We start from the raw sequence: 72,089 nt of genomic DNA, 5'->3' as shown, positions 1-72,089 counted from the left end.
GATAGTGTAGTGTTAGGTTTAATTGTAGGTAATTGTAGGTATTGTATTTAATTAATTTATTGATAGTGTAGTGTTAGGCTTAATTGTAACTTAGGTTAGTATTTATTTTACAGGTAATTTTGTAATTATTTTAACTATTTTAGCTATTAAATAGTTCTTAACTATTTAATAGCTATTGTACCTGGTTAAAATAAATACAAAGTTACCTGTAAAATAAATATTAATCCTAAAATAGCTATAATATAATTATAATTTATATTGTAGCTATATTAGGATTTATTTTACAGGTAAGTATTTAGCTTTAAATAGGAATCATTTATTTAATAAGAGTTAATTTATTTCGTTAGATTAAAATTATATTTAATTTAGGGGGTGTTAGTGTTAGGGTTAGACTTAGTTTTAGGGGTTAATCGATTTATTAGAATAGCGGCGAGATTCGGTCGGCAGATTAGGGGTTAATAATTGAAGTTAGGTGTCGGCGATGTTAGGGAGGGCAAATTAGGGGTTAATACTATTTATTATAGGGTTATTGAGGCGGGAGTGAGGCGGATTAGGGGTTAATAACTTTATTATTGTAGCGGTGAGATCCACTCGGCAGATTAGGGGTTAATAAGTGTAGGTAGCTGGCGGCGACGTTGAGGGGGCAGGTTAGGGGTTAATAAATATAATATAGGGGTCGGCGGTGTTAGGGGCAGCAGATTAGGGGTACATAGCTATAATGTAGCTGGCGGCGGCATGCGGACTGCAGATTAGGGGTTAATAAGTGTAGGTAGCTGGCGGCGACGTTGAGGGGGCAGGTTAGGGGTTAATAAATATAATATAGGGGTCGGCAGTGTTAGGGGCAGCAGATTAGGGGTACATAAGGATAAAGTAGGTGGCGGTCGGCAGATTAGGGGTTAAAAAAAATTAATCGAGTGGCGGCGATGTGGGGGGACCTCAGTTTAGGGGTACATAGGTAGTTTATGGGTGTTAGTGTACTTTAGAGCACAGTAGTTAGGAACTTTATGAACCGGCGTTGGCCCAGAAAGCTCTTAACTACTGACTTTTTTCTGCGGCTGGAGTTTTGTCGTTAGAATTCTAACGCTCACTTCAGCCACGACTCTAAATACCGGAGTTAGGAAGATCCCATTGAAAAAATAGGATACGCAATTGACGTAAGGGGATCTGCGGTATGGAAAAGTCGCGGCTGAAAAGTGAGCGTTAGACCCTTTTTTGACTGACTAGAAATACCGGCGGTAGCCTAAAACCAGCGTTAGGAGCCTCTAAAGCTGGTTTTCACGGCTACCGCCAAACTCCAAATCTAGGCCTAAGACCTTGAAGGCCGCCTCTGCATTTGACAGTTTTTCACCACTAGAGGGCGTTAGTTCATGTGTTTCATATAGATAACATTGAGCTCATGCATGTGAATTTACTGAAGAGTGAGTATTGATTGGCTAAAATGCAAGTTTGTCAAAAGAACTGAAATAAGGGGGCAGTTTGCAGAGGCTTAGATACAATGTAATTACAGAGGTAAAAAGTGTATTATTATAACTGTGTTGGTTATGCAAAACTGGGGAATGGGTAATAAAGAGATTATCTATCTTTTAAAACAACAAAAATTCTGGTCTTGACTGTCCCTTTAAGTGTAATTAAATATTAAAAGCAAAAATTCTTAATATACCAATAATGAATGACAAGTGCTAATATTCTTGCTCAATCCCACATAACCAAGAAAGAATAAATATTTTGTTGATGACATAAATAACGTTAGATAAAATATATCACATTGCATTTACCAGTAGCATGATACAAACTTTTAAATTATGTTATCACATACGTATGGTAACAAAATAATTTTAGGATATGTAGTGGTATTGCTGTATGAAATGTACCTAAATAAGATATAGGTAATGTGTGAGAAGTGTTAAATATTGTATTTACTGTTTACTTCTTGAATGACATGTTATATTATGTTACTTACATGGTTGCCTTAACATTTATTTTAGGAAACCCTTTGTTGCTGTTTGGGCAATTCATATTATAACTGTTTTTTTAGTTTACATTTAAAGGGACAGTCTAATACAAAACAAACTTTCATTATTCAGATAGGGCATGTCATTTTAAATCATTTTCAAATTTTCATATATCACCACATTTGTTTGGTTCTCTTTGTATTCTTTGTTTAAAGCTAAACCTAGGTAGGCTCATATGCTAATTTCTAAGCCCTTGAAGGCCGCCTCTCATCTCAGGGCATTTTGACAGTTTTTCACCACTAGAGGGTGTTAGTTCATGTGTTTCATATAGATAACACTGTGCTCACGCACGTGGAATTCCTAGGAGCCAGCACTGATTGGCTAAAATGCAAGTCTGTCAAAAGAACTGAAATAAGGGGCAGTTTGCAGAGGCTTAGATACAAGATAATCACAGAGGTAAAAATTATATTAATATAACTGTGTTGGTTATGCGAAACTAGCGAATGGGTAATAAAGGGATTATCTATCTTTTTAAACAATAAATATTCTGGTGTAGACTGTCCCTTTATGGCAAACTATTTGTGCTATACTTTTTTTATTACAAAAGCATGTGTATAAGTTATGTAAAGAAATAAAGGATGGCGAGTTGAGTGTCAAGATCCAGTTCATACTGATCATGAAAATATTAAGGAAGGGACATCTTTCAGTTGATAATCATATATAGACTAGAAGAAATAAAAGGAAATTATCCATACTGTCCCTTTAAGACATTAAAAAAACACATTCTATAAATAGGTAACGCACCAAAAATATATATTTTATTGTTAACAATCGCCTAGATTACGAGTCTTGCGTTAGCCTTAAAAAGCAGTGTTGAGAGGTCCCAACGCTGCTTTTTAATGCCCGCTGGTATTATGAGTCTGGCAGGTACATGTGTACCGCTCACTTTTTTTCTGCAACTCAAGCATACCGCAAATCCCCTTACATCAATTGCGTATCCTATCTTTTTAATGGGATTTTCCTAACCCCGATATTTCGAGTCTTGGAGAAAGTGAGCGGTACACCCTCTCCTTTCAAGACTCCTACCGCATTTAAAAGTCAGTAGTTAAGAGTTCTATGGGCTAACGCCGTAACATAACACTCTTAACTAAAGTGCTAACAAGTACACTAACACCCATAAACTACTTATTAACCCCTAAACCGAGCCCCCCCCACATCGCAAACACTTAAATAAAATTTTTAACCCCTAATCTGCTGACCGGACATCGCCGCCACTTCAATAAATATATTAACCCCTAAACCGCTGCACTCCTGCCTCACAAACACTAGTTAAATTTTATTAACCCCTAATCTGCCGCCCCCAACGTCGCAGCAACTATATTAAATGTATTAACCCCTAAACCTAAGTCTAACCCTAACCCCCCCTAACTTAAATATAATTTAAATAAAACGAAATAAAATTACTACAATTAAATAAATTATTCCTATTTAAAACTAAATACTTACCGATACAATAAACCGTAATAGTTACATTGTAGCTAGCTTAGGGTTTATTTTTATTTTACAGGCAACTTTGTATTTATTTTAACTAGGTAGAATAGTTATTAAATAGTTATTAACTATTTAATGACTACCTAGCTAAAATAAATACAAATTTACCTGTAAAATAAACCCTAACCTAAGTTACAATTACATCTAACACTACACTATAATTAAATTAATTACCTAAACTAACTATAATTAAATACAATTAAATTAAATAAACTAAATTACAAAAAAACCCCACTAAATTGCAAAAAATAATAAAATAATTACAAGAATTTTAAACTAATTACACCTAATCTAATCCCCCTAATAAAATAAAAAAGCCCCCAAAATAAAAAAACCCTACCCTATACTAAATTACAAATAGCCCTTAAAAGGGCCTTTTGCGGGGCATTGCCCCAAAGTAATCAGCTCTTTTACCTGTAAAAAAAAAATACAATACCCCCCAACATTAAAACCCACCACCCACACACCCAACCCTACTCTAAAACCCACCCAATCCCCCTTAATAAAACATAACACTACCCCCTTGAAGATCACCCTACCGTGAGGCGTCTTCACCCAACTGGGCAGAAGTGGTCCTCCAGAGGGGCAGAAGTCTTCATCCGATCCGGGCAGAAGAGGACCTCCAGACGGGTAGAAGTCTTCATCCAGACGGCATCTTCTATCTTCATCCATCTGACGAGGAGCGGCTCCATCTTGAAGACATCCGACGCGGAGCATCCATCCAGACCGACAACTACCCGACGAATGACGGTTCCTTTAAATGACATCATCCAAGATGGCGTCCCTTGAATTCCGATTGGCTGATAGGATTCTATCAGCCAATCAGAATTAAGGTAGGAAAAATCCTATTGTCTGATGCAATCAGCCAATAGGATTGAACTTCAATCCTATTGGCTGATCCAATCAGCCAATAGGATTGAGCTTGCATTCTATTGGCTGTTCCAATAGGATTTTTCCTACCTTAATTTCCGATTGGCTGATAGAATCCTATCAGCCAATCAGAATTCAAGGGACGCCATCTTGGATGATGTCATTTAAAGGAACCGTCATTCGTCGGGTAGTCATCGGTCTGGATTGATGCTCCGCATCAGATGTCTTCAAGATGGACCTGCTCCGCTCCGGATGGATGAAGATGGAAGATGTCGCCTGGATGAAGACCTGCCCATCTGGAGGTCCTCTTCTGCCCGGATCGGATGAAGACTTCTGCCCCTCTGGAGGACCACTTTTACCTGGCTGGGCAAAGACATCTCAAGGTAGGGTGATCTTCAAGGGGTTAGTGTTAGGCTTTATTAAGGGGGGATTGGGTGGGTTTTAGAGTAGGGTTGGGTGTGTGGGTGGTGGGTTTTAATGTTGGGGGTATTGTAATTTTTTTTTACAGGTGAAAGAGCTGATTACTTTGGGGCAATGCCCCGCAAAAGCACTTTTAAGGGCTATTTGTAATTAAGTATAGGGTAGGGCTTTTTTTATTTTGGGGGCTTTTTTATTTTATTAGGGGAATTAGATTAGGTGTAATTAGTTTAAAATTCTTGTAATTATTTTATTATTTTCTGTAATTTAGTGTTTTTTTTTCCGTACTTTAGTTTATTTAATTGTAATTAATTGTAGTTAGTTTAGGTAATTTATTTAATTATAGTGTAGTGTTAGGTGTAATTGTAACTTAGGTTAGGGTTTATTTTACAGGTAAATTTGTATTTATTTTAGCTAGGTAGTTATTAAATAATTAATAACTATTTAATAACTATTGTACCTAGTTAAAATAGATACAAAGTTGCCTGTAAAATAAAAATAAATTATAAGATAGCTACAATGTAACTATTAGTTATATTGTAGCTATCTTAGGGTTTATTTTATAGGTAAGTATTTAGTTTTAAATAGGAATAATTTATTTGATTGTAGTAATTTTATTTTGTTTTATTTAAATTATATTTAAGTTAGGGGGTGTTAGGTTTAGGGTTAGACTTAGATTTAGGGGTTAATAACTTTATTATAGTGGCGGCGACGTTAGCGGCGGCAGATTAGTGGTTAATAAATTGAATATAGTTGTGGCGACATTGGGGGGCAGATTAGGGGTTAATAAATATAATGTAGGTGTCAGTGATGTTGGGGGCATCAGATTAGGAGTTTATAAGTATAATGTAGGTGTCGGCGGTGTCCGGAGCAGCAGATTAGGGGTTAATAATATAATGCAGGTGGCGACGATGTCGGGGGCGGCAGATTAGGAGTTAATAAGTGTAAGATTAGGGGTGTTTAGACTCGGGGTTCATGTTAGGGTGTTAGGTGTAAACATAAAATGTATTTCCCCATAGGAATCAACATAGGGCTGCGTTAGGGGCTGAACGCTGCTTTTTTGCAGGTGTTTTTTTTCCAGCTGATTCTGCCCCATTGATTCCTATGGGGAAATCGTGCATGAGCACGTTCAGCCAGCTCACCGCTACCGTAAGCAACGCTGGTATTGAGGTGAGATGTAGAGTTAAATTTTGCTCTCCGCTCACTTTTTAGAGGCTAACGCCAGGGTTTAAAAAACCTGTAATACCAGTGCTGTTTGTGCTGTTTGAGCGGTGAGCATAAACTGAGTGTTAGCACCGCACAGCTTTACCAACAAAACTCGTAATCTAGGTGAATATTTTTTAATGTAATATTTAATTTTTCCAAACCTGCACAAAGAATTACTGTTTAAATCATTATCTTGCACATATTATTTTCTTTACTTTGCAGTGTGTTAAAAGAAAACATTTTTCTTTAAAGATTTAGTACTTGGTAATGGCTATGCTCTTCCTCAAGTAATTAACTGTAAACCAGTAATAGATATTATTGAGCCTACAGGTATTTCAAAGCATTGTTATAAAGCATAGTTATAAAAAAAAATCACTACAGTGAATTTGATGGGGCTATCAACAAGTCTCTGTGGAAATGAAAGAAACCTGAGATAGAGTTTTCAATAAAGATAAAAAAAATAAAGCGCCAGACAAACCATATCAACCTATCAATGAGGTGGTCTGGAAAGAAAACCAAAAGGGAGATGAGTACATGAAATATATAAAAAGCATGAAATATTGTGTGAAAACGAAATTACTTTTCAATCACAAAGTCCCCCAAAGCAAGAGTGCAAACAGCTGTTATCTATGTGTAAAAAGTTAATGGGTGTAGAGAATAATGTCCTTGAATAGAGTTTTTTTTTTCTAACAGATAACACGCAGCCCATTATATAAAAAGCTATTTCCATCAATACCCAGTGGGAATGCAATGGATCATGCAGTGTTATAAAAGATATTTATTCCATAAAGTCATCCAGCGCTCTCTAAAACTGCCCATTAATGCTATTACCTATTTTGTACCCTGTTGAAGAAGGTTTGAAACAACACTTTTTAAGCATAATAGTAAAGAATTGTTCTGTAATATGCTGACACTATGCCCTGTAGCAATGAAGGAACATTAAGGAAAGTATCCCTTTAATATCCCTATAGGTGAGGTGCTCTGAAAAAAGTATACTTTTTCCAGTGTATACCATAAAAGATAGACAAAGAAATTGTGCTTGTATTTTGTGTGTTTATTGCAGCACATTTAATATTCTTTTTTAAATCAAATCCACAAGAATGACTGTTCAGTAGATCTGAGTTGTTTTTATTAAAATATTTATAACTTTATAAAGACATTTTTTTTCCAGTCTAAAACTGGGAAATTAATTATCAACATTATATAGAAAAACATTATATAGAAAACACAAATGATTGAACATATATATATACAAAATAAATGTAGAATAATCTTTTTAGTTAAGTTTAATGGCTTTATTTTTGTGTCAATGACAACGTTTATTTGATCATTTTTCATTCACCTTTTAGCTAGTTTTCCTAATTCTCACCCATTTCACAAGCTTCTTCCCATCAATCTACACTCTTTATTTCCTTATCAGCATCTTGTTTTAGGTTCTATAACAATATTTTAGAGTTTGCTAGGGAGCCCCTGGGAGTTTGAAGTAACGGGAAGGGGACTTGACCGTTGGAGGAATTAGGCCTAGTGTGTGATTGGTTGGGAGCCTTTAATGGGGCGGGCTTAGCACGCATTGTTACGCTTTTAAGGAAAGAGCGGGAGAATCTGTCATCAGATTATTAATCAAACTTATGTGGAAAGTGCTTGCTCGTTGTGGAATTATTTGTGATGGCGCAGTTTGATGCGATTTTCGACCAACTTAAGTTGGAAGCTGCTAAAATGGGCCCTACCTGGCTTGAGGATAAGTTACGTCCCTTGTTCGGATCTGATATTGAATCGAAGGATGATAATGAGGACGCTGCTTCGAGACCGGTGAGGCGTTCTAGGCCTCTGGTTCGTTTGGATCCGGATTCGGAGGGGAGTAATGGCGGACGGAGAAGACCCAGCCCCAGTCCGGGATTAAAGGCGGCCGTGAGGAAGAAGTCAGGTTCTGGTTCCGGGAGTCGGCAGGCCGGAGCTGAGGTGGTGGATCCTGCTATGCTGTCTGGGAGCATTTGTTCTCTACCGGAGCAAGTTAAAGTGCCTGTAAAGAAGGGTGATTCTTTGCCTAAGGGTAAGACGGCCAATTTAGGCCAAAAAGAGGTATTTAAGGGGAAGAGGCAAGTTAGTAAAGGTGACGGTCCGCCGAGGCCTAGTTTATCGAGTGGTAGTAAGGAGCAGGTGAGTGGTGGTAGATTAGGAAGTGTTTTAGTGAGAAAGAGGGGTGAGGAATTGAAGGTGTCAGGCCCGACCATTTTGTCTCAGGCGGTTGAGGAGCAGTTACATAATGTTTCAAAAACGGCCCAGATTTTAAGGCCTACTAGCAATTTTGAGGAACAGACTTGTCGAGTGTTAGATGAGAGAGTGGAAGGGGTCGAAGTCAGTGAGAGTCAGCATGATACAGAGGTTGATAACGGCGTTGGGGAATTAACCTTATATTTAGATTCTTCTGAGGAGGATTTTATTCCTCCTTCTCCCAGTGTGGTTAACCCCCTTCGCCAGTTTAGACCGGCAGTCAGGGCATCAAGTGATTTAGTTTTAAGGGGTGAGTTAAGAAATTTGAGGGGTAGGAATGTTGACGCGGTTGAAAATTTACCTGTTTCTAATAATGTTTTTAAAGATTCAATGTTTTCTTACAGCGCTGAAAGTGTGGACCTATAGCTCCTGTCTATAGTGGGTCCCCAGGTGCCCACTTTTAGAAAATATGTGTCAAAACGTGGTTTAGAAAGGAGCGCCAAATCTTGGTGAGGTCTGGTGCGGTATAGGTGTGAAAATATGGTATTCTGTCTGAGAAATTGTATAGCGCTATAGCTCAGCTACAATTATGGTAGTTGTGCTGTATAGATGTGTAGGTTTTGATATCTAGATATAAGATCTAAGAGTGGCACAGTTGATACATAAAAGCATTTAATACATATTAAACATATAAAACAAGGGTGTCGTTTAAAATATATTTTAACAGAACGGCAAGAAATAATGTGTAAAAACACATAAACACATAAATATCTATAAAAACACGCGTGTTTTGCTTTTTAGCTGTATGTATAATGTCTCATAAAATTCGTCTCATATATAGTTGTGTTGGCATAAATCTGAAAATAATAAACAATAAAAAATGATAAAAAACAATAAAAAGTAAATAATGTCCAATAATCCCTTCTCAAAGTTAAGAGATATATAAAAAAAGGTTAAGTAGTGTCCAAAAATCCCTTCTCAAAGTTAAGAGATATAAATAGATTTTCACATGTGTATCCAAAAAATAAACTGTCCAAATTTAAGTGTTGTCCAAAAACGTGGTATAAATGAATAGTGCAAATCCAGCAGATTCAAAAGTTCTATTAAAAAAGCTTTGCAAAAAACATTTCAAAGAGACATTTAAAAAACATCAAAATGAAGGTAGAAAAAAAGGTCTATCAAAATATGGTGACAAAGAATAATCCGTGAAGTCAATCCAAAATAGTGATAAAAATAAGTCCAAAAAAGATGTAAAATATCCAAAAGATAAAAAACAAAAAATAAATGATTAGTATGTGCACAAACTAGTGAGAGTGATCCCAAAAAGGGGGCTTATGTGGAGGGGTTATGTTTCCATGTAGAAAAATTATTTGCTGTATAAAAAGAAAAAAGAAAAAAGAAAAATAAGCAAAAATACAAAAATATAAATAAAAATAATCCTAGGGAATCTTCAAACCCTGAAAATAAAAGATAATAACAATAGTGTAATACTGTATTATAATTCAACAATCAAGGAATAAATAGCTCACCATAGCTCTGTCAACGCGTTTCAGCCCTCAAGAGAGGCCTTTATCAAGACTATAGTATGGTGTGGGTGAGCTGAAGACTTTATACCTTTCTCTAACCAATCAAATTGCATTGAAATTGCGCCAAATTTTTGCGCCAAAATTTCGCGCCAAAATTTCGCGCCAAAAATGTGGTACCGGAAGTGCTCATCTGTAAAAAAAAAAAAAAAAAAAAAAAGTTCACATTTGTCTCTGTATCATTTAGATAAGGCTTTTATTTAGAATTTGTCTATGTCTATGTTTATTAAACATTGTCTATGTTGTTCCTAATGTGTTTATTCGTGTTATGTGCCTTAGTAGTTAGCTGTGGGGTCAAATGTTATGGTTTGCCAGTGTTTTTTTAACCGGAAATGGCCGCTGAGATGTAAACATCCGGTTAAGCTATATCGGATGTTATGGGTGAGGCGGAAGTGGTATTTACTCTGTACCAATCAGATCCGGAGGGGCAGAAAGCAGTTATCCCACATGTAGAGCCAGTTTTACAACTTGGCATGAAATATATGACAAAATACCGGTACGTTTCTGAACCGGAAGTAGCCGGAAAAAGTAAGATACTTTAACATCCGGTAAGATTGAGCCGGATGTTGCACCTTACCGGTCATGGTTAAACCGGAAGTGGTGTGTATCCTAGCCTATTCAAATTCAAAGGGACAAAAAGTGTTAACCTTGGTATTTGTCTAGTGAACAAAATCAATGTAGGGATCACGGTACAGAGAGTGTATATTGTAAAATACACAGTTTATATATATTGGAAAATATATATATATATCGAAAAATACATAATCTAATAAATAGAGATCTAAAAACCTTAAAGGAACTTTTGGAAACTTTCTAAAAAACTTTTTAGGATAAAAATATAAAAGATATGTAGTATAAAGAAAAACTTTTTTACAATGCATCTATGATTGGTTAGAAAATCTATAGAAGGAGTACATTTGTATCAACCTGTATTCTCTTTTTGTCATGTGCAATATTGGGTATTGGAAGTCTTATTTTCTATCTAAATGTGCCTGGTATAAAAATTAGTTAACCGTGTGCGCACTATGATAGGAGTTTTTTTAAATCTGATGTGGATATGAAGGAAACTTGTCTCATACAAGTATATGAATGTATTTATGTAGATTGTGAGATCAATGGGTACTTTTATCGATCTAATTGATTAGTTGTCTTTTGGGGAATTGTGAATTTAAATTTGTTATGAGGTGTAATCATGTTGTTGGTATTGGGATTATGTTACCTCTATACACATTTTAAATTGTGTTTATATTCTTATGAAGAGTCAGGCTTCGGTTACTTTCTAACTTATTCTGTTAGATATTTCCCAGATGGAGAGGTTGCTAAGTCAAGTGTCTCTTATGCTGTTGACATATTATGGGATCATATCTTGTTAATATTATTGGCATCTCATATGCTGTTGACATATTAGGGGATCATATCTTGTTAATGTTATTGGCATCTATATAGTCTCTCTGTTTGTGTGATAAGGTTTGTTGGAACTCATCTTATGGCTATTTGAGTAGAGCAATAAAAATAAAGATGATTAGATTGGCTTTAGAGATCCTAATATAGATCTTTGTGTGGATCTATGCAGGACATCTTCATTAGATATATTTTGTTCTTGTCGTGTCATATATTGACCTCGTTATGTTTTCTTTATTGTTTTCCTTCTGTATGAGGGCAGCAGTGTTTTCCGAATAGATATTCAGAAGTCAAATTTATGTGTGTTTCAAGCTTAAAAGATGTGAGAGGTCTTCCTTGTTGTTCAGACCCTTCGGGTAGAGACAATCCAGCTCAAATATCCATCTGGATTCCGCGATTAGGAGCTTCTTTTCATAGTTGCCTCCCCTCCAATTAGGCTTTACTATCTGGATACCATAGAAGTTTAGATCCTTGATGTTTCCTTTGTGTTTAATAGAAAAGTGTCTATACAGTGCGGTGTCTGTGCTGCCATGTTCAATCTGTAGCACATGTTCCCGTATTCTGTCTTTTAGGCATCTCGAGGTTTGTCCGACGTATTGTAGTCCACATTTGCATTGTATTATGTAAATTACCCCCTTGCTGCTGCATCTGATCAGATCCTTTATTTCATGTTTGATACTGGAGTTGTGCGGTGAAAAGTTTTTGATTTTCAAGCCTCTCTTACACGCCTTGCAGCTCGGGCATGGGAAAAAACCTTTTATGGGTTTCCCGGATATATCTCTCGTCTGAGGTGTTGTTGGGCGTGGAATGCTAGGAGATAGAATGTTCTTAAGGTTATCTGATTTTCTATAGATAAATTTCGGTCTGTTGATGAGTGTTTCGCCAATTGTGTCGTCATCCTTCAGTAGATGCCAGTGCTTTTCTATTATTTTCTCGATGGTTCTCCTGTTTTCGCTGTACTGCGTGATAAAGGCAACCTCTATGGAGTCGGTGTTCATGTCTCTCCTAATTCTCTTGTCTTTATACTTGAGAAGTTCCTTGCGATCCTTTTGCCTGACTTCTTCTATATCTTTGTGGAGTTTTTCCTCTTCATATCCTCTCTCAAGAAAGCGTTTTTTCAGTTCTTCCGCCTGGGTTTCCCATAAAATGGGGTCCGAACAGTTCTTTTTCAATCTTAGTAACTTTATCCAGGACTACTATGCCGCCCCCCTTGTCGGCGGGTTTGATCACTAAGTTTCTGTTCTTTTCCAGTGCTTTGATGGTTAGCATCTGGCTCGACAAGGGGGGCGGCATAGTAGTCCTGGATAAAGAAGACTACTACACAGAATGCAGACGAATCTTGTCAGACACCAAGACCTACGAAATTATGAGGAACAACCCCACAGATGGTTTCAAGAAGGAAATGGACAGGATTCTAGGAGAGGCACATAACAACAAAATACTGAACCATAAAGAATTCAGATACATAAGCGTGGAGCATCCCATCACTCCCGTCTTCTACTACCTCCCGAAAATCCATAAGACCCTCCACAACCCTCCGGGAAGACCCATCATATCCGGCATAGGGTCTCTAACCAGTAATCTGTCTGAATATCTAGATAAGAACTTACAGAAATATGTGACACAACTACCATCGTACGTGAGAGATTCCACACAGATTCTGAACAGTCTGGAGAATACAGAATGGAAAGAGAACTACCTACTCGCCACCTGTGACGTCACCTCCCTATATACCTGCATACCACACAAAGGAGGTCGAGAAGCTGTAGAGTACTTTCTCAAGAAGGACCACACAGTGCCGGCACTACAGAAGACATTCATTCTGGAAGGGATTAACTATATTCTAACGCACAACTATTTCCACCACAATGGGAAATTTTATAGACAGCTGTGCGGCACCGCCATGGGGACTAGGTTCGCGCCGAGCTATGCGAACCTTTACATGGGCAAATGGGAACACATATTTTGGGAGTCGTGCCCAGCCGGCGCGGACCTAGTCTCCTACTACAGGTACATAGATGACATCCTCCTGATATGGAAAGGCTCCAAAGAAGATTTAGAACACACTATAAGGGTTATGAATAACAACACCAACAACCTGAAATTTACCTACGAGATCAGTGACAAGGAAATCACATTCCTCGATCTAAGAATTACCATCAAAAATGGGAAACTTCAGACTTCAACATTTTTTAAACCTGTGGATTGTAACAACTATGTCCACAGGGACAGCTGCCATCATTTCAAATGGAAGGAGAATATACCAAAGGGACAGTTACTAAGATTGAAAAAGAACTGTTCGGACCCCATTTTATGGGAAACCCAGGCGGAAGAACTGAAAAAAACGCTTTCTTGAGAGAGGATATGAAGAGGAAAAACTCCACAAAGATATAGAAGAAGTCAGGCAAAAGGATCGCAAGGAACTTCTCAAGTATAAAGACAAGAGAATTAGGAGAGACATGAACACCGACTCCATAGAGGTTGCCTTTATCACGCAGTACAGCGAAAACAGGAGAACCATCGAGAAAATAATAGAAAAGCACTGGCATCTACTGAAGGATGACGACACAATTGGCGAAACACTCATCAACAGACCGAAATTTATCTATAGAAAATCAGATAACCTTAAGAACATTCTATCTCCTAGCATTCCACGCCCAACAACACCTCAGACGAGAGATATATCCGGGAAACCCATAAAAGGTTTTTTCCCATGCCCGAGCTGCAAGGCGTGTAAGAGAGGCTTGAAAATCAAAAACTTTTCACCGCACAACTCCAGTATCAAACATGAAATAAAGGATCTGATCAGATGCAGCAGCAAGGGGGTAATTTACATAATACAATGCAAATGTGGACTACAATACGTCGGACAAACCTCGAGATGCCTAAAAGACAGAATACGGGAACATGTGCTACAGATTGAACATGGCAGCACAGACACCGCACTGTATAGACACTTTTCTATTAAACACAAAGGAAACATCAAGGATCTAAACTTCTATGGTATCCAGATAGTAAAGCCTAATTGGAGGGGAGGCAACTATGAAAAGAAGCTCCTAATCGCGGAATCCAGATGGATATTTGAGCTGGATTGTCTCTACCCGAAGGGTCTGAACAACAAGGAAGACCTCTCACATCTTTTAAGCTTGAAACACACATAAATTTGACTTCTGAATATCTATTCGGAAAACACTGCTGCCCTCATACAGAAGGAAAACAATAAAGAAAACATAACGAGGTCAATATATGACACGACAAGAACAAAATATATCTAATGAAGATGTCCTGCATAGATCCACACAAAGATCTATATTAGGATCTCTAAAGCCAATCTAATCATCTTTATTTTTATTGCTCTACTCAAATAGCCATAAGATGAGTTCCAACAAACCTTATTACACAAACAGAGAGACTATATAGATGCCAATAACATTAACAAGATATGATCCCCTAATATGTCAACAGCATATGAGATGCCAATAATATTAACAAGATATGATCCCATAATATGTCAACAGCATAAGAGACACTTGACTTAGCAACCTCTCCATCTGGGAAATATCTAACAGAATAAGTTAGAAAGTAACCGAAGCCTGACTCTTCATAAGAATATAAACACAATTTAAAATGTGTATAGAGGTAACATAATCCCAATACCAACAACATGATTACACCTCATAACAAATTTAAATTCACAATTCCCCAAAAGACAACTAATCAATTAGATCGATAAAAGTACCCATTGATCTCACAATCTACATAAATACATTCATATACTTGTATGAGACAAGTTTCCTTCATATCCACATCAGATTTCAAAAAACTCCTATCATAGTGCGCACACGGTTAACTAATTTTTATACCAGGCACATTTAGATAGAAAATAAGACTTCCAATACCCAATATTGCACATGACAAAAAGAGAATACAGGTTGATACAAATGTACTCCTTCTATAGATTTTCTAACCAATCATAGATGCATTGTAAAAAAGTTTTTCTTTATACTACATATCTTTTATATTTTTATCCTAAAAAGTTTTTTAGAAAGTTTCCAAAAGTTCCTTTAAGGTTTTTAGATCTCTATTTATTAGATTATGTATTTTTCGATATATATATATATTTTCCAATATATATATAAACTGTGTATTTTACAATATACACTCTCTGTACCGTGATCCCTACATTGATTTTGTTCACTAGACAAATACCAAGGTTAACACTTTTTGTCCCTTTGAATTTGAATAGGCTAGGATACACACCACTTCCGGTTTAACCATGACCGGTAAGGTGCAACATCCGGCTCAATCTTACCGGATGTTAAAGTATCTTACTTTTTCCGGCTACTTCCGGTTCAGAAACGTACCGGTATTTTGTCATATATTTCATGCCAAGTTGTAAAACTGGCTCTACATGTGGGATAACTGCTTTCTGCCCCTCCGGATCTGATTGGTACAGAGTAAATACCACTTCCGCCTCACCCATAACATCCGATATAGCTTAACCGGATGTTTACATCTCAGCGGCCATTTCCGGTTAAAAAAACACTGGCAAACCATAACATTTGACCCCACAGCTAACTACTAAGGCACATAACACGAATAAACACATTAGGAACAACATAGACAATGTTTAATAAACATAGACATAGACAAATTCTAAATAAAAGCCTTATCTAAATGATACAGAGACAAATGTGAACTTTTTTTTTTTTTTTTTTTTTTTTTTTTTTATATATACAGATGAGCACTTCCGGCTCAACACTTCCGGTACCACATTTTTGGCGCGAAATTTTGGCGCGAAATTTTGGCGCAAAAATTTGGCGCAATTTCAATGCAATTTGATTGGTTAGAGAAAGGTATAAAGTCTTCAGCTCACCCACACCATACTATAGTCTTGATAAAGGCCTCTCTTGAGGGCCGAAACGCGTTGACAGAGCTATGGTGAGCTATTTATTCCTTGATTGTTGAATTATAATACAGTATTACACTATTGTTATTATCTTTTATTTTCAGGGTTTGAAGATTCCCTAGGATTATTTTTATTTATATTTTTGTATTTTTGCTTATTTTTCTTTTTTCTTTTTTCTTTTTATACAGCAAATAATTTTTCTACATGGAAACATAACCCCTCCACATAAGCCCCCTTTTTGGGATCACTCTCACTAGTTTGTGCACATACTAATCATTTATTTTTTGTTTTTTATCTTTTGGATATTTTACATCTTTTTTGGACTTATTTTTATCACTATTTTGGATTGACTTCACGGATTATTCTTTGTCACCATATTTTGATAGACCTTTTTTTCTACCTTCATTTTGATGTTTTTTAAATGTCTCTTTGAAATGTTTTTTGCAAAGCTTTTTTAATAGAACTTTTGAATCTGCTGGATTTGCACTATTCATTTATACCACGTTTTTGGACAACACTTAAATTTGGACAGTTTATTTTTTGGATACACATGTGAAAATCTATTTATATCTCTTAACTTTGAGAAGGGATTTTTGGACACTACTTAACCTTTTTTTATATATCTCTTAACTTTGAGAAGGGATTATTGGACATTATTTACTTTTTATTGTTTTTTATCATTTTTTATTGTTTATTATTTTCAGATTTATGCCAACACAACTATATATGAGACGAATTTTATGAGACATTATACATACAGCTAAAAAGCAAAACACGCGTGTTTTTATAGATATTTATGTGTTTATGTGTTTTTACACATTATTTCTTGCCGTTCTGTTAAAATATATTTTAAACGACACCCTTGTTTTATATGTTTAATATGTATTAAATGCTTTTATGTATCAACTGTGCCACTCTTAGATCTTATATCTAGATATCAAAACCTACACATCTATACAGCACAACTACCATAATTGTAGCTGAGCTATAGCGCTATACAATTTCTCAGACAGAATACCATATTTTCACACCTATACCGCACCAGACCTCGCCAAGATTTGGCGCTCCTTTCTAAACCACGTTTTGACACATATTTTCTAATAATGTTTTTCTTTTAGAAGGGAATGAGATTGAGTCACAGCCTGAGAATTCTCCGGGTTTCTTGGTGGTGGGAAATGACGGCCTAAGAGGGGAAGCTTATGGCCTTCAGAAATCCTGGACGGATAATATCAGGCTTGATATGGAGGACGGCGTTCCGGGGGTGGGACGTTCTAATGCAAGGGGAGAAGAAGCAGGGGTGAGTACGGCCAACAATTTTAATTTTGGTCATCAGGGGATGGTGGGACGGAGGCATAACAATACATTTAATAGCTTGGTTAATTCTGTTCAACTTCCAAACAGGTCTGGGATTGGGAGAATACAAGGTAGAGGTAGACAACGCAAGAGGTATGGGGACTTAAGGGGTGAAGACTTTGAGGTTACTTCTGCTAAGAGGGGTAGGGGTGTTTTAGTGGATAGTAGGTTGGGTATGTCTACGGCTAGTAGGGGCATTGGAGTTTGGGCACTTTCAGGGGGTTTGTCACATGTTTCTGTTTTGCAGGCTGAAAGAAGTCAACAATTGATGGCTAATACGGAACCTAGGACTCCTGGGTTCCAGAATATAGAGAAGGTCACGGCTGCATCTCAAGGGGATCAGTCTGCGGCGGCTCAGGATCTTAGGACAGGTAATGAAGGATCTGGGGCTGTGAATTTGAATGTGGGGGTTGAAACAGTTGGTGTGAATGTTGATCCTTTATCAATAACTGTTGTAGTGGGTTTAAGGGACTTATTAGCCAAGTTAGAAGGTGCTAAAGTTTCGGGGGGAGTCGCCAATTCGTGGGTTCCTCCTGGATCTGCACCTCAAAATGGGACATTAGGGATTTCTGGTGTGGGAACAAAAGATGTAGGGTCTGCAACCCAATCTCAAGTGGTTGGTTTGTCTCAGTCAAAAGTGGCCAATGTTGATAATAAAGTGTCTGGGGGTTCTGAGCTTAAAATTGCTGACACGGCTTTGGCCAGGTCTTGTTTGTGTTCTATTGGGCCTTTGGGTATGCACTTGACGGTTGAGTTAAGGGAGAAGATATGTAAGAGAGAGTTTATTGAATTATTTTCTCTCCTCCCTCTTGACCAGTCTTTTGAGATACCTGAAAACTCAAAAAAGGATGCGTCTATGAAGGAAGAGGAGGAGAGGAAAAAACGATACAGAAAGTTACCTAAAACATTTACTAACTGGTTTCAAGCTTTTGTTATTTATGCCAGTGTATTTGCTGGTAAGTTCCCTGATCAAGGTGCGGCACTTTTTTGTTATTTAGATGAAGTAGCCGCTGCTCAGAGAACATATGGGGGTATGGCTTGGTGGGTCTATGATGAACAATTTAGACAACATTTGTCGGTTAAGCCTGAGATGAAGTGGGATGACCGTGATATGGGCCTTTGGCTAAAAGTGATGACCCCGTTAAGGTCTTCGCAGCCTTTTTGTGGGGGTGCCGGCGGGTCACTTCAAAGTGGGTCGTCGGCAACAGTCAAAAAAGGTTTCTGTTTTGCTTTCAATGAAAAGATTTGCAAATGGGGATCGGCTTGTAAATTCAGACATGAATGCTCAGTGTTTGGGGGATCACACCCTTCCTCCAAGTGTTTCAAAAAGAACAAATTGGGAGGAACCCAGGAGCAGTCTGAAAAAGGGATTAACTCTGGTGAGGTTAAGCGGGATGGAGCTGTGGCTCGTACTCTACGCTAAACAGAAGGGCTTTGGTGAAAAAGCCTTGTTATTGCTTCATGGTTTTGAGTTTGGTTTTAAAATTCCATCTTCAGGGGGCGTTGTTCACTACAGGGGTAACCTTAAGTCTGCTAGGGAATGGCCAGATGTTGTTAGGAGTAAGCTTGAAAAGGAGGTTTCGTTGGGCCGAATGGCAGGTCCTTTTAATGTTTCTCCTATCCCCCATTTGCGTATTTCTCCCTTGGGAGTGGTCCCTAAGAAGGAACCTGGTATATTTTGACTTATTCACCACTTATCTTTTCCAAAGGGTGGGTCTGTGAATGATGATATTCCGGAGGAATTATCGTCTGTGTCTTATACATCATTTGACATGGCAGTTAATCTGGTTAGGGAGGCCGGTCAATTTGCTTTACTGGCTAAACTGGATATTGAGGCAGCCTTTCGGTTACTTCTGGTCCATCCTTCTTCCCATTATCTCTTGGGTTGTTGTTTTGATGGTTTTTTCTACATTGACCTTTGCCTCCCGATGGGTTGTTCTATTTCTTGTTCATTGTTTGAGTGTTTTAGTTCTTTTTTAGAATGGGTTGTTAAATTTAAGTCAGGATTCTCTTCTATAGTTCATTATTTGGATGATTTTCTTTTTGTTGGTCCTCTTGAATTGGACGTTTGTTTGAAGTTAAGGGATTGTTTTTATTCAATGGCATCTGAATTTGGGGTTCCTATTGCAATGGAAAAGTCTGAGGGTCCAGTTACGGCCCTTAAATTTTTGGGTATTACAATTGATTCTGAAAAAATGGAATGTAGGTTACCTTTGGAAAAGATTGTGGATTTGTCAAAAATGATTCAGCATTTTTTGGGGGTCCGTAAGGTGACTTTGAGGGAAATGCAATCTCTGTTGGGAAAATTGAATTTTGCTTACAGAATCATTCCCATTGGTAGAGTTTTTTCTAGAAAAATGTCATTGGCTACGTCTGGTGTTAGTAAGCCTCATCATTTTGTAAGGATTAAAAAAGGCCACAAGGATGATTTGAAAGTTTGGTTGGAGTTCCTTAAAAATTTTAATGGAGCTGCAATCTTTATGGAAGCTAGGATCTCTTTTATTTTAATTCCATTTTTATTCAACAGTAAGAGCATATATAAAGAAAACATGAACAACAAAGAAACAACAAAGTAATGTCATGTATTTCATGTCCTTAATACTAAAATTAATTAATTTTGAATCCGTTTGCCCTCAATAGTATTGTAAGCAAACAAAAAAAAAAACAAAAAAAAAAGACAACCGGAAAATAAAATAATCTCATACATTTCATACATTTATACCATTTGCCAATATGTCATATTCTCTATTTATCTTTTTTATGTTAAGTCCCCTCTATAACCAAAAAAACAAACAAAAAAAAGAAAAAACACAATACATTCATATTTTCCCCCTCTCCCCATCCCAGAAAAAAAAAAATAAGTAAAATAAAAAAAAATAAAAAAAAATAGGGGGGGGGGGAAGGAAAAATATCTCTCTTCTCTCTTCCCTCCCTCTCCATCAAGCTGGGATAGATTACCACAATCCCAGCAGCACTAACTCTGAGTTCCTGAATGGGTATATCATATGATCTATCTCATTTGAGGGTAATGTTTTAATAAATATTGACCACTTTTTAAAGAACCCTACAATATCCTTTTCTTCTTCCATACTAGTATCCTTCTGTTCTAACATGCATTGTTTTTTTAAACAGTTTTTGAGCTCGTTTATACTGGGGCTTGTAGTTTCTTTCCATTTTTTAAAAATTAAATATCTTGCAGCTAAGATGATTATATTAACTATTTTATTGTGCCTATGTAAATCTTTTGTTGCTTCCCATAAGAAAATAATACAAACTTCGTCCAATCTCATAGGAAAGATTTTTAACACATGCTTGATCCAATATTCTATCTTAAGCCAGAAATTTTTAATCTTAGGACAGTCCCATATCATATGAATAAGATCTGCTGCGGGAAATGAACATTTTGGACATTTGCAGAAATTAATATTTCCAAATCTAAGCCCTTTCTTCGGGGTATAGTAAGTCCTATACAATAATTTAATGTGGGATTCTCTCCATGTGGCAGAGAGAGTGACTTGAGATACTTTTGAAATCGAAACATATATTTTGTTTACGTTTATAGAGTCATGAGGTATAATTAAATTCCATGTAGATACTAGATTTTCTACATTCTCCTCCCCATTGTTGGTAACCAAGATTTGATAACATGGCGAGATTGACATAAATCCATTTCTTGCTAATACAAGCCATTTTTCCAATTTCCCCAAGGACCAGTTCCAGCCATATTCGTTTACCATCTTGGTAACAAAGTGTCTTATTTGCAGGTATGCAAAGAATTCTTTGTTACAAAGATGAAATTCTTCTCTTAAGCTCTCAAATGTTTTAATACAATGTGTGTTCCAATCTATCATCTGATATATGTCATTTAGGCCTAGAATGTGCCATTTCTGAAAGAGTGCTGATTGCACTCCCGCCTGAAATTTAAAATTTCCTCTGATTGGCATATAATTAGAGACATTACATTCAATAGATAATATCTTACAGATCTTCCACCATGCCTGAAGAGGGCACATTAATGTTTTAAGTCTCTTAATTTCTTGGGGAACTGACTTAGGATTGCAATGTAATAAAGCTGTAGGAAGGAAGGGAAAACTTACGTTTTTTTCAAGTTCGTTAATTGTTACATAATCTTTATTTAGTATCCAGTCTACTACTATTCGAGCAAGAAAAGCCAAATTGTAGAATTGTATATCTGGTAGTGCAAGCCCGCCATATTTCTTAGGTAATGAAAGTTTTAGTAGTGAAATTCTAGGTTTTTTGTTCTGCCATATGAAATTTCTTATCATACTATTAATTTTTCCGGTATCCTTTCGTTTAAGAATTATTGAAGTGTTCTGTAAGATATATAACATTTTCGGAAGAAGAATCATTTTAAACGCAGCAATGCGGCCTGAGATTGAAAGTGGGAGCTTTTGCCATAATTTCATACTAGTCCCAAAGTCTTTTAATATTGGTGCTACATTAAGATTGTAGAATTTATCTGAGTCCACAATGAGCTCTATTCCCAGATATCTAAGGGATTCTGGGACTTCAAAAGGTATATCTGATAAAGAGTCAGGGTTCTTTCTAATCCATAGTAGCTCTGATTTTGAGGCATTGATCCTATATCCTGAAAAGGATCCAAATTGTTCTATAATTGAAATAATTAGGGGTATATTGTTTCGTAGATTAGAAACATATAACAGGATATCATCCGCGTAAAGCGCGATCTTGAGCTCTTTCCTTCCTATCCTGATACCTTCTATTTGTTTTCTTATTGCTATCGCCAAGGGTTCAATCGAGATGTTGAAGAGAAGAGGGGAGAGGGGGCAGCCCTGCCGTGTTCCTCTTTCCAAAAGTATCTCCTGAGACAGTGTATTGTTAACAATTATTCTTGTATGTGTTTTTTTGTATAGGTTCTCCACAAATTTAAGTAGATTCCCTCTAAGACCGAATTTGTAAAGTGAGAGGAGTAGGTGGTCATGATGAATTGAATCAAATGCTTTCTCTGCATCGATTGAAACTATTGCTAGATCTGGGAGGTCCCCCTCTCCCCTCTGCCCCGCCACCCCGATTGATTTGAAGTAGTCTATTGTTAATAATACTTCCCTGATTTTTGCTGATGAGTTACGCTTCTGTATAAATCCTGCTTGGTCTTTGTGAATTATTTCAGAGAGTACCGTTTGTAATCTTTTAGCTATAATAGAAGTCAGAATCTTATAGTCGACGTTTAATAACGCTATAGGCCTATAGGATTCCTTCTTCGTTGGGTCTTTGCCAGGTTTAGGAATCAGAGTGGTATATGATGCACTAAATTGAGGAGAGGCTACATTCCCGTCGACATATAGATAATTAAAGAGTTTAATCAAAGGAGAGACAATGAGTGGTGTAAGAGCTTTGTAAAATTCGCTAGGAAGCGCATCAGGACCTGATGCTTTATTTAATGGTAAATCTTGGATAACCTTTAGAATCTCTTCTTCCGAGATTGGAGCATTCAGAGCTAACATTTTTTCGTTATCAAGTATAGGATGGATAATTTTACTCCAGAATTCATCAGATTTAACCTTATTTGAGTTTCTGGAAGAATAGATTTCTGTAAAATAATCTGCAAAGATATTAGAAATGTCTTTTGTATCTATGTGAGTTTTCTGGTTATGATTAAGTTCATCAATTAGTGGAGATCATTTTTCCCTTTTTAGCAAATTAGCCAATAACTTTCCTGCTTTGTTACCATAACGGTAAAGTCTTGACTGGAACTTAAGATCCTTCTGTGTTTCTCTGTAAATTAAAAACGAATCTCTTTCGTTTTTTGCTCTAGTGTATTTAGCCCAGTTTTCCGCTGAGTTGACAAGTATATAGGAGTTATACGAGTTAGTTACAGATTTTATCACTTCTAGTTCTCTTGCTTTTAATGTTTTAACTCTATTAGCGGTATATGAAATTATATCGCCCCTAAGAACTGCCTTTGCAGCTTCCCAGAAGACATCTGGGCGATTAATATAGGCTTTGTTAAACTCGGCATATTCTTCATATCTACTCTTCAACCAACTTTTAAATTTTAGGTCATTCATCAGCCACGTGGGGAAGAAAAAGCGAGAAGATCTTAATCTAGGCTCATTATAATGTATTTCTAATGTAATGGGACTATGATCTGATATAGAAATAGGTAAGATTTTTGCTTTAATTTGCTTTCTACATAATCTTTCGTCAACAAGAAATAAATCTATCCTTGATAAAGTTTTATGGGCTCTAGATGAACAGGTAAAGTCTCTTCCATCTGGATTCTGTATTCTCCATATATCCTTAACCATCAGATTTTGCATTATTTTCTTAAACATCTTGATTTCTAAACTGTCTCGCTTGTTCTTCCCCAGCATAGGCTTCTGTCTGAGCCTGTCCAATGGATAATTAGGAGCCATATTATAATCCCCCCCTAGGATTAAATATCCTACTGATTCGGTGAGAATCTTGGACTGCAAAGTATCCCAGAAAACTGGGTCAAACACATTTGGAGCATAGAGATTACAAAGTGTGTACATGATTCCTTCTATTTTTAATTTTAAAATTATATATCTCCCTTCTGAATCTGAGATGTGATGCAGAATTTCATATTTATTTCTTTTTCCTAAAAGGATTGCCACCCCTCTCTTCCTCTTTACTCCTGTGGAGGCGAACACCTCCTTAACCCACGAAGACTTTAGCTTTAATACCTCTTCTAAATTTAGATGGGTTTCTTGAAGAAAAGCTATATCGGTGTCAATTTTTCGCAGGTGGGCTAGAATTAGTTTTCGTTTAATGGGAGAGGTAAGTCCCCCAATGTTCCAAGAAGTTATTTTACATTTATCTATTTTGCTCATCCCTTAACCAACCAGAGAGAACATAGCGATAGAGCAGAGAGGAGGGGGGGGGGAGAGATGGAGAGAGAGAGAGAGAAAAAAAAAAAAAAAAAAAAAAAAACAGGGGGAAAAGAAAAAAAAAAAAAAAAAAAAGAAAAAAACCCCAAAATGACAACACAAGAATCCCCCTCCCCAGCGGCTCTGATGCTGGGGAGGATTCCTAAAATTAGATACAACCCTAGTGCGGGAAAACCCCCTGGGGCCCCGCATAACCCCTTGATGACCCTTATACCTTGTATCATAGATGAAGTAATAATTTCCAAGGTAAAAAGTGAGAAAGAAAAAAGAAAAAAGGATAACCAAAGAATTACAGCCAGAAGAAGCTAAATCTTCTATCACCTATTAACATTTTTCTCTAATTCTTCTACAAATTTTTCTGCTTCTCTAGCAGATTCAAAAAAGTGAACTTCACTATCAACTGTGACCTTTAGTTTTGCTGGATAAATTATAGTAGCATTATATCCCCCCTTGATAAGCTTTGTACAAATAGGGGATAGCTCTTTCCTTTTCCCCGCTGTTTCAGCGGAGAAATCTTGAAATAAAAGTATGTTAGCATCCCCAAAAGAGATTGGTTGATTTTTCCGATAGTACTGAAATATAGTGATTTTATCCTGGAAGTTTAACAGTTTTGCAATAATTGGCCTTGCTCTAACCTTTCCCCTGCCCTCTTCTACTTGACGACCTATTCTATGGGCCCTTTCGACCAGTATTGAAGGGTATGCAGGGGGTAGTCCTAGTAGTTGCACTAGGGTTTCTGATATAAATTTCCCTAGATCTTCAGACTGTTTCCCCTCAGGGACCCCTATTATTCTTATATTATTCCGCCTAGAGCGGTTCTCCAGGTCTTCAATTTTAGCTTGCATTTTAGACAGTATTCTCTCTGTAGCTTCTAGTTTGGTTGTATGAGTTTTACTGTTATCCTCCAAGTCTGACACTCTTTGTTCTACTTCTTCAAGCCTATTTGAAAATTGTCTGACTTCATTAGTAAGGGAAAGAATGTTGCTTAATCTCAAGTTTCAGAGAGTCAAATCTTGGGGCGAGTGCCTCCGTGATACTGGCTACTAGGATCTGAGTATCTGGTACTTCTTTGTTATATAAAGGATTGATAGAAACTGGATGAATGTCCACTTGGGTTTCTATAGTGTTTTTATTTTTCCTATCTCTGTGCCTTGCCACCATGGCTGGTGAAGGAGTCTTAGTGTGTGCGTGTACAAATTTATCCATAAGTTAATTGTGTTTTATAGAAGGTGGGGGAGAGTGCCCCCTACCTAAAAAGTGCCGATTGTGAGAGAGAGAAAAAAATAAAAATAAAATAAATAAATAAATAAATGGGGGAAAACAGGGAAAGGGGGGAAGTAAAGGTGGATGTGAATGTGAAGGTATTGCGTGAGGACGTGTGGGGGAAAGAAAAAAAGGAGTGACAAAAAGGAAAAAGGAAAGAAGTGACTTATTGCCACAATTTATGTTAATTTTGTGAGATTAGGTAAAAATTACTTCATGTTAGCAGACTTTTAAAATAATGATCACATCCAGTCTATCTGAAGTACACTTTGTGATATCTTATCTAGTAACTTGTCAGAAAAAGCAAGTGTCACCTAGGACTACAGTACCCCTTAGTAGGTTTAAACCAAATTTTGTGTGTATTCTATGTGTTAAATCTACCTGTGTCCAATTTATCTATACTCTAAACCAAGCTACCTTTTATGTGTGTACAAAGTTTGATTAGTCGACTATTACCAAGAGTAGATCCCAATTCACCTTTCAGATGATCTGATTCTTATATTTCTTTTTTTTTTTTTTTTTTTTTTTTTTCTTTTCCCCTCTTTTCTCTAAATATAATCTGGGAATCTCAGGATGTATTTTTATTTTAAAATACTGTGATGGAGTCTAACCTTATAGATAGTGATGGATTAGTTTCCCAGAATAAAAATAGATGATCCAAGTTGACTTTGTACACCTTCTAACTATTATGTTTTTGAGGTACCTCTATCTATTTAGCTAAATTAATACCTAATGTGTTAGCAGGTTATATTATTCAAGGCTTTAAGAATTATACCTTGCTATTGTACACAATGCAGTTATCTCTCAAAAAAAAAAAACAAGTCTAAATTAGTCTTCTATCTTTTACACATCTAGAACATAATATATAATCTCCCTCTCCCAGCCAAAGTGGGAAGAAGAAGTAAATGTGCACTCCTTGCAAATTGTTTGCCTAACCCTTATGTATACAAGTAGATATAGATGATTCACACTTTTCTCCAGTTACTTAAAAAATAATCTAGATGTTATCTGCGGTATTTGTTACACATTGATACTTTGTACACAAGGCCACATTATTCAATTGTTTAGCTTGTTTTAGCTTTGGTTACTAGAAATTTGGCACAAATTGGTTACAAATTATAAGCATAACCCAATATTTTCTTATTCACCATAGCATTACTATACAATGTATAATATTTTTTAGACCCTTTAGCGTTATACCTTAAATAAGGATTTTTTTTCTTTTTTTTTCTCCCGATTCTTTCTTTACATAGAGGACCAAAAAAAAAAAACAAAAAAAAAACAGCTTAGCGCTATTCTCTATTTTTTACTTAATACTTAAATTATCATTTAAACTCCCTATGACCACTTAAACTTATGCTTCTATAGTTTTACATAGCAGGTAGCCCGTGATTAGATTTGCAGTTTTAGAGAACTTAAAATGTATTTATAGTTTCCATTCTTTCTTCCTTGCATCAAAGAAAAATAAGGATAGGCAAAAAATAAGAAAAGGAGCAAGCAAGCAGTCAGTAGCGTTGCAAGAGATTGTTAGCACAAGCAGTTAGTACAGCAGATGCAGTTCTCTCCTTTTTTTCCCCTTTCCTTCCTTCCTTAGAAGAGAAGATTAGTCACAAAATGTCTCTTTCCTTTTGAGATATTCTTTAATTTCTTCAGTCTTAATAAATGTAAAGGTTGTTTTGTACAGAATATTGGGCTTATTTTCTCTAAGTGAGTAATTGTAGCTAAGGAGACTTTCTGAAAAAGGTTTTTTTTCCGATATTTTGAGCCATTGTTTAAACAAAAAAAATGTACCTTTAACCATGCAGCTCTGTGCATTAGTTAGCTCCGAGATTCAAACTCTGTTCTCTTGCTTGGCCTATCCTCCAGTCTGCCTAGAGTATACACGGCATTTCCCGTCACAGCCTTAATATAGTGACCAAAAAATAAGCTGTTTTTTTCTCCTTTTCTTCCTTCTCAGGTCTGTGACCTGTCTACTTCTATGAGGCTGATGTCTTATCGTGCCGTGTCCTCCTTACACACCAGTGTTGGAGGAAATGAAGACCAGCAGCCAGACTCACTCTGTACTATTCCGGCTGGGGAAGCCACAAAATTTCTCGATGTGGGAAAGGATCCTCCGATTTGCGCTTCACCTGCTGCGGCGTGCGGCAACCATATCACAGCAGCTATGCCTCCGTCTCAGCCCAGGAAGATCCGTCTCCGGTGTCTGCGTCCGCTACACCACCTCACGCAACACCGGTGGGAGGGGTGGAGATCAAGCCGCACACCTTTGCTTCTTTTCGGCGTCAGCGCCCGTGAGTATGTTCTCCTCGGCTTCCTCTCACAACACTAATGGGAGGAGGAGGGTCCGTGAGAAAAGTCCGTTAGCACTGTCTCAGCCAGGGAGACCAGTTATGACTTTGGGTATCAAGCAGTCCCAGAGGATATATTCGTTTTTAGTATGGAGCCTTCAGGTAATTATGCGCTGTGTTATAGCGCTCAGCATAGGCAAAGAGAAAACCGCCTTTGATTCAAATGTTCCTTTTGCCGGTTTTACAGCAACGGCGGAAGGGATAGAAGTCAAGCCACCCAGGCTTCCCCCTTGTCTCCCCCTAGAAGGGAGAGGGAGAACAAGCCCAAAAGATCAGCCCGTTTTCAGGGGGGGCAAGGAAGCACAAAAAGGTATGCGGGTAAAAGCCCTCTGGTGCGGTTTAGTGGCACCTCTGTGGAACCGGTATCCTGAGTTTCTTTAGATAGATAGTCACCCTGGACTAGGGTTTCGGCGCGAGTTGCCGCCAATGACTCAAACGGGAGTTAGTAGAGAGAGCTTGCTCAGAGCCTGTCCAGCATTCAGTCTCCTCCCCCGGAACCACAGCATTATACCGGAAGCTAGGATCTCTAATGTTGATTTGGATTTGATAACAGATGCAGCTGGTGGCGTTGGTTTCGGGGCTTATTTTCAGGGTCATTGGTGTGCAGAGGTGTGGCCTCAAGAATGGGTGGGGTTGGGTTTAACTCGGAACCTAGTCTTCCTTGAATTATTTCCGATTCTGGTGGCATTGTTTGTGTGGGAAGTTGATTTGGTTAATAAATCCATATTGTTCCACATGGATAATATGGGTGTTGTTTCTGCTATCAATTCATTATCTGCGTCATCATTGCCAGTTTTGCGTTTATTGAGAGTACTGGTCTTGAAATGTTTAAGTATGAATGTTTTTGTCAGGGCAAAACATATCCCTGGTAAGCTTAATTTGATAGCAGATTCTTTATCTCATTCACAGTGGTGTCGCTTTCGGGAGCTGGCTCCTCAGGCGGATGTAGCTGGAGCGAAGTTTCCGGTACAACTTTGGAAGCTTGGGGTGGAGGACTGGCTGAGTTCATTAGAAAATCTTTGGCTCCAGGTACTTGGGTGTCTTATGTATCAGTCTGAAGGGAATGGGAAATGTGGTTAGGTCAGGCTGAAATCAACGAAGGGTCTGATGATGTCACTGGTTGCTTATTGGAATGGATGTGGCATTGGGGAACCTTGGGTTTGTCAGCATCTAATATGGAGAAAAGATTGGTGGCCCTAGCTTTTAGATTCCGTTTATTAGGTCTGCCTGGCGTCAGGTTCTTAAAGCTTTGAAGAAGAAGGCGAAGGGTAGAGACAAGAGAAGGCCTATTACATTTACTTTGCTTGAAAAAATTTGGGTAATATTGGCTGATGTTTGTGCATCAGCATTTGAAGTAATATTGTTTAGAACGGCCTTTGTATTGGCCTTTTTTGGGGCTTTTAGGCTTTCGGCATTTATGGAAAAGGCAAGAATATAGTGCTGTTCCCTAGCGGTGCAGCGATATGTCCTTGTCTGGTAATGATGCATTATGGGTCCATACGGCCTTTGCAGGATGGCCCTTTGTTGGTTCACTCAGATGGTTCCTTTTTGTCACAGTATCAATTTAGAGCCATTCTGAAGGGATCAATTGTTTTATTGGGTTTTAATCCATTAGAGTTTGGGTCCCACTCATTCCGTATAGGAGCTGCTACTGAAGCTGCTATGCTAGGTCTCAAGGAAGATATAGACAAAAAGATTGGTAGATGGGGTTCAAGTTGTTATAAATCTTATGTTAGACCTGATTTGAGGGTTTAAAAAAAAAAAAAAAATTTTAGATTGGGTTGGATGTGTGGGAATGCTTGAGCTGAAATCATCCTGAAAGTTCTCTTTTATTTCTTTTATTTCAGGTGTGAGGATCATATGGGTGATGGGGCATTCATTTATATATTGGGCCAATGCTGAGGCCAGTAGGAAAATGGGCGGCCTTCAGCTCGGGTGTCCAGTTGGTCAATGGGAGGTCAAATGGTTTGGGATTAGGGGAATGTGCTGGGAACTTCTGTTTCCAGTGTTTATCGATTACAGCAAGGTTTTCCATCACCCGGATGTTTTAATATTGCATTTGGGGGGGAATGATTTGGGTATGATTGCTCAAAAAGAATTAGTAAGAAGAATCAAAAAGGATTTGGGCAATATAAAAGAGCTTTATCCCGGAATAAAAATAGTCTGGTCACAGATTACTCCTCGGCTGGTTTGGAGATCAGCGTGGGATTATGATAGGTTGGAAAAGAGCCACAAAAAAGTTAACAAAATAGTTAGCTCTTTCGTAAGAAGGTTGGGGGGGGGGGGTGTTGTTTTCCACTCAGATTTTGAGGTGGATGGGGCTGAGGAATTCTATCTAAAAGATGGTGTACACTTTAATAAATTTGGGCTGCAGCTATTTCTTTTTGATATAAAAGAAGCGTTGAGCAAAATTTTGGGTTTTGCGGGACTGGGCTGTTCGGGCAGTCCAGTCGGTGGCGGGGGTGCTAGTTCCCAAACAAATATGTTAAGCAATATGGCCAAGTGATTTGGAGGATTTTAAGTAGTTGCCTCTCCATGGGGTGAGTGGGCAACTGGTTTTATAGGGGCAAGGGGTTCCCTATTAAAGTGTAGGTGTCCTTGGACGGACTCAATGGGGATATAGTTGAGTCCAGTTTTTGAATAATGGCCATCTTGTTTTTGTGGGTTTGGGAACTAGCACCGCTGTGGGGAATTGACAGTATGTTTGATTTGGAATGTTATTTATGAACATCAGGTATGTTCTGTTAAATGTTTGGAAATGTTTTATTATATAATATTTAACTTATGTTATTAATAAAATGGCTGCGGCCAATTTTTATACCAAAGTTGCGTGTAACTCTTATTTATAGCAATTAAGTTATTTGATAAATGTTAGAAGGTTAGGCCGGGGATTGACGACTTTAAAGGTCAGGGAGCCCCTGGGAGTTCGAAGTAACGGGAAGGGGACTTGACCGTTGGAGGAATTAGGCCTAGTGTGTGATTGGTTGGGAGCCTTTAATGGGGCGGGCTTAGCATGCGCTGTTATGCTTTTAAGGAAATAGCGGGAGAATCTGTCATCAGATTATTAATCAAACTTATGTGGAAAGTGCTCCCTCCCTCCCTCCTTAATCTGCGGTGTCCCTTCCTTGTTTTGTGTTCGTCACAGCAAGGCGGGGGTGCTAGTTCCCAGACAAATATGTTAAGCAATATGGCCAAGTGATTTGGAGGATTTTAAGTAGTTGCCTCTCCATGGGATGAGCGGGCAACTGGTTTTATAGGGGCAAGGGGTTACCTATTAAAGTGTAGGTGTCCTTGGACGGACTCAATGGGGATATAGTTGAGTCCAGTTTTTGAATAACGGCCATCATGTTTTTGTGGGTTTGGGAACTAGCACCGCTGTGGGGAATTGACAGTATGTTTGATTTGGAATGTTATTTATGAACATCAGGTATGTTCTGTTAAATGTTTGGAAATGTTTTATTATATAATATTTAACTTATGTTATTAATAAAATGGCTGCGGCCAATTTTTATACCAAAGTTGTGTGTAACTCTTATTTATAGCAATTAAGTTATTTGATAAATGTTAGAAGGTTAGGCCGGGGATTGACGACTTTAAAGGTCAGGGAGCCCCTGGGAGTTCGAAGTAACGGGAAGGGGACTTGACCGTTGGAGGAATTAGGCCTAGTGTGTGATTGGTTGGGAGCCTTTAATGGGGCAGGCTTAGCACGCGCTGTTATGCTTTTAAGGAAAGAGCGGGAGAATCTGTCATCAGATTATTAATCAAACTTATGTGGAAAGTGCTCCCTCCCTCCCTCCCTCCTTAATCTGCGGTGTCCCTTCCTTGTTTTGTGTTCGTTGCAGCAAGGCGGGGGTGCTAGTTCCCAGACAAATATGTTAAGCAATATGGCCAAGTGATTTGGAGGATTTTAAGTAGTTGCCTCTCCATGGGGTGAGCGGGCAACTGGTTTTATAGGGGCAAGGGGTTACCTATTAAAGTGTAGGTGTCCTTGGACAGACTCAATGGGGATATAGTTGAGTCCAGTTTTTGAATAACGGCCATCTTGTTTTTGTGGGTTTGGGAACTAGCACCGCTGTGGGGAATTGACAGTATGTTTGATTTGGAATGTTATTTATGAACCTCAGGTATGTTCTGTTAAATGTTTGGAAATGTTTTATTATATACTATTTAACTTATGTTATTAATAAAATGGCTGCGGCCAATTTTTATACCAAAGTTGTGTGTAACTCTTATTTATAGCAATTAAGTTATTTGATAAATGTTAGAAGGTTAGGCAGGGGATTGACGACTTTAAAGGTCATGTAAAAACAACAATCTCAACCCTGCTTAGAATTTCCTTTCTTCCCAACAACATTTCAATAATCCAATCCGTTAGAACAGTAGTTGGCAAACCACACCCCATGGCCAAATCAGACCCATAACCTTTTTTTGTACATCCTGTAAGCTAATAATGTATTTTACATTTGTAAAAGCTTGTGACACATGAAAATTATATGACATTTAAATGTCATTGTCCTTAAATAAAGTTTTATTGGAACATAGCCACTTTCATTCATTGGTTATGATAAAGAAAACGTTAGATTTACTCTATATTTTAACATTTTAAGGGGGGTTTCTCTCTTTTTTTTGTATATATGCATAATAATAAAGCTGTGAATCATATTCAAAATAAATGTTGTAAAATGAGTCGTTTTGCTAGAAAAATTTGAGTTATGTTATCAGTCCAGTGCTATAACATTTTACAAATTATGCTTAAATAAATTTATTTTATTTCCTGTAGCAAATGGGGATAGAAACGGATGAACTCCTGCACTGATCTAGAAATCACTGTTTAACATGCAGCAATGGTAGGGGCTCCGTTGTATGCAGTATGACAACTTTATTATATTAACATTTTAACAGATTACAAGTGGTGCACAAACATATTACTTCAAGTTAAATCAACATTGCTCCATTTCTCGCTCTTATATTACAAGTTGAAAGTAAAAAGGTAGCGCTTGAGCAAAAGCTTCAGACTCGCTAACATCTAGTGGCTAGATGGCGAGACCACTAAATCCCTCAGATAAAAGACTTCTATGGGGAGTGCAACAAAACTGTGTTATGGCTTATGCTCGACTTTATTCACACATAGATACATACATACATACAGTACATACACACATACACATACAGTATATACATTTACACATACAAATCCACACATACAAATATACACATTTAAGACAGTCCCTTACAACAACATGCCACATACCATAAAACACTTTAAAACACTTTTTAAACATTTATTTGAAGAATGAGCATATATATTAATTTTAATGTGTTTAAATATGAGTGTAATACTTTATTTAATAACAAAGTGCAATGCATAACTCACAACTTTGAGCAATGTTTAGCACGGCTGCTTTATCCTCTGAAAGTATAGGGTGGTTTCTAAAGAAATATTGGCCGCCTAAACATTCTCTGGTAAATCTTTTTAATCATGGACTTGTAATACCAGCTTGTGTGTTATTCATAGCACGGACACACAATATTGATAGTGCACCCTGTGCAGACACTAGCATTCCAAGTCTGGGCCTTTATGGGGAATTATGTTTTAGATTAATGTCCCTTTAATGGAACTAAGAAATAGCACCAACTCCCCAACAAAACATGCTGTGAAAATATTTAACAAGGGTTTTACGGGGTAACAGGCATGGAATTCAATATGTTAAAACTGAGGTGAGAAGTGTTTTATGATGGCCTGTAAATGCATTTGCTTGGGAGTTTCAACAGAAATTATCTTACAAGTTTAGGCAGTGGAGGGCAATGGGATTGAATTTGCAATGGATTATAATGCTGGGGGGGACCATTTGAATAGCTTCCCAAACCATCTAAAACAGACTATTATACCTTTCTTGTCTCATACCATTTTCTAATGTCTTCAAAATCATTGCTTCACTAATTTTCTGTTTTTTTGTGTGTTTATGATCACTAGTGTATTTACTTTACCATTGCTCTTTTTTATCTTTATTTTTCTCTGCAGGTACCCCTAGGTTCAAACGGAAGAACTAAATAAGTACTGGCGCCAGTAGGTTCCCCCAATTTGATTGAAAGAATGATGAGAAACTGTTCATGTTGTGCACAGTATAGTTCAGAAAAAAAGCTTAAATGATTTAAAATGTATATTTATGTTGAAAATAAAAGCATATTATTTGTGTTGTTTTTTATTTGTATAAAGAACATAAGTGAATTTTTAGAAGATATATAAAGGTAAAATAATATTATAAATGTATATTTTGTACATCATATTTGTATTATTCATATTCTAATAAACACCTAGTTATTAGGTAGCATATATTTTTCACTAGTTTCTCTTTTTCTAAAGGTTACAAAGTTGGCTAAAACAGTTGGTACATTCAGTACAACTAAAAGCAAAATATATGACTAATAAGCCTTTTTTTCCAGTTATGAAATAAATTGAATAAAAGTGTACATCTATAATTAATGCTATTTTAAATTTCATAAATATTGTACTTGAATAATAATTTGCTTTGTAGTACACCTCAATAAGACAGATACATAATGAAAGTGAATCTTAATTATCACACATTTAAAGTGATATATAACTGTTTATGTATGTCAAATATTGATGTGGCGGAGTAGGTCCAGGCAATGATGGTGAAATCCGCTGAATTTAATAGGTATTTGGCAGCAGAACTGAGCTCAAAACATATAAATAGCTGTTATACATCTAAGAGAACCAGTTTTGCTACCTATATGATCCTAAAGCTCTGACCCGAACAGCCGAGGCCTGAGGCGGCGGTGGCCTACTCCAATCCTTGGCACCCCCCCCCCCGGTAACCCGGGTATAACAGTTAAGACAAAACTGTTTTCTTTTTCTTACCTCTTTAACCCAACATGGAGGACCTATACACATCTCTGTGGACCCTTTTAGATAACCTAGACCAAAATATATTTAAAAAGAATACAACATGTTCATTTTATTAACATTTATGCAAAAAAAAGACGAACAATACACTAACTTATAGTGAAACTTGTTAATGAGTGGGTACATCACTACCATTACATATTATATCTAAAAATAGGGCTGTATGGCCAATATGGAAAACCACTGTGTGATTTCTTTAGGGATAGCTTTTTGTTGTGGCTTATATGCTTTTACTTCCCTTGGATATGTTCCAGTTAAAGCTGTTATCCCTATAGATCCATTGTATATATACCCTTTTGTTCCCTTATTATGGGTTCATATTAGAGATCTACAAATTTGAATTAAATAATAATATCTTTGATAGACCTTGTCAGTACAAATCACTCGATCAGTGTCTAAATGTCAGATCCAGATATAATGTAGCAACCGCACAAACAGTTTATAGCGGTTGCTACATTATATCTGGAACTAACATTTAGACACTGGTCGAGTGATTTGTACTGACACGGTCTATCAAAGATATTATTATTTAATTCAAATTTGTAGATCTCTAATATGAACCCATAATAAGGGAACAAAAGGGTATATATACAATCGATCTATAGGGATAACAGCTTTAACTGGATTTGGAGAACTCCCTGGAACATAACCAAGGGAAGTTAAAGCATATAAGCCATGACAAAAAGCTATCCCTAAATAAATGTTTTCCCTATTGGCCATACAGCCCTATTTTTAATTTTGGTCGTTTCTAATTCTATGGTGGACATTTTGATAGATATAATAGGTAGTGGTACAGATGTACCCACCCATTAACAAGTTTCACTATAAGTTAGTCTATTGTTTGTCTCTTTTTGCATAAATGTTAATAAAATGAAAGTGTTGTATTCTTTTTAAATATCTTTAATTAAACTAATGTCTAATTCAACATTTGGGTCCACAAGTCTTTAAATTCCCCTTTATTCCTTAAATAGATGAGATAACCTAGACCACAAGATAGACACTGGCTTTGAGGAACTAACAGCCCTGCAGATATATACCACAAGCCATAACATCTCACTACCAAGCGAGAATTCCATTACAGATGCCTTTAATCTAATGCACATTTCATCCGGACAACACAGCCTAATGTCAAACTCACCAGATTTGCCTACAGACAATAGAAATAAGGTATATGGAGTCACACGACATGCAGAAGCTGGCTCTTATGCTAGACCGCAACATGCCACACAAATAAAGCTTATGGAGCTGCGGACCCTGGATGTCTCCTGGGGTGATGCGGCCATTCACCCAGAAGATGTTGGGAAATGGAGAGAACTGATGGATGCAACGACACTTGCAGTACAACAAAAAATACAAGCCACCAGCTCTGAGGACTTTCCAGGTGATGTGGTAAACATGTCCGCTGGTACCACTCTTATCCATGCTAGCCAGAGCTCTGCCATTGCCTAATCAACTACGTTTATTAGTAGTTATCCAATTATATGCAAACCCTTGAATGTGCTTGTGGAAGAGCAGGTTATAACTTGGAAAAATGGGGTAGGCTAAAGACAAGGGACAGTAATGCCATGTGGGACTTTGCCCAGCTTGAAACAAGTTGATAGTTTATGATGCATTATTTAATCTATTGGTGTTATAGTTTTACCTATATTTACATATATATTGCCATCTTATTTGTTTATAAGGCTTAGATATTATTTATTCACGAGCAGCCTGATAGAAGTTGTAGTGTATACTACTGCTTACGGTGATGAAACAGAGGCTGTACTCCAACTCATATAGGTTAGGTATATGTATAGGCTGTCACACATTTGCACCCTGTTTCATATAAGTACTTAGACATTAGCCTGCTAATCTAATTACAAAGGTCCTAGAGTGTCCTCAGAGTATAAATGGTTGTTATTTACTCTCTTAGCCATATTTCCTTCTGCTCAGATGCAATTGGTGTATGACTTACAACTTTCATGCAAGAGTTTTGACCTACATCAGTGACCCATTTTCACTATATGAAGTTAGTTATCAAAGTCCATGCTTACATATATAAATTAACGCCCCGCTTCAGGCACTGGATACAGGGTGGTTCAGGGTACAAAATTTGACTTTTATAATAATTTCAAGGATACAATATAGTTTAGCACAGGGTTATTCCCTAAGATCCTCTGATAAGTTACCTTGTTATCTGGTCAAGTTCTTTAGCAATATGAGTAAAGCTATATTGTGATTATTCATATATTAATATGTATGTACTGTATATTTGAAGATATTTCTTTATTATCTTTATTTAACACATAGTCAAGATATGATGAGAGATACCAGTACCAATTCCTCCCTATATATCTAGCATAATTTTTAATAAGATACCATTATACTTCTTGTCTATGTTTGTAACTTGACTTTCCACTATTTATTATCAGCTGCTAGTCAATTTCTCCTACCAGTGGTCCAAGAGTGACCATTTAATCATTTAAGCACCTCCCTTATGCAACATCTCTTAAATTAGGTACAAGAGTGACCCTGTTCACCATGGGAGGTATTCAAGACTTCTCTAAAAAAAGATATATAATATTGTGCCCATATATACTATTATTGTCGATTTATATAGAAAGCAGCCGGAGAAGTGAACTTGAACAAGATGCACTTGAGCTTGTTATTGTAAGCATAGGATTAACTTACAGTTATATGATATTGTAATTTTATGTTCATATATACTATTCATGTGAATGCATACAGATAGCTGCTAGTAAAGTGTACATGTTCAGGTTATAGATGAGATTTTTATTCCAACATAACCTAGGCAGCCTTGTCAATCCCTAATAATGCGTGCAAGTTCACCATTTGCCATATGTACATTGTTTTTTTTCACTTGTATTTGGACATATGCTATTGTTTGTTACCGCCAAATTTCTCAATAAAAAAATAAAATTCATTAAAATAATGGTAGAGATAAAAATCTAAAATTAAAATCCTCCATGTCACTAAAGTAAATCAATATAAATTGTTGCACAGGAAATTAGCACATCTAGGCATGTGTCCCCGCTTGCTTTCACCCAGAAATACTCCATATACACTGTTGCCAATGCACAAGAGGATTCTGGGTGAGATATTCAAATTAGATATGCCCAACACCTCAGATTTTTTGTTCCAATACTGTGTTAACACACAGCAATTAAGTGCAATAATGCAGAAATCACTGCTAGACAAGCCTGTTTCGTTCTTTTTGGAACTCTTCAGTAGCAGATAGATTTCTGATTTCTTCTTAGGTAGAGCTAATTTCATGATTAAATAAAAATTCATTAAACTAATGCTGGAGATAAAAATCTGAAATTTAAATCCTCCATGTCACTAAAGTAAATCAATATAAATTGTTGCACAGGAAATTAGCACATCTAGGCAAGTGTCCCCGCTTGCTTTCACCCAGAAACCCTCCATATACAATGTTGCCAATGCACAAGAGGATTCTGGGTGAGATATGCAAACTAGATATACAACATCTCAGATTTTTTTGCTCCAATACTGTGTTAACACATAGCAATTAAGTGCAACAATACAGAAATCACTGCTAGACAAGCATGTTTCGTTCTTTTTGGAACTCTTCAGTAGCAGATAGATTTCTGATTGCTGCTTAGGTTGAGCTAATTTCAGGATTAAATAGAAATTCATTAAAATAATGGTGGAGATAACAATCTGAAATTAACCCCTTAATGACCGGACCATTTTTAAATTTTCTTACCCTTAATGACAATGGCTATTTTTACATTTCTGCAGTGTTTGCGTTTAGCTGTAATTTTCCTCTTACTCATTTACTGTACCCACACATATTATATACCGTTTTTCTCGTAATTAAATGGAATTTCTAAAGATATCATTATTTTCATCATATCTTATAATTTACTAAAAACAAAATGATAAAATATGAGGAAAAAATGGAAAAAAACACACTTTTTCTAACTTTGACCCCCAAAATCTGTTACACATCTACAATCACCAAAAAACACCCATGCTAAATAGCTTATAAATTTTGTCCTGAGTTTCGAAATACCCAATGTTAACATGTTCTTTGCTTTTTTTGCAAGTTATAGGGAAATAAATACAAGAAGCACATTGCTATTTCCAAACCACTTTTTTTCAAAATTAGCGCTAGTTACTTTGGAACCCTGATATCTGTCAGGAATCCCTGAATATCCATTGACATGTATATATTTTGTTTTAGAAGACATCCCAAAGTATTGATCTAGGCCCATTTTTGTATATTTCATGCCTCCATTTCACCGCCAAATGCGATAAAAAAAAAAAGTTCACTTTTTCACAAATTTTGTCACAAACTTTAGGTTTCCCACTGAAATTATTTACAAACAGCTTCTGCAATTATGGCACAAATGGTTGTAAATGCTTCTCTGGGATCCCCTTTTTCAGAAATAACAGACTTATATGGCTTTGTGGTTGCTTTTTGGTAATTAGAAGGCCGCTAAATGCCGCTGCGCACCACACATGTTTTATGCCCAGGAGTGAAGGGGTTAATTAGGGAGCTTGTAGGGAGCTTGAAGGGTTAATTTTAGCTTTAGTGTAGTGTAGTAGACAACCCCAAGTATTGATCTAGGCCCATTTTGGTATATTTTATGCCACCATTTCACCGCCAAATGCGAGCAAATAAAAAAAAAAACTTTACATTTTTCACAATTTTAGGTTTCTCACTGAAATTATTTACAAACAGCTTGTGCTATTATGGCAGAAATTGTTGTAAAAGCTTCTCTGGGATCCCCTTTGTTCAGAAATAGCAGACTTATATGGCTTTGGCATTTCTTTTTGGTAATTAGAAGGCCGCTAAATGCTGCTGCGCACCACACGTGAATTATGCCCAGCAGTGAAGGGGTTAAATTAGGTAGCTTGTAGGGAGCTTGCAGGGTTAATTTTAGAGATCAGCCTCCCACCTGACACATCCCACCCCCTGATCCCTCCCAAACAGCTCTCTTCCCTCCCCCACCCCACAATTGTTACCGCCATCTTAAGTACTGGCAGGAAGTCTGCCAGTACTAAATAAAAGAGTTTTTTTTTTGTTTTTTTTTTAAATAAAAATTATAAAATATTTTAGTTGTGATGGACCCCTGCCTTAGCACCAACCTCCCTGATCCCCCCCTCCAGCTCTCTAACCCTCTCCCCTACCTAATTACCGCCATCTTGGGTACTGGCAGCTGTTGAATTAACCCTAACTAAAACCCTCCATCCTCAATAAACTATATATTTTCCCATGAAATCAATCAACCCAAACGGAACCATTTTTTGCTCCCCAACCAGCTGCCAACACCCAATGGACCCCTCCAAGACCTAGCTCCCCACATAAAATCCTTGCATGGTAATATTCCAACTAAATACATTACAATAAGAAGAGTGGAAGACTAAATTTGAAAATGAGCCCTCTCAACACAATATTGATTGGTTAATAGCTTAACTGAACTGATGATAAGTCAGATGAATGTGGCACTGGGAAAGGCTAGAGATCAGCTCAAATGAGGATTAAAATAGGGAAATAACTTTAAAGGGACAGTAAACATCATTGTTCACATAACTGCATGTAATAGACACTACTATAAAGATGAATATGCACAGATAAAGATCTAAAAATCCAGAAAAATCCGGAATCAAGGAATGGATGATTGAGCGAGTAGCTCCGTGCAGTAACATAGACTAAGGTGCTATAACACCATACCGAGTGATTACACTTGGCCAAAAAAGGGCAACATAACAAGCTAAATAGCCCAGCAACATTTCGATCGACTTGGGAAGATGTAAATAGGAAGCTTGGGGGCAAAAACCCAGCAGGGCCATCAGACCCACGATCCAGTCGCCATCTTTTTGCAGGCCATGTTGCAGGATGAGCAGAGAAGCCACAGTAACTTAGCAGAGATGTAACAGGGACAAGTACATCTTTTACCTATAAGTGGTATAAGAAACACCGCAGTGTGATATCAGGTTGCATAGTTGATCGTGACAACCGGCTGCAGCAAAGTGAACCACAGCAGCTCCTAAGCAACAGTTAATCTCATTAAGAACATTAATCTCAAATAGGCCTACTGCAACATAGAGAAAGTTAGAGGAACATGGCCTCTGCACATATCATGAGGATACCGGACAAGTAAATATAGTTCTAGAGAGGTTATTTAAGCCACGCTGATAAATGGTAAATCTTGCTGTGGGCTGCAGCATTGAGAATGAGAGTATATGCAGGTACTGTTGAAAATATGTAATAATTATACACAGTATGTCAAAAAGCCATTGAACCTCTGATTAAAGATATCTGTATAGAAAACTGATCACCTGATTCTCCCTACACATTCTTACTGCAACAAGAGGAAGAGGAGAAAAGGAGACTAATTAATATGCTCTTCTAGAAGATAAGGTACATAATTTAACCTAACTACATATAACACTCTTGGAGTAGGAACACAGAAATATACTGATTGCATCATTAGGTGGAGAGCCGGAAGACACTAAAAAATGGCACAAAAAACCCACAAAAAAAACACAAAAGCTATGCCACTGAGTAAACAATCAGCAGCAAATATCTTCTTTAAATCTTCAAAAGGAGAAAAACCGTCAGATATCCATGCAAAACCTCTGGGGGAGGATGGGGACTCTGACTCTGGGTCTCAGGGGAAGATTTAGGACCTATTACTAAAGCTGACTTAGAAAACTTAGTATCAAAACAGGATATTAATGCAAATTTTAAAAAACTGCTGGAAAAAATGGAAACATTGCAGAACACGGTCACAAACAGTCTAGCAGATCTTAAACAGGACATTGTGGACCTGGGGATGAGAGTGAACTCTCTAGAAGAGAATGGTGACACCATGGTCAAAGGATTCAATGCTCTTACGAAACAAGTCTCTTCTCAACAACAGGATATAGAGGATATATATGATAAGATGGAGGACTTGGAAAACCGCAGCCGGCGGTCTAACATAAGACTAAAGGGAGTTTCATAATCGGTGCATATGCCAGAGCTCACAGCTTATCTACTACATCTATTATAAAATATTACTGTGAGATCCAATGAAGAAAAGTTCCTGATAGAGAGAGTGCATCAAGCCCTCAAGCCAAAGCCCAAAGGAAACGATTCCCTAAGGAATATTATAATTAAGATGCTAAGATATAGAGAAAGAGAGGAAATCCTAGCAGCTGCAAGGAAAAACCCGACATATAAGTTTCAGGGGAACATCATTCAGTTCTACCAAGATCTGTGCCTAAGGACTCTACAAAAGAGAAGTGCCTTGCGCCCCCTCACATCACTCCTGAAGAGAAACCAGGTACCCTACCAGTGGGGCTTCCATTTTACACTTCATATTATGATTGAAAACAAGACTATGTCTATCAAAGACCCCAAAAGATCCCAGAAATATGCCGTAGACTGAAAATGGAACCCCCAATTCTCACGCAGGACACTGAACCCACAGATGTTGCACCCCAACAAGGAAAACCACTTCAAAAGACATGGGCCAGGATACCAAGGAAGAAGCAAAAGACCTGAATCGCAAGGAGAAGATTCATCTTCACAAGTTTAAGGGAAAACTATAGTTCTAGAAATGACTACATATCTAGACATTAGGCTATGATAACAAGAATGGGAGGACTTATTTATGACTGTGCCACATGACAGATGAGTATTTCACAGTTCTTTGTTTTGTTTTGTTTTGTTTTGTTTTTTTTCGCTCTGATCTCTGTCTTTTTTTTTTTTTTATATTATTTATTTATAAACAGAAGTGTACACAGATTCATAAAAAAACAAAAAACAATACTTTCCTTATCTTTTTGGCCACGCAGGGCAAGATAATCATCAAAATATAACAAAAAATACAAAGATAAAACAGAAAATTTTGCACACTTCTGGGATTTATATATATATTTTTTTAAAAATAATAAAAAAAAAATTAGAGAGAAAAGCAAAGAAAAGAAAAGAAGGGAAAAAGAAAAAAAACAAAAACAAAAAAAACAAAAATACAAATCCCTCCTCCCCCCTCTCTCTCCCCCCTCCCCAGACCCCTATCAGAAGAGATACTGTCTCCAAAATTCAGGATATCTATCTGATAATATTAACTCTAGAAAGTCCGCTGAATTGCGAAAGTATTTCAATATTTGCAGCTGAATCTCTCTAGGCTGGGCTAAGATAACTAAATCCCACTTTTTCAAAAATCTCTTTACGTTTATCCCAGGATCAAATTGCTCCACCAAAATCTATTGCTGGATAGTACGTATGACAGAGGCAATAGTGGGAACCTGTCTTTCCTTCCATTTCCTAAGGCACATTTGTCTAACCTATAGTATTACTGTATTAATCAGGGCTCTATTTTCAATCTGTTCCTGTACCAGAAAGAAGATATAAATTGGGTTGAGTACTATTTTAATAGGTAGATGTCTATTTAGTAAATATATTAAACTTGTTTCCACAATTTAATTGCCTTTGGACATGCATAGAAGAGATGGAATAGATCTGCAGCCGGAAAGCTGCATCTAAAACAAAGACTTTCCACTTAGAAAGTCTATTTGGGGTTAGATAAGCTCTATTCAACAATTTCAAATGGGATTCTTTCATTGCCATGTTGTTTGTAAAATGGGTTATCTTAGAGAGGCTATTTTGGAAATATTCTAGCTCAATGTCAGGGAGATCTCGTTTCCATATACTGAAAAGACTATTAACCCTAGTCTCTGACTCTTTAGCTAATAGTAGTTTGTATATATGAGAGATAGAGTAATCTCCCCTCTGAAATCTGTTAATAATAATATCTAATGGTCCTAAGGACCAGATGTCTCCTTCTATACCTTCCCGATTATAGTAAAAATGTCTAATCTGTAGATAGGCAAAAAAGGATCTTCTATCAATATTGAATTCTCTGCTTAAAGATTCAAAGGTTTTTATCTGATTGGAGAGTGGTTCTACCATCTGTATCATCAGATTCAAATTATTTGCTGACCATTGCTTAAAAGCGGCAAATGTATAGCCACTTTCAAAATCCGGGTTTTCTATAATAGGTAAAAATTTAGAGAGAGTATATTTAATGTCTAATTGTTTACAAATTTTATGCCATGCTATAATTACATTGCAGATAGTATATTTTAATGTCCGGTCTTTAATCTTTAAATCATTGGCTACGTGCAATAACGCTTTAGGCGTATAAGGGAACACTATGTTGTCTTCTACCTCAGAACTAGTGACAAGGTTGGCAGAGGTTAGCCAGTCTATGGCAATTTTGGCAAGGCATGCCAGATTATAGTTAATTAGATTTGGAAAAGCAAAACCACCCGTTTCTTTCAGGTGCATTAGCCTTGATATTGCTATACAGGGTTTTTTGGAGGCCCACAAAAAACGTGAACATCCTGCATTAAATTTCTGCACATCTGCCTTTCGTAGAAGGCAAGGGACATTCTGTATTACGTACAGAATTTTTGGAAATATTCACATTTTAATTAGGGCGATCCTGGCTGATAGTGAGATAGGTAATCTGCTCCATCTTTGAATCTCAGCCTGACATTTACTCCATATGTGAGAAAAATTTAGATCATACCATTCATCTGGATTTCTAGATAGATTTATTCCTAAATATTTGATATATTTATCTGCAGATTTAAAAGCATTCTCAACAAGGATCTTTTTATTTTTAATTATCCATAGAATTTCTGACTTAGATAGATTAATGCTATAACCAGTACATTTACTAAACTCTGATAGAATATCTACTAGTGCAGGGATGTTTTTGGGTGAATTCTCTATATAAAATAGAATATCATCCGCGTATAATGATAATATCACCTTCTGCTGCTTGATTTTTATACCCTCTAGAATTTCTCTGCTCTTAATAGCTAATGGCTCAATCGCCAAATTAAAAAGTAACGGTGAAAGAGGACATCCCTGTCTGGTACCTTTAGACAGGGTAATAGAGGGAGAAAGAATGTTGTTTATACTAAGATATGAAATAGGGTTTTGATATAATACAGAAATATACTTGTAAAAGTGACCCGAGAAACCAAAATTATTTAACGCTGTCAATAAATGGTCCCATAGGACAGAGTCAAAGGCGTTTTCTGCATCGACCGTTATTATGGCGAAATCTTTGTTCCTGTTTGACCCTGTCCTATGGGAGGCAAGTGTGTGTTCAATAATCATCATGGCTTTCCTTATATTTTTTTGTGCTGTTCTACCTGGTATAAACCCAGTTTGGTCCGGATGAATAATGTCGACTATGATTTTTTTAAGACATGATGCCAATATATTAGCTAAAATTTTATAGTCGCAATTAAGTAGCGAAATAGGTCTATATGAATCCATACAGTTCGGGTCTTTATCTTTCTTTAATATCAATGTAATATTTGAGGCAGAGAAAGTGTGAGAGGGTTTCAAATCTGATAGAAAGTAACCTTTAAACAACTTAGTCAGGGTAGGTATAATTTCTACCGAGAGTATTTTGTAAAATTCACTAGATAGTTGGTCCGGGCCTGGTGCCTTTCCTTGGGCTGCCTCTTTGATAGCCTTAGAGATTTCTTCTGCTGTAATTTCTTTATTCATTGTATTCAACTGATCTAACGATATTTTGGGTAATTTCATATCCTTCCAGAATCTATGCTTCGCTTCTTGATTTACTTCTGAAGCAGAATAAAGCTTCTGAAAATATACATGAAATTGTCTTACAATATCATTTGGATTATTATATTTCTGCCCTTTACGCGAGATAGATCCAATAAAATTATTTTTCCTCTTGCTTTTTGAAATATTAGCCAAGAATTTCACTGTTTTAGGGGAGAAGACACCATAATTGGCTTTGTTTTTCAGATTTTGTTGAAGTTGATTTTGCATTAAAAATATCTCTCTCTCTCTTTTCACCTTCTGATAATTTGCCCAATTGGGCGTATCGGGATTATCAATATATTTTATGAATTTGTTTTTAAGATAGTTGGTTAGTTGTAATTCCCTCTCTCTTAACTTCCTCTTTCTTTTAACCATATAAGCTTTTATTTCACCTCTAAAGAAGGCCTTAGCGGCTTCCCAAAATATTTCCGTCTTAGGAAGATATTCCTTATTAAAGGAGACATACTCTCTCCATCTTTGAACCAGCCAGTCTCTAAACTGTATATTAGAATACAGGAAGGAAGGAAAGAAAAATTTACCGCATAAGGTCTCTCTGCTGTTTCCCAACTGGATAGATAAAGAAATAATAGCGTGATCTGATAAAATTATATTTTTTATATCTGTCTTGATTTCTAAGTGTAACTATCTTTCTGATACTAAAAACATATCGATTCTTGAGAGTGTATGGTAGGTCTTAGATTCACATGTGAACATTTTTTCATCGGGATGTTGTGTTCTCCATATATCTCTCAGTTTAAGATTTTTTTGAAATGAGGACAGTATTTTTGCTTCTTTTTTTGCTCTATATGAGCCACTAGACCTTAACCTATCCAGGTGGGGTACACAAACACTATTAAAATCCCCACCAATAATTAACTGTGAATCTACTAAATTTATTAATTTTAGATAAAGTTTATCCCAGAACTCAGAACAGCATTCATTCGAGGCATATAAATTACAAAGAGTATACCGATTTTTATTTATCTCTATTTCTAAAATCAAATATCTACCCTCTACGTCTTTATCCTGCAACAGCAATTCAAATTCTAGATCCTTCCTAAAAATAAATGCTACTCCTCTCTTCCTTTTTACTGCTGGAGCTGCACATACTTCCCCTATCCATCCCATTTTTAGTTTCTCTGCTTCCTGAAGACTCAGATGAGTCTCCTGAAGGAAGACAATATCTGGTTTATATAATTTCAAGTGTTGGATTACTTTTTTACTCTTGATCGGGGACGTGAAGCCCCCTACATTCCATGAAAATAATTTAAGTAGATTTTTCATTTTTATTAGGAGGGGGCCTGTTAGTTAAGACAATAAGTGCCCATATAACCAAAAAATAAGGAAAGGGAGTGAGGAGAGAGAGGGGTGTAAAAGAAAGAAAAAAAAAAAAAAAGAAGCACAAAAAGAACACAGAAAAAAAAAGAATGAAACAGCACAGAAAAGAAAAAACGGCCACTCCATTATCCATCATTTTAAACATATGAAGTCTGCCTATACTTGTTCTTTTATTTCTTTGTTTTCTAGGAATTGCCTAGCTTCCTCCACTGAATTTAAAATAGAAATACTATTATCTAGAAAGATTTTGATTTTTGCAGGATATATCATAGTGGCTTTAAAGCCAGCCTTAATCACTTGTGTGCACCAGGGGGCCATCCGCCTCCTTTTATTAAGTGTCTCGGCAGAAAAGTAATTAAAAAGATAAATACGCTCATTGTTAATTTCTAATGGACCTTTCTTCCTATAATAGGTAAGAATTTTTTGTTTGTCCTGGAAATTTAACAGTTTCGCCAAGACAGGTCTTTTTGATTGTGTGGTGCTATCTCTTTTTTGATATGTACCCACCCTGTGGACTCTTTCTACTTCAATCTCTGTCTTGTTTGGGGGCATCTCTAATAGTTCTGGTAGAGTATGCTTAATAAAAACCATAAGGTCTGTGTAGTCTGAGGTCTCTGGCAAGCCTATTATTCTCAAATTATTCCGTCGTGCCCTGTCTTCTAGATCGTCCAGTCGTGTTTGCAATAGTTCAATAGTCTTAGTCTGTGTATTCAAAAGTGTTTGTTGGGTACTTTGTAGATCATCAAGATCCGATATTCTACTTTCAATTTCCTCTAATCTGGATGATACCTGTTTAAGTTCACCAGTTAGAGTAGCTAAGTCTGTTTTAAGTGCCTCAAATTGAGGTAGAAATAAGTCAGAGATTTGCTTAACTAGACTATTAGTATCAATGATAGTATTGTGACCAACTAAGGAGTCGCTTACTCCTGTTTCTGAGCTTCCCATACTCGGTCTCTGTTTCTTATCCTTGGATTTTGGCGGCATATTGCCTGAGTCAGATCTGGTTATCCCTAAGTATCTGTCCGTAAAGGGTACTAGAGGTGTGTGAAAAAAGAAATAAACAGGTCAAAATAAGACAGTGTAAAAAGGTGAATATAGAAAAATAGAAATCAATTATATTAAAAAAATATATATATATATATATATGTTCTCTGCCATATAGATAGAGAAATGGTGTTCCTATATTGGTGATGTATAATAGTCAAAAAGTGTTCAGTGAAGAGGGCAAAAGATCAATATCTAACGTCTAGCCGAAAAAAGAAAAAAATATCAATCATTTAGTGAATGATTAGTGCACAAGACATGTAATTATGTATCTATCCTTTATAGTGCATGTATATAATCCTCTAGTCCTAAGATTTTTAACTGGGATATAAGGAAATAATTTGCAGCACAGAATGTACCTTAACCCCTTAACTCTCTTTCTTTAGTTTTCTTGAAGTTACATATAGAAAGTCTACAGTTTTAACAGGCTGCTGCCCTATTTGCTTTCTGAGGTATCTTTGTTTACTATTTCAGGAAAGAAAATGTACCTCTTTTCCCTTCCTATGCTAGTCCTTACATTTACTCTGATGGGGGTAAAGTTAGCTACCCTCGCTTTTGTACACCAAGGCAGCAATATAGTAATATCCTATATTTCAGACAATATTTGAAAATAGGCCTTTCCCTATTTATTTCTCTTGCAACAACCATTTATGTTAGTATTCAACATTCGATCTTGTATGGTTAAATAACGCTCTAAAATAATACATTACATTCGCTATATCAGCTCTCCTTAGAGAGGGTCATTACCTCGGCCCAAACAGCCTCCAAGATTTAAACCAGAGCAAGACTCTCAATTTTATAGCACTTTATATACCCCCCTATATAGATCTGGGAGTGTATCTCTCAAATTAAAGCACTTTATCCAGATATTATAGCATTTTAAACGTATTTGATATCACATACAAAAAAAAGAAAACCACTTTAAACGTAAAATATGGCACTTCAGGCTTGTTACCAGATAGCAGAGAAAAACAAAAAATGGAAAAAGATATATATGTCAGTGTCCTTTTTTAAGAGCACTACAAAGAGCGCTGCAGAGCTGGGTGGCTTCTTTTTTTTTTTTTTAGTGTAAATGTCTTAATAGGAGAGCGTAGAGACTTTATTTATTTTTCATATTCTACAGTCTTAGTTTTGTTCCGTATGCCTTTTTCTCAGTGGGCACAATAACTTGCACATGAACCCACTGTCTCCCACTTCTGCTTCCCTAAAAAAAAAAAGACAGCTTCTGGGGGGTTGTGGGTGACCAGCTTTTCCACATAAATATCCTAAGTTCAGCAGAGAGAGAGTAAAGTTTATACTTTTTACCACAGGTGGCTTAACTTTTATCAGAAAAAAAGGAGAAAGAATTATCTTTCCTGCAGAGCAAAAGCGTCCTTTCCAGCCTCCTACTCCCGGACAGTTAGAGAAAACAGAGTAAACATCCACACCGACATAGCCCGTCTAGGAGAGGTATAAAACCAGGTTATCCTCTATCTCTGGCTTGCAGGCTTCAAATGTCCAGGAGATTCTGGGAGGTGTATCATACTTTGTTTTTTCGCCGTCTAGGGCGGGCAGCTCGTCGTCCTTCTTATTGTCCCACTCAAAATGAGCGCTAGATGGCTTTTTGCTTGTCTCCTACCCCAGGTCTAGGGAGCGATGTCACCTTCCTCCAGATCCCAGGGTCCTGGGAGCACTATAATGACAGGCTTGAACCTTGGAGCGGCTGTCTGTGCTGTTTCACAACTCTAGCTAGTGAGTCACAAATGGCTATTCGGACTTCCTGCTCTCCGGACAGTGCATCACAACATGGAGGGAATCCCTGCCATCCAGACCACGGTCTTTTGGCCAGAGTGTCATACACCGCATCGGCCGTGGAGATGCTCTGGGGCACCTGTGTGAGGATGGTTCTCTCAGGACGCCGACAACACGCGTCTATACAGGCACCTCCCACAACCGGAAGTCCTCTGATCTCTGTCTTGTTGAAAGCTTGTCTCCCTTTTGTTAGCAGGAATGGACTGCATCCGAACCAGTTGGACTGACTTACTATACCAGCTAAATTAGACTAGCCTCGCTTCTATAGAGTGCCAAGCTTTGTTTACCTTTAGGTTTTCTTAAGGAAGTTAAAGTTAACAAGAGTTAGGTTTTGCTCTTCATGAAGCGATTCCATTTGGAAGATATACACTGTATCTAAAAACTATGCAATTAAAATGTGACTATCACCTTAGTTATGAGGTTAGTTATTTGTAGATGCAATAAAACTGCACCTTTGTTTAAAATGCTTTTTCGTTTCGGAAAAGCGAAATAAATTATTGTTAATTAGTATTGCTGTTCCTTATTATTATTTATGAGTTATGTATTTTCTATTCTACTATGTTGTTTGTATTTGTTTTGTGGCTATTGTTTCTGTGATGTATTTATGTTGTTGGGACAAGATGGAGAGACACCAACAGAGACAGTATCTATTACCAAACATATGTGACTATTCAACACAAGGGGTTGAAAACAATCTGTAAACAATTTCTATATCCTCAACACAATTGATACACTATGACAGTTTATGGCTTAAACTCACATTACGTAAGAGGCCTAAATTCAGACGTCAAATTTTGAGTAGCCCTTACGCAATATACCAACTTGAAAGCTAACGCTCTTTTCCTTCAAAGGACTCATTTTCCTAATAAGCAGATTACTAGATATTGGTCCAGACACTTTACACAAAATTACCACGCAACAGCCTCCACACAAAAAAGGGGGGGTATCTATTCTTCATTCATTCCTCCCTACAGTTTACCCATAACACTACAATTGCTGATGAAGAGGGCAGATATCTAATAGTTACAGGTCAAATAGATAACGCAGATATTATACTCTGCAATATATATGCCCACAATGAGAAACATGAATCATTCTTCAGACAAATCTCTTATCTACTTACTAACTGGTCACAAAACAAGATTATTTTGGCAGGAGACTTTAACATCAATATGTCACAAATAAGACTCACTCCACAAAACATGATAAGCACAAAGAAACTAAGACACAATCGTACAACCAAGGCAATCCAAGACATCCTGGCACCATACTCATTGACACATGGCAGACATTATATAGGGACACCTCAGACACCACATTTTATTTGGCAGCTCATAATAAATACACCAGGATTGATTATATATACACCAGCCAGATACTTCAACCCGTATTAATATCCTCAACAATCCACTCATGTGCCTGGTCGGACCATTAAATGGTTTTTCTTTACCTAGACGGGATACAGGATAGGAAGAGGGAAAAATCATGGACATATGACCCTAGTTTATTTAGACACCCCCTATCTTATGAAAAGAAACTGAAACATTTAACAGAATACTGGCAGATAAACACAGACACTACTAGCAACCTATTATACGCGTGGACAGCTCATAAAGCAGTCTTAAGAGGTATACTCATTCAGGACAAATCAAATTGCATCAAACAAAAAAAATTGCAATTGTCCCAGCTCCAACAGGAGATTGAGATGCTGGAGAGACAACACAGATTGGCCCTACAACAATTCATACTAACTACTTTACAACAAAAAAGAGCTACGCTAACAAAACTCCTGAACACAGATGCCACTAGGGCCATACAAAAATTAAAGGTCCAGTATTATATCTATGCCAAAAAACCTGACAAGTTATTAGCTCATAAGATACGTGAACGGAATAAGTCATTAGCTATTTCTCCCACACAAAACAGCAAAGAAGATCTGACTACACCCCCCAGGATATTGTAGATGAATTTGCCTTGTTTTATAGTAAATTATATGATGGGAGCAAGGTATCTCACTCTCCAAAAATAGATTATATCACCATGTAATTCCTTTCAGAAGCCCAACTACCCAAACTTACTAAAGCTGATCTTTATAATCTCAACACACCTATCTCAGCTTTGGAGGAGGTATTACAGGTGATTAAAGGACTAAAACCAGGTAAATTGGCAGGGCTGGATGGCTTCTCCAGAGATTACTATAAGCTCTTTAAAATTGCCTTGGTGCCCCACATCACCAAATTCTGTAATTATATATTAGAAGGTAATGACATCCCTTCAGAGTTGCTTCAAGCAAAAATTGTAGTCATTCCTAAAAAAGGGGAAAAATATCAAACTTTGTTCAAGTTACCGCTCTATCTCCCTCATTAACCAAGACGTGAAGATCTTCACTAAAATCCTAGCCAACAGACTTAAATTAATTTTACCATCTCTTATACATCGTGACCAGGTGGGTTTTGTAAAGGGCAGGGAGGCACCTGACAATGTCCATTGGATGCTCAGCATAATAGACTACTTGAATAGGATGGGAATGCCTTCTCTGCTCCTCTCGTTGGACGCAGAGAAGGTGTTCGATAGAAAAGACTGGCAATATATGATGGAAGAACTTCGTCATATAGGACTTAGTGGACCATTCCTTAAAGCTATTCAGGCAATTTATTTGACACAGACGGCACAGGTAGTATCCTCTGGATATAAATAAAAAGTATTTCCAATCCTCAATGGTACTAGACAGGGGTGCCTGTTGTCACCATTAATATTCGCCTTATGCATCAAACCCTTGGCGGCTAAGATTAGCCTCTCTCCTGATATCACAGGTATCAAGATCAAAAATACAGATTACAAATTAACCCTTTTTGCAGACGACATTCTCCTTACAATCACCAGGTCACTTATCATCTTACCAAACCTTTATACAATTCTTGATAAATTTTCCCAAATCTTGGGATACAAAATCAACCTGGATAAATGTGAGGCATTACCAGTGGCTTTGCCACAACATACAAAAAAACACATAGAACTTAATTTTGACCTCCGATCGGTTAAACACTTATTAAAAATACCTAGGAATTAGCTTGACACCCCAGTTGGAACAACTTTAAAAATACAACTACACACCACTGATCAAGACTATTAGACAAGACATTCAAAAATGGAAAAAACACTCATTTTCCTGGTATGGTAGGCTTTCAGCAGTTAAGATCAATGTTTTTCCCTCCTTCTCTACCTATTTAGGACATTACCACTTAAAATACAGATGCTAAAACTAAATATGCTCCAATCCGAACTGATAGCCCTTGTCAGAGGTAACAAATCTTTCAGGATCTCCTTTACGACCCTAACACGTCACAACAGTTGGGGGGGATAGGTATGCCAAACCTGGTAGACTACTATAAAGCATCTACAATAGCCCAAACATCCCTTATAGGGAGAACATCTAAAGAAATTCTATGGACCACACTGGAAGCAGATATAGAAAACCTAGGGAACCAAGACAATGTAATATGGACTAGGTAAACAAATAAAAGACCCACACACAAATCCCCTATCACAGAATCTAGACAACAAGACCTACATTTAATAATGAAACATGCGGACCTATTGCAATTCCACTCGCTGATGATGCCAATTAGACTATTACTTACAAAGGAAACACATGGTACAATTGATAAGTGGGCAAATAAAGGCCTATACAGGGTGGCAAATCTGGTGACCAACCATAAAATCATTACATACTCTCAGCTACAGGACACTATACACCCTCACAAATTACATTGGTATTTATATCTCCAGGTATCCACATCCATACAAACATACCTTAGAGGGTTCTCCCCACAACCTAAAACCACAATAGAAAAGATATACAACTCAACAGACAGACCAAACAAATCCATTGCCAAACTGTACTTGGACATTCATATAATTTCTTACAAAACTAAGAATAGGATCATAGATAGCTGGGAAGAAGATCTAGAAATGAGCATGGAAATTGAGAAATGGGATGACTTATTTCGCTCCATTTGTAAAGGCCTCTTGGGCGCAGATCTATGGGAAAATGTGATAAAGACAGTCTATCGCTGGTATCTCACACCTGTAAAGACATCACATGTGTTAAAGACGAATAGCAGATTATGCTATGGGGGATGCGGGGAGATAGGCTCCTATAAACACATGTGGTGGGAGTGCAGGGGAGTTAGGGAAATTTGGCAATCTTTGTTGCACCTTATCAGTACACTCCTAGAGGACAACATCCAACCTACAATATCACAAGCTCTTTTAAATGAGCATATAGGGAGGTTCAATAAAGCTATCAATACTTTTATCAGAATACTGTGCACTATTACCAGAACTTGTGTAGCTAGGTATTGGAAAAATTGAGTACCTTAATGGCTAGAAATTAGGAACAAAATCAACACAACATATGCACTATATGAATCACCATCTTGGGTTTTAGACAACAGAGACATATTTCATAAAGTGTAGTTTTACTGGATACTTAATGGACATAGAGAGTAATAATACACACCTACATGTCTCACAATGTCACATAGGAAAATAATTTGATAAATCCATCAGTCCCTTGGACACTTATGGATAACTATAAAAGTAAGAAATGTAGAAGATTGAAAACGGTCAATAACCACATAAGACTCAAAAATTGTTTATTGTTTATTATTTTATTTTCTTGTTTGTTTGTTTTTTGCTTCTTTTTGTTCAGCATTTTGTTTGCCTTGTATTTGGATTCATCTCTTGTTAATACATAGAGTTGTTGTAGCTTAAAGGGCCACTCAATCAAAATTAAACTATCATTATTCAGATAGAGCATACAATTTTAAACAACTTTCTATTTTACTTCAATTAACAAAATGTGCATAGTCTTTTTATATTTAAACTTTTTGAGTCACCAGATCCTACTGAGCATGTGCAAGAATAAGTGTGTATGCATTTGTGAATGGCTGATTGCTGTCACATGGTATGTGTATGCATTTGTGATTGGCTGATGGCTGTCACATGGTACAGGGGGACTGGAAAAAGAAAAAAAATCTACTACTCATTTGAAGTTCAAACTAAGTGCTATTGCATTGTCTTGTTATCTTGCATTTGTTGATTATGCAAATCTACAGTGTTGACTGGTCCTTTAAGTTAAACTCTTTTTCCCTTAATGAAAATTAATAGGGAGGTAAAGACTAAAAAGGAAAAAAAAGGAGGGGAGTAAAGGCAACTGAGGACAGTTAAGGCAATACAATGAAACATTGACTATTTTTGTTTGTATTATTAAACCTGTAAAACCTAATAAAAATATCAAAAACCTAAAAATGTACTTAGAAGCTCCCAGTTTAGCACTGTTGAGAAGGTTAGGCTGGGACACCCAGTGAAACAGGAAGAGCAGACCCTCCCCCCTTCCCTGAATATGAAAAGACATATAACATAAAAAGGAGCCAGCAGGAGTCTTTAAACAAATGTATACATCTGACACTTTGGGGCTTGGTTAGGAGTCTGAAAATCATCACAATCAGCACAATGTTATTAAAAAATAATCAAACTATACTTTGTTACAAAAACACTCCCAGATGGGCTATATAAATGGATAATTTACAAAACATGTATGCAAAGAAAAATATAGTGAAACATGTCCCTCAAAGGATTTTATTTTCTTTTGTAAATATTTTGGGTATGAGGAGGAGGCCATTCACTTTTTGGAGGGTTTGTGATGGTGGTCACTGGGTGGGTTGCCTTTGGTGTCAGGGGTGTACATTAGGTTTATTTAGATAGGACTCTTGGATGCTTTGGAGATTTGTTTGGGGGCCATAAAAGGCCAATGAGGCTGGAATAAGATAGTGAGCTAGAGTTGCAAGTAGGACTGTTGTTATTTAGGCACCGATATTGTAAACATCAACACAATAGCACTACGCGATAAAGGGATCTGCATCACAAACAAGATTGCTGGTAAAATTCTCTTAAGGTATTAAATCAATGTTTGAAAGCAATCTTGCCAAGAGGCGTGTTATTGCACCTTACTGTGGGTGGAGAGGATTCTCAGACATTTGAGGAATGTTTAAAGGTTTTCCATCTGCAGCAAGGGTTACTGAAAGTAATTTGGAACCAGAATTGCAGATGCCTGAAATATGCATTACAATAGCCCATGGCATTTGTTGAAGTGTTAGGTTATTGTCATGATGAACGAAACTGACAAACACAATGGACATTTATCACTTCTGAAATGTACGTATATGACAGTTGTTTCTATTGATCCCTTTGTACATCTTCGAAGGATAATAAATAAAGTAATACATAAAAATAACAATTTGGCTTAGAAAAATATAGGCAAAGAAGTGAATGTAATATTTATTCTTTTGACCAGCTTTCTTATGGTTATACACTGAATGTTGGTAGGGCGTCTCATGTATATCAATTTTACTTCAAATTGATTGATATAGAAATAGTTCAAATGTGTTTACTGTCACACAAAAGGATAATAAATATTGTGAGTGTTACTACTAAAATTCAGGATGATAAAATACTGAATGTCAGAATAAAGTGACTGGAGCTGTTCCTGTACAATGGTGGGCTTTCAAAATAATCACACTTTGTAAACTGTGTTTTGTGGAAATTGCATTATTTCAAGCATTGAAAACCTGAAGTCGCTTCTCTCATGACAAACAGTACATTCAAACGATACAGACTGGGATCCTGCAAGTAAAACACATTTAGTACAGAGTGAATGTGTTGCTCCATATTATCAATGGTAGAAATAGCACACATTTTGCCGAACATGATTTACAGGTGTGATTGCTTTTAAAAGAACATAAAATGCAGAATTTTTCATTCATAATTCAAATACACTTTTAAACAACTTTCCAAATGTACTTCTATTATCTAATTTGCTTCATTCACTTTGTATCTTTTGTTAAAAAAGTAGTTATGCACTACTGAGAGATAGCTGAAAGCCAGTGGCAAAGCGCCACCAATCAGCAACTTATCTGCCTACATCGTAATAGGATATAAAAAGAAAAAAAAAACAAATTAGAAAATAGAAAATAAATTACAAATGTATTTAAAATTGCATCTCTGAATCATGAAAGAAAATACTATTGTAAATGGGAACAGCTCCCACCACTTTATTCTGACCCATAATAAAGGGACAGGAAACCCAAAATTTTTCTTGCATGATTTGGATAGAACATACAGTTTTAAAAAACTTTCCAATTTATTTCTATTATCAAATTTGTTTCATTTTCTTGTTATCCTTTGCTGAAGGTACAGCATTGCACTACTGGCAGTTAGCGGAACACATCTAGTTAGCCAATCAAAAGAGACAAATCTGTACAAACACCAATCAGCAACTAGCTCCCACTAGTGTAGGATATGTGCGTATTCTTTTTTAATGAGAGGTACCAAGAGAACAAAGCACATTTGAAAATAGAAGCAAATTTAAAAGTGTCTTAAAATTACATGCTCTATCTGAATCATACAAGATTAATTTTGACTTTCATATCTCTTTAATATATATATTTTTTTAGATATGAAGACACAAATGATAAGCTTAGATTAATATACACACATCACTACATCCTGTTAGCAAGTCTAGAGGTGTATGCATTCAATGCAATTATAGTAAAGTTACACCCCTGGCATAAAGTGTTTTGCTAGAGGAAACAGTTGCACTAAACTATTTTATTAACCATTAAACCACCAACCCCCACATTGCAAACTACCCCTCTATACTTTAACCCCCAAACCACCACAAAGTAACCCACTACACTAGTAACCCCTATACTGCCACACCCCCACATCACAATATACACCACTACTATATTAACCTCTAAACCACCACAACCATCAAAACCCCTAACCAGCTAACCCCCTAACCTAACACCCACTAAGTTGCCACAAAAAATAACCTTACCTGTAAAAAAACTAGCCTTGCCTTAAAAATAAAAAAAAACTAACTTTAAAGGCATTTAGTGAAAGAAATGTAACAGGGTTAGCCTTGAGAAGTCAGCAGGGTGCATATCAATACCTCAATTGTCTGAGCTAGATTACATGTTAAGTGGCCCACATAAATAAGGAAAATATATTGCATTTTTTTCATTCTGCTTAACAGTGCAGTTTATAGAAAAATATCAAGGTGTTTTTTTTTCTTAAGACCTCTGCTCCTTAACTCGTCCGCTGCCTTTAAGGCTGCAGACATCAATCTGCCCGATCTCATACGATCGGGTTGATTGACACCCCCTTCTAGCGGCCGATTGGCTTTGAATCTACAGGGGGTGGCATTGCACAGGCAGTTCACCAGAACTGCTTGTGCAATGATAAATGCCGACAGCGTATGCTGTTGGCATTTATCTATGTCTGGCGGACATGATAACTATAGCAGATCATGTCCACCAAACACTTGATAAATCAGCCCCATTATGTTTAAATGTGTGTACATATGTATTTATACGTTTATGTATTTGGAGATACATATACACATATCAACACATAAATACATATATATATGTAAGACGTGAAGAGAAAAAGAGTTACATCCAATTGTGGTCCCGATAAAAAGTGGAAAGTGCAAAGTTAGACAAAGGTCTCAGTCTAACGCGTTTCAGCTCCTTTAAGCCGTACTCATAGACTGATGGGATACTTTGTATTTGCGTGCAATATATACAGCTACAACTTAATTGATTAATTGGGGTCTAAAAAACAATTAACTCCTAACATGCACCTATGATTGTAAAACCAATTCTTAAGGACCAAATACAACTCTTTATTGTTAAATAATATTGGTCCTTAAATTGCTTTTGAAGATAAATTATGTTCTTATTCCATGTGACTAATGCCCAACCTTAAGACTTATATTCAATCAATAAATATCACAATATAATGCATTAAACTGTTGTGTTCTATGTTAGTGCAACCTACTAAAAACCATACTATATGTCAAATGTCCCCTTTAAACCTACTATTGGCTATACTAATTAACAGAGCTATGTATCAACTATCGAATATGATCATGATCATTACACCCAGAGATTTGTTTGACCCACACTTGGGTTCAAAAAATGATACCAAGAGGTTGTCCTATAGCATATAATAATCACCTCTATACATTATTCATTGCTCATGTTCAAACATGTCAAAAAGGTATTATTATTATTTTTGTTTTCAGACACTATATCCAATAGACCTCTTGTTTACTCAAAATTGTGTCTAGGTCACCCCCCTAACAAAGAGGAAGACTTTCTCCCCAATGGTCCATCTCAGAGAGTCTGTGGCCTAGATTTGGAGTTCGGCGGTAAAAGGGCTGTTAACGCTCCGCGGGTTTTTTTCTGGCCGCACCATAAATTTAACTCTGGTATCGAGAGTTCAAACAAATGCTGCGTTAGGCTCCAAAAAAGGAGCGTAGAGCATATTTACCGCAAATGCAACTCTCGATACCAGAGTTGCTTACGGACGCGGCCGGCATCAAAAACGTGCTCGTGCACGATTCTCCCATAGGAAACAATGGGGCAGTTTGAGCTGAAAAAAAACCTAACACCTGCAAAAAAGCAGCGTTCAGCTCTTAACGCAGCCCCATTGTTTCCTATGGGGAAACACTTCCTACGTCTGCACCTAACACTCTAACATGTACCCCGAGTCTAAACACCCCTAACCTTACACTTATTAACCCCTAATCTGCCGCCCCCGCTATCGCTGACCCCTGCATTACACTTTTAACCCCTAATCTGCCGCTCCGTAAACCGCCGCCACCTACGTTATCCCTATGTACCCCTAATCTGCTGCCCTAACATCGCCGACCCCTATGTTATATTTATTAACCCCTAATCTGCCCCCCACAACGTCGCCGACACCTGCCTACACTTATTAACCCCTAATCTGCAGAGCGGACCTGAGCGCTACTATAATAAAGTTATTAACCCCTAATCCGCCTCACTAACCCTATCATAAATAGTATTAACCCCTAATCTGCCCTCCCTAACATCGCCGACACCTACCTTCAATTATTAACCCCTAATCTGCCGACCGGAGCTCACCGCTATTCTAATAAATGTATTAACCCCTAAAGCTAAGTCTAACCCTAACACTAACACCCCCCTAAGTTAAATATAATTTTTATCTAACGAAATAAATTAACTCTTATTAAATAAATGATTCCTATTTAAAGCTAAATACTTACCTGTAAAATAAATCCTAATATAGCTACAATATAAATTATAATTATATTATAGCTATTTTAGGATTAATATTTATTTTACAGGCAACTTTGTAATTATTTTAACCAGGTACAATAGCTATTAAATAGTTAAGAACTATTTAATAGTTACCTAGTTAAAATAATAACAAATTTACCTGTAAAATAAATCCTAACCTAAGATATAATTAAACCTAACACTACCCTATCAATAAAATAATTAAATAAACTACCTACAATTACCTACAATTAACCTAACACTACACTATCAATAAATTAATTAAACACAATTGCTACAAATAAATACAATTAAATAAACTATCTAAAGTACAAAAAATAAAAAAGAACTAAGTTACAGAAAATAATAAAATATTTACAAACATAAGAAAAATATTACAACAATTTTAAACTAATTACACCTACTCTAAGCCCCCTAATAAAATAACAAAGCCCCCCAAAATAAAAAATTCCCTACCCTATTCTAAAATACAAATATTACAAGCTCTTTTACCTTACCAGCCCTGAACAGGGCCCTTTGCGGGGCATGCCCCAAGAATTTCAGCTCTTTTGCCTGTAAAAAAAAACATACAATACCCCCCCCCCAACATTACAACCCACCACCCACATACCCCTAATCTAACCCAAACCCCCCTTAAATAAACCTAACACTACCCCCCTGATGATCTTCCTACCTTGTCTTCACCATGCCAGGTTCACCGATCCGTCCTGGCTCCAAGATCTTCATCCAACCCAAGCGGGGGCTAGACATCCACTGAAGAAGTCCAGAAGAGGGTCCAAAGTCTTCCTCCTATCCGGCAAGAAGAGGACATCCGGACCGGCAAACATCTTCTCCAAGCGGCATCTTCTATCTTCTTCCATCCGATGACGACCGGCTCCATCTTGAAGACCTCCAGCGCGGATCCATCCTCTTCTTCCGACGACTAGACGACGAATGACGGTTCCTTTAAGGGACGTCATCCAAGATGGCGTCCCTCGAATTCCGATTGGCTGATAGGATTCTATCAGCCAATCGGAATTAAGGTAGGAATTTTCTGATTGGCTGATGGAATCAGCCAATCAGAATATAGTTCAATCCGATTGGCTTATCCAATCAGCCAATCAGATTGAGCTCGCATTCTATTGGCTGTTCCGATCAGCCAATAGAATGCGAGCTCAATCTGATTGGCTGATTGGATCAGCCAATCGGATTGAACTATATTCTGATTGGCTGATTCCATCAGCCAATCAGAAAATTCCTACCTTAATTCCGATTGGCTGATAGAATCCTATCAGCCAATCGGAATTCGAGGGACGCCATCTTGGATGACGTCCCTTAAAGGAACCGTCATTCGTCGTCTAGTCGTCGGAAGAAGAGGATGGATCCGCGCTGGAGGTCTTCAAGATGGAGCCGGTCGTCATCGGATGGAAGAAGATAGAAGATGCCGCTTGGAGAAGATGTTTGCCGGTCCGGATGTCCTCTTCTTGCCGGATAGGAGGAAGACTTTGGACCCTCTACTGGACTTCTTCAGTGGATGTCTAGCCCCCGCTTGGGTTGGATGAAGATCTTGGAGCCAGGACGGATCGGTGAACCTGGCATGGTGAAGACAAGGTAGGAAGATCATCAGGGGGGTAGTGTTAGGTTTATTTAAGGGGGGTTTGGGTTAGATTAGGGGTATGTGGGTGGTGGGTTGTAATGTTGGGGGGGGGGTATTGTATGTTTTTTTTTACAGGCAAAAGAGCTGAAATTCTTGGGGCATGCCCCGCAAAGGGCCCTGTTCAGGGCTGGTAAGGTAAAAGAGCTTGTAATATTTGTATTTTAGAATAGGGTAGGGAATTTTTTATTTTGGGGGGCTTTGTTATTTTATTAGGGGGCTTAGAGTAGGTGTAATTAGTTTAAAATTGTTGTAATATTTTTCTTATGTTTGTAAATATTTTATTATTTTCTGTAACTTAGTTCTTTTTTATTTTTTGTACTTTAGATAGTTTATTTAATTGTATTTATTTGTAGCAATTGTGTTTAATTAATTTATTGATAGTGTAGTGTTAGGTTAATTGTAGGTAATTGTAGGTAGTTTATTTAATTATTTTATTGATAGGGTAGTGTTAGGTTTAATTATATCTTAGGTTAGGATTTATTTTACAGGTAAATTTGTTATTATTTTAACTAGGTAACTATTAAATAGTTCTTAACTATTTAATAGCTATTGTACCTGGTTAAAATAATTACAAAGTTGCCTGTAAAATAAATATTAATCCTAAAATAGCTATAATATAATTATAATTTATATTGTAGCTATATTAGGATTTATTTTACAGGTAAGTATTTAGCTTTAAATAGGAATCATTTATTTAATAAGAGTTAATTTATTTCGTTAGATAAAAATTATATTTAACTTAGGGGGGTGTTAGTGTTAGGGTTAGACTTAGCTTTAGGGGTTAATACATTTATTAGAATAGCGGTGAGCTCCGGTCGGCAGATTAGGGGTTAATAATTGAAGGTAGGTGTCGGCGATGTTAGGGAGGGCAGATTAGGGGTTAATACTATTTATGATAGGGTTAGTGAGGCGGATTAGGGGTTAATAACTTTATTATAGTAGCGCTCAGGTCCGCTCGGCAGATTAGGGGTTAATAAGTGTAGGTAGGTGTCGGCGACGTTGAGGGGGGCAGATTAGGGGTTAATAAATATAACATAGGGGTCGGCGATGTTAGGGGTAGCAGATTAGGGGTACATAGGGATAACGTAGGTGGCGGCGATTTGCGGTCGGAAGATTAGGGGTTAATTATTTTAAGTAGCTTGCGGCGACGTTGTGGGGGGCAAGTTAGGGGTTAATAGATATAATACAGGGGTCGGCGGTGTTAGGGGCAGCAGATTAGGGGTACATAAGTATAACGTAGGTGGCGGTCGGCAGATTAGGGGTTAAAAATTTTAATCGAGTGGCGGCGATGTGGGGGGACCTCGGTTTAGGGGTACATAGGTAGTTTATGGGTGTTAGTGTACTTTAGGGTACAGTAGTTAAGAGCTTTATAAACCGGCGTTAGCCAGAAAGCTCTTAACTCCTGCTATTTTCAGGCGGCTGGAATCTTGTCGTTAGAGCTCTAACGCTCACTGCAGAAACGACTCTAAATACCGGCGTTAGGAAGATCCCATTGAAAAGATAGGCTACGCAAATGGCGTAGGGGGATCTGCGGTATGGAAAAGTCGCGGCTGAAAAGTGAGCGTTAGACCCTTTAATCACTGACTCCAAATACCAGCGGGCGGCCAAAACCAGCGTTAGGAGCTTCTAACGCTGGTTTTGACGGCTACCGCCGAACTCTAAATCTAGGCCTGTATTTCTTGTATGTTTGTCTATAAAGTGTTTCATTATTGGCAATAGCTTCTCCTCTCTTCTCCTGCTTGATTTGGTGTCAACAGTAATACTTGACAGGTGTTCCCTTATGCGTGATCTTACTTCTCTCAAGGTTTTACCTATATACTGTAAACAACATAGGGAACACTCAATCAAATATACGTACAGCTCCTTTTGTTCTACAGCTTACGCAGCTATTAATGTCTTAACTATTTCCTGTGGTTGTGGATGTGAAAAAGCTACCCACTTTGGCATGTTTACATGCTTTGCAATCTTTGTAACCACATTTGTGTAGTCCCTTGATTTCTAGCCATGATGATTGCTTCTTGTATGTGGAAATTACAGACGGGGAAACAATGTTCCCCAGCGTTCTCCCTTTCCTATATGTGAATTTCACATGTTTCTGTGGGTCTGATCCAAAACAATCTTCAACGGCCAACAAAGGCATTTTTTTTTTATAATCTTACATACCTCATAGTACTGGTTAGAACATTGTGTAATAAAATGTATAGCTTTGTGTTCATTATCTGTATGTTTGTCTCTGGAATTGACTGACCTCCTATCTTTTAGAAGTGTGTTCCTATCAATGCTGGCTACTGAAAGTCTTGCATCCTTAATTATTTTATTACTATATCCCCTTTCTGTGAGATCTTTATCTAATGCTTCTTCTATGTATGTGTTAGGATCAGTACAATTTCTCTTAATTCTAAGGTGCTACCCCTTCGCTATAGCCTTGAATGTGTGTACTGGATGGTTACTCTTGGCATGTAACAATTAATTTTTGGATATGTTTTTTTTTTATAGATCTTCATTTCCACTTGTGATTTTTTTTAATTTCCTACTAATGTTAGATCCAGATAATTAATACTTATATGATGAACTTCATTAGTAAAGGAGATCACTCTATCAGTCGCTTTTACATAGTCAAGGAATTGATTAAGGGTTGGCATATCGCCATTCCACACAATCAGCAAATCATCAATATATCTTTTATACAGAGATATATATTGTCTAAAGGGGTTTCCATCTCCATAGATGCAGCACAGCACCCACCAACTCATAAAGAGGTTGGCATAGGAGGGGGCAAATTTAGCCCCCATTGTTGTGCCACATCTCTGGAGATAGAAAACCCCCTCATAACAAACATAGTTATGTGTCAAAAGATATTCAATGATCTTAATCACATATTCTTGTAGATTACTACTTAAATTGCTTCTGTGTGAAAGAAGAAATCTAACTGCATGCAGTCCCCTATCATGTGGTATACAGCTATAAATTGATACTACATCTAATGTGACCCACTTGTGTGAAGATGTCAAATTCTGTTCCTCCAGTATCTGTATTAACTGTTTAGAGTTTCAAAGATAACTTGCTAACTATAAAACTAGTGGCTGGAGGATAGAATAAACCCAGTCAGACTTTGGTTCTAAGAGTGAGCCGATTCCAGAGACAATAGGGCGTGCTCTAACATCCTTAAGACTTTTGTGCACTTTGGGAACCAACAGAAAATCATGTGTTTGCTTTAATAAAACCATTATGTAAACCTTCATCTAAGAGATGTGACAGATGTCGTTTATATTCGTTTAACAGGATTTTTGTTAGTTTTGTGTAAGTGTCTGTGTTATTGGATAATGAAAAAGGAAAAAAGAAAAAGGAAAAAAGGTCCCAAACATATGTAACTTTAAAAAAATGTGTTAGACTTTATTATCCATTAAAAACACAATACAAAAATGATAAATAGCAAAGGAAGGAGAAAAATTAGTCTAACATGTTTCGGCTTAGCTTGTCGCCGTATTCATAGACCATATCTTATGACACCTTACCCTGCTTAATATATAGGTCTCTAATTACAGATCAATCTATTACACCTGTTTTGTTTTCATGTTAACCCATTAGCTTATGGAATGGAAATGGATGTTACTTTATTTTTGTTTTTAATTTTTTTTGCTGTTTAAAGAGGCTGACTGTCTTGTACTAAACCTAACTTTTGTTTGGGAATAAAACAATTATGACACATACACTTTACACAAAAACTTATAAGGTAAAGTCTCTAATCCAAGAATTACATGGTGCAGAGATTTCTTACATATCATGACATCATGTTTATCAACTCCTAATAGGAATTAAATTATATTAAATGTTTATCATATATTTATATTCATTTAAATTTCTAACATGTATCATCTATCTAAAAAGCACACAATACAAAATATGTATCCCTCCTATGAATTTATATAGTCATACTTATTAATTATATATGTTTATTCCCAAAAATGTACAATATCAAATTCGGAGTTATAGCCCTGAGGAACTTGTGTTTTAAGTCTGAATATCCAGTAGACTTCTTGTCTACCTAAAATTTAACCAGGAGCTACCCGTGTTGATTGTTTTTTGGGTTTTTTAGCATGCTAGGTAATAATATACAGGGAGTACAGAATTATTAGGCAAGTTGTATTTTTGAGGATTAATTTTATTATTGAACAACAACCATGTTCTCAATGAACCCAAAAAACTCATTAATATCAAAGCTGAATAGTTTTGGAAGTAGTTTTTAGTTTGTTTTTAGTTATAGCTATTTTAGGGGGATATCTGTGTGTGCAGGTGACTATTACTGTGCATAATTATTAGGCAACTTAACAAAAAACAAATATATACCCATTTCAATTATTTATTTTTACCAGTGAAACCAATATAACATCTCAACATTCACAAATATATATTTCTGACATTAAAAAACAAAACAAAAACAAATCAGTGACCAATATAGCCACCTTTCTTTGCAAGGACACTCAAAAGCCTGCCATCCATGGATTCTGTCAGTGTTTTGATCTGTTCATCATCAATATTGCGTGCAGCAGCAACCACAGCCTCCCAGACACTGTTCAGAGAGGTGTACTGTTTTCCCTCCTTGTAAATCTCACATTTGATGATGGACCACAGGTTCTCAATGGGGTTCAGATCAGGTGAATGTCATTAGATTTTCTTCTTTTATACCCTTTCTTGCCAGCCACGCTGTGGAGTACTTGGACGCGTGTGATGGAGCATTGTCCTTCATGAAAATCATGTTTTTCTTGAAGGATGCAGACTTCTTCCTGTACCACTGCTTGAAGAAGGTGTCTTCCAGAAACTGGCAGTAGGACTGGGAGTTGAGCTTGACTCCATCCTCAACCCAAAAAGGCCCCACAAGCTCATCTTTGATGATACCAGCCCAAACCAGTACTCCACCTCCACCTTGCTGGTGTCTGAGTCGGACTGGAGCTCTCTGCCCTTTACCAATCCAGCCACGGGCCCATCCATCTGGCCCATCAAGACTCACTCTCATTTCATCAGTCCATAAAACCTTAGAAAAATCAGTCTTGAGATATTTCTTGGCTCAGTCTTGACGTTTCAGCTTGTGTGTCTTGTTCAGTGGTGGTCGTCTTTCAACCTTTCTTACCTTGGCCATGTCTCTGAGTATTGACCACCTTGCGCTTTTGGGCACTCCAGTGATGTTGGAGCTCTGAAATATGGCCAAACTGGTGGCAAGTGGCATCTTGGCAGCTGCACGCTTGACTTTTCTCAGTTCATGGGCAGTTATTTTGCGCTTTGGTTTTTCCACACACTTCTTGCGACCCTGTTGACTATTTTGAATGAAACGCTTGATTGTTCGATGATCACGCTTCAGAAGCTTTGCAATTTTAAGAGTGCTGCATCCCTCTGCAAGATATCTCACTATTTTTGACTTTTCTGAGCCTGTCAAGTCCTTCTTTTGACCCATTTTGCCAAAGGAAAGGAAGTAGCCTAATAATTATGCACACCTGATATAGGGTGTTGATGTCATTAGACCACACCCCTTCTCATTACAGAGATGCACATCACCTAATATGCTTAATTGGTAGTAGGCTTTCGAGCCTATACAGCTTGGAGTAAGACAACATGCATAAAGAGGATGATGTGGTCAAAATACTCATTTGCCTAATAATTCTGCACTCCCTGTATTAGCAAGCGTATTATTCTTAGAATAGACAAATTTACATCCATTACTCTGTGTTATTGATTTGTCTCATAATTTCCTTATCGTAGTCTATTCTATTGAGAACTACTATACTTCCTCCCTTGTCTGATTTTCATATCACTATATTGGGATTTTCTCCCAGTTCTCTTATATCCTTGTTTTCTTTGTATGTAAGGTTGTGTTTCTGCTGAAGGTGATTGTCTTTGTTTTTCTCATGTAATAATTCTAGATCTCTTATAACTCTCTCTTGGAAAGACTAAAATTCCTCCCCTTGAGTTAATCGGGTAAAAGGAAGATTTAGTTCTAAAATCTTTGTGTATTTCTTTTATATCAGAACCTTCTGGAATTTCCTGACACTGTAAAGTCAGAAGTGTCTTTTTTAGCTGGATAAATAAAGTATTTTTTTGATTTTAAACGCATATTCCGGTCTGGAGTTGTACCTGCCGCTTTTTCTCATTTGTGTATCTATGTGGTTTGATCCTCTGCTTTGGCTACGGTACACCAGGAGTCCGGGGTTAATATTTCACTTGCTTGAAACAGCTTCCAGGTCAGTTAACTGCACGCCAGGGTTGCGGTCTCCACCTCTAATATCAGAAGTGTCTCTCTGGCACATGCTTCTGAGAAATCCATATGTTCTAAAATAGAGGGTATACAGTTAAGCATAGTGCTAGGCTCAATCTCTCCCTCACTGTTAGAGTAATGCTTACGTATAGTAAGATTTCTAACCATCTTGTTAACATCTATTATAGTGTTAAAGAGATTAAAAACCTGTACTAGGTACAAAATTTAAACCGATGTTGAGTACTTTCTCTTGTTCCTTAGTGAGACTCATATCAGAGAGGTTGATGACTCTATTGTTGTCTGTGTTTTCTAATCTTTCTTGGTCCTTAAGGTGTACCTGTTCACTTGAGATTGGGTTTGTGTTTTGGCTCTTCCCCTCCCTCCCTCCCTGTGATATTGGATGTCCTGGTGGTTGCTTGAGTATAGTGGTGGGCACTATAAAAACCAGCCTCAAATTTACTTCTTGCTCCTTCCTGTGGTTTCTCTTTAAGTGCATATTTATTTGTCTATATCTTTTTCTTGTTAGTAGCCACTGTCACTATGTCCACAGATGTAGTAGTGATGTCATGATTGCTTATTAGTTCAGTTTGTGCTACTGATGAATATGTTTCATTATCACCACTGTTATCATCCGTGGACTCAGCCTCCATGTCTGAGAAAGTAACTGTTTTATTGTTATTGTGAATCTTAGAGTTTTTCCCCTGCGTCTAAAATTTCTCCTATTATCCATGCGATAGAAATTAGACCTATCTTTCCTATGCCATATATGTATGCTATTAATCTGGTAGTCAGTCCAATCTCTCAGAAACGTCATGTGTTTTGCTTGTACTATTTCTCCAGAGGAATTTTCTACTATGTCATAAATAACTTTGTCACAGGTAGGATATTCAGGTACAGATTGAAATTTGGATAAATGCTGTTGTAGAGAAGTAATCTTCTCACTGATATCTATCAATAACCTATCCTTGAATGAAATAATCATAAACATCAACCTAAAAGAACATTCATCCAAAACTTCATTCCATTCATCCTTGAATTTCAGATCTTCTACCTCAAAAGTAGGAAACTTGTTTATACGTAGGCCCCTTGGTATCATTTTCAGGTTAACATATTTTTCTAATGTCCACTTATCATATTTAATTTTCTCTGCTTTGATCATTAACACCTCTATTCGTGAAAACAATTCTGGTAAGTCTAGATCTGAGTCTAGATAGTTTTGAAATTCCTATTACGCATATCATTAGGATTTCTCAATGAGTAAAATGCCATTTGTTGTGCCCCTATTGGGACGCTTTCTATTGCCATGTTTTCTGAATTATCTATATTTTAAAATAATATTTGACAAGGGAATCAGGATCCAAATACTATGTCTCAGTACTAGAGTGCTAGAATATTGAAGCTGGTATATAAGCCAGATATATACAACAATGGCTATATTTTGATATATAACCATAGTATGTGACGAACAAATAATAATATATCAACTTATCACCTAACTTATACCACCATATTAAATACTGTGGTAAAGCGGTTGTTCAACCACAAAGTGAGTAAATGTGGTATAATTATCAAGGTGAATGATATAGCCTTTACATTCCAGTGTCTGTATAACTGGTTTAATACCAAAATGGTATAAAGTAAACTTTAGCACATGGGGCTAAAAGTGACAATAAAGTGGTCAATAGCAAAAAATTGCAGAATATCACAACTAAATGCTTGTTGGCATCAATATACTTTGAAAGAGCTAAATAGTGTTTCATAAGTATATGAGTGTTGTAAAAATAATGATACCAGCATTAGTAACTATGAATACTTTTCAATCATATAGTACATAGTAGGTAAGTAAAGGTTGGAAAAAGAACATGGAATCATATACATATATAGGTAAGGGTTATTTTAACACACACACACACATATACAGTGAGTGCAGAATTATTAGGCAAATGAGTATTTTGACCACATCATCCTCTTTATGCATGTTGTCTTACTCCAAGCTGTATAGGCTTGAAAGCCTACTATCAATTAAGCATATTAGGTGATGTGCATCTCTGTAATGAGAAGGGGTGTGGTCTAATGACATCAACACCCTATATCAGGTGTGCATAATTATTAGGCAACTTCCTTTCCTTTGGCAAAATGGGTCAAAAGAAGGACTTGACAGGCTCAGAAAAGTCAAAAATAGTGAGATATCTTGCAGAGGGATGCAGCACTTTTAAAATTGCAAAGCTTCTGAAGCGTGATCATCGAACAATCAAGCGTTTCATTCAAAAGAGTCAACATGGTTGCAAGAAGCTTGTGGAAAAACCAAGGCGCAAAATAACTGCCCATGAACTGAGAAAAGTCAAGCGTGCAGCTGCCAAGATGCCACTTGCCACCAGTTTGGCCATATTTCAGAGCTGCAACATCACTGGAGTGCCCAAAAGCACAAGGTGTGCAATACTCAGAGACATGGCCAAGGTAAGAAAGGCTGAAAGACGACCACCACTGAACAAGACACACAAGCTGAAACGTCAAGACTGGGCCAAGAAATATCTCAAGACTGATTTTTCTAAGGTTTTATGGACTGATGAAATGAGAGTGAGTCTTGATGGGCCAGATGGATGGGCCCGTGGCTGGATTGGTAAAGGGCAGAGAGCTCCAGTCCGACTCAGACGCCAGCAAGGTGGAGGTGGAGTACTGGTTTGGGCTGGTATCATCAAAGATGAGCTTGTGGGGCTTTTTCGGGTTGAGGATGGAGTCAAGCTCAACTCCCAGTCCTACTGCCAGTTTCTGGAAGACACCTTCTTCAAGGAGTGGTACAGGAAGAAGTCTGCATCCTTCAAGAAAAACATGATTTTCATGCAGGACAATGCTCCATCACACGCGTCCAAGTACTCCACAGCGTGGCTGGCAAGAAAGGGTATAAAAGAAGAAAATCTAATGACATGGCCTCCTTGTTCACCTGATCTGAACCCAATTGAGAACCTGTGGTCCATCATCAAATGTGAGATTTACAAGGAGGGAAAACAGTACACCTCTCTGAACAGTGTCTGGGAGGCTGTGGTTGCTGCTGCACGCAATGTTGATGGTGAACAGATCAAAACACTGACAGAATCCATGGATGGCAGGCTTTTGAGTGTCCTTGCAAAGAAAGGTGGCTATATTGGTCAATGATTTGTTTTTGTTTTGTTTTTGAATGTCAGAAATGTATATTTGTGAATGTTGAGATGTTATATTGGTTTCACTGGTAAAAATAAATAATTGAAATGGGTATATATTTGTTTTTTGTTAAGTTGCCTAATAATTATGCACAGTAATAGTCACCTGCACACACAGATATCCCCCTAAAATAGCTATAACTAAAAACAAACTAAAAACTACTTCCATAACTATTCAGCTTTGATATTAATGTGTTTTTTTGGGTTCATTGAGAACATGGTTGTTGTTCAATAATAAAATGAATCCTCAAAAATACAACTTGCCTAATAATTCTGCACTCCCTGTATATATATATATATATATATATATATATATATATATATATATATATATATATATATGTGTGTGTGCATTGGGACCCTTAGCAGTAAAGTAGGTAAAAACATGAAACATTTTATATTTATGCAATATTCGTATTTAATAAAGTGTTTAACTGTGTTTGTACTGTAAATATTTCACAGTCCAATGTTCTTCACACTATATTACATCACACATATTTTTTATGTATTTACATATGTATTTATTTATTTATATGTTTATGCTTTTACAGATACATATACACATATCAACAAATAAATACACATGTATATATAAATAGTTATTCTTACATCTATCTGTATAAATCTATACCTCTATATAATCATGTATATATAATAACAAAATATTTATATCCCTGCACTTGTTAAGAAAAACAACATGTAATTTTGACTAAAGAAAGCAAAGATGGCATTAACAATGTTTATTCATAGCGAAAATATGCATATATTTAATGTAAACACCATACATATGTGAAATTTTTTTTACATAAATAAAAATATCACAGAGACTGGGCATCCCCAGTCCAGTTAAAAAGAACTGTCCATTGGGGAATTCCAAATAGCAAGAAGCATGTATTTGCAAAAACAATTGCTTTTAAAGAAAGTCCCACAAAGGATTTTTTTTATTTTATTTATGTGCATTTTTTACACATATGTATGGTGTTTACATTAAATATATGCAAGTTTTCGCTATGATTATGTAATGCTTGTGGGATATTTCCCTATCAGACCAATCCTGGCCAGTATTCTTCTTATCCTGACGTCAAGTGGAAAGATAAGGAAATATCCAAGAACAAGTGAAACAGCTAGAAAATGAGGTAAGCAGTA

Source organism: Bombina bombina, chromosome 3 (genome assembly GCF_027579735.1).
Source record: "Bombina bombina isolate aBomBom1 chromosome 3, aBomBom1.pri, whole genome shotgun sequence".
Classification (NCBI taxonomy): domain Eukaryota; kingdom Metazoa; phylum Chordata; class Amphibia; order Anura; family Bombinatoridae; genus Bombina; species Bombina bombina.
This window is presented reverse-complemented; position numbering follows the sequence as displayed.